The following is a 57543-nucleotide window of genomic DNA, read 5'->3' as shown; positions in this document are numbered from 1 at the left end:
TATGATGAATAAATGCATAATTAACACTTTTCTGCTGTATTTGGTCACAAAGGAGCTAGTTTGAAGTGTTTAATATACTTAATTTAATTTATTTTACAAGCTGACCATATGTACAGACTTAAAGCCACACCAGGGCTGACAGATAAATGTAGGAATTGAGTAAAAAAGTGCCCTCTAATTGTAGTTTGTGCAGTGAGTACATGCGCTAAGTTATTTCCCACCTCTCTCTAACGTTAATAATAATTGTACTGTTGGACAGTGAAGGGGGGATTGAGTGTTTGTTCCTCCTGCAGCCTGTGAAGAGAGAGAGAGAGAGAGAGACGCAGCTTTTATTTGGCCTGAGGAGGAGGACAGGGGGGGAGGAGAGAGGGGGGAGGCAGGGGAGTAGTGGGAGGAACTTGTAGAGTTGCCTGCAGATTTCATTGAGAACGCGGAAAGCACCAGGTTAACATCTATGAACTGAGTCCTCCTGAAGACTTTCGCCTCCCTCTCGTCTCTCTGTTGCTCTGGATTATTTATTTATTGGGATATTTATTTTCAAGCCAGCATCTGGAGTAAACCCTAAACTGCGGATCTATGCCAACCCTACGTGGGAGTCAACGACATCTGTGAAGTTGAAGAGGAGGAATGTATCGTTTCTTTGTGAAACTAACATTTCTGATTCCTGCGATCGTCATCTCACAAGGTAAACTGATGAAAGACTGTTGCACAGGCTGCAGAGGAAAGTGGAGAGAAGTTAGTGCATGATCGATATCTGATGATAAGAGGCTGGTAGGCTCTTGTAAAAAAAATCTCCTGGAAACTTTTTTTACTGGGTTATTTAAAGAGCCTCTCTTGGTCGTGGGAATGGATTCACTGCAAGCGCAGCAGCCAAACACTGCGGTGCGCTTTGGCTTGGCTGCAGTGCGCGCTTGTGAAAGTTATTTTACGCAAGTTAACTGTTCATTTGGTGGCCAGTGTGTGATGAACCTTATACTTCTGATGCAGCAAACACTTAAATGCACCAGCACTCATGAGTTTTACTGCTCATTTTTGCCTTTAATTGGTTGTTCTCTCTTAAAAAAATTTTTTAAAAAAAGATCTTTGGCCTTGATCAACTTTTTAAATTGTTCTGAGAACCGGTTTTAAATAACAGGGGAGATAATGGATGCTGGTGCGTGTGTTGGGGCAAGGGGGTGGGGGTACGCGAGAGGGGGGGGAGGGAGGGCCACCTTTTGTCTGCATGTGTGGGAGAGTGTTGTGAGTGCCGGGTGGAGGGTGTGTGTGGGGGGGTGGAGGAGGTGCTGTTATTCCCGTCTGCCGGTAAACAATGCCCGAGGAGAGTGTTTTATGGCTCGTGCTGGACTCTGATTTCTTTTGTCCCGCATCTGAGCCCCGCAGCTGCTGCGCTTTCCCCCGCAAAAGCGTGCGCGCCCCCCCCCCTCCTCCTCCCCACACACCCTCCCTCCCCCCTAAAAAAAAAAAGCCACGCACCACGCGCTCTGGCCTCACCGGTGTCCACAACGGGCTCCCCCAATATCCCCTACGGACAAGTGTGTAACAAATCAATTAAAGTTCAGCATGTGTGTTAGAATTTAAATTCACGCAGGATGAAATGTATTAAAACATCTCACTGATGAATAACTTCCCTCCAATGTCTCCAAACTCCTGCTTAATCCCTCTTAATCCCAACGTCTTGTTTAACAGTCTGCATCTCCACATATGTTGGTTTGTGTTTTAATATTTTTCATGTGCTCAACAGGTCTAAAATGCTCCCTACCCACTGAATCATGCCTGAACGGAGGAAGGTGTGAAGCCACCTCGAACGGAAATGGAGAATGCAAGTAAGTGACATGCGAAGCGCCAGATGTTTCTCGCTGCAGACCACCAACACTTCCTGCTATCTGGAGCATTTCATTTGTTCTTCTGTTTGGGAATTCGCGCAGCCTTACAAGTGCAGCAGCGTAGTGTAATTTCGGTACTTGAAAGCGCCTTTTTTCCCCCATTTTGCTCGGAAAGAAAGCCGCCGCATATTCCCCCCTTTCATTCCAGCCTTTGAGTGGCCCCTGTGCCCAGCAACCGGGGGCCCTTGAGTTTCTTCTGCGCTCGGTGTGCCCCTGTATGCCCCTGCAGGAGCCGCATTGCTCCGTGAGGCTGCACACATTCCCCTAAAAAGAAAAGAGTTTAAGAAGTGAAGAAATGAGAAGGAAGGGGAAAAAAAAGGAGAGCGCAGCTCCAGAGAGGTGAGGGGTAGCTGGACAAAAGCCCACCCCCTCCTCATCAGTCGGCCGGTTAATGAATGCAAGACCCCTTCAGCAGCAAAGTGAGAGGACGCGTCCAGCCCTAAATCTTGTTTTTCTGTCCTTTCATGGGCGACAGCTGGGGCTCGCCCGCCGCCCGTCACCCATTGTCCTGCAGTCAGAATAATGCTGTGTGACTAATCTGAGTGGGGCTTCCCATCATGCCACAGCCACCCCAAACACCACAACACACACCAAACCCCTGCCACAACCCCCCCTCCCTACAAGAGGCTTGTCTCCTGCTTTGTGAATGGATGCACACCCCTCCCCGCTACCTACCCCCACACCTCACCCGCTTATGATCTCCATTAGAAAGCCAGATGGCTGTGAAATGTAATTGGATTGGATGTCAAGAGAGTGAGATTAATTGGAATAAAGTGCAGAAATTCGAAGGCAAACAAGTGGGAACGGAGAGAGGGGCAGATTGTTAGCTATTTGTTCAGGCCATGGATTGATTTTAACGGTTTGTGGGTGCAGACACCTTCCCTTTATTCTTACCTTTCTGATTCACCTTGCATGCTCTCGTTAAAGGTGAGGTGAAAGGAAGATGTCAGCCCTTTAGTCTTGAGAAGTTTTTTTGTGGGTTTCCAGTTGTGGCATTGTTTCTATCCAACCGTAAAGAAGCTCAGGGGTGGCCTGGCTTTACCCCCGGGGCATGTGGTCATGGCAGGCGCTTCTCTGCTCTGAAGGGACAAGGGGGAGCCATTGAAGGAGCCCATGCTGCTCGCCCAGGGCCACCAATATCTAATCTGCACACTCCACACACACACACACACACACACACACAGGCCTTCACACAGACCCCCGCACGTGTGCACACACTCGCGCACAGAAACTCTCCCTCCACCCTCCGCCTCCACAAAGCTGTTATTGTGGTCTTCATCTCTGCTCGGTCCAATTAAAAACAGACAGGATAAGAGCATCACTTCACCCACCCCGCGCCTGCTTCTTCCTCCCCGGTTTTCCTCCCATTAATCATTCATCCCCGCCAAGCCGGGCAGCCATCAGTCACGGGTGCACTGGGAGATTCAGCATCAGTGCATCAGGGGTCAGAGTGTGGCGTCTACACAGGGAAGGGCTTCCAATAGTGGGTTTCTTTTATCGTCACTATTTGAATTTTGTGCCCCTTTAACTGGAAAGTGCAGTTTGGAAATGTGTGGTGACATAGCTGGAAAGTCCTCTTGGGGGGAACGGGCTGGCACCTGAGCAACCGGGCGAAAAGCAGCGGCCCACATTCGGAGTAAAAACTGGGTGATTGAGGTTAAGATACACAGTCAGATTGAGTGCCAAAAGGTTAAAATACTTTGAACCCACGTATTCAGCACCCATAGTTACCAGTGTGTCATGTTGTGGTTTTTGCTGTGAGCATATGGTGACACAGATTTGAGTGGTAAGGCAGATTTAAATCCTCTTTCAGCGCCGTTCCCACGAGTGGGAGAACAGAGAGTGAAATCACATGTTGGCATAGAGAACAAGGTTAGGCTTGGTGTAAACTGTGGTAATCAGATGTCTTATGGACAGGTTTAGAGGGATTAAGTCTGTGTTGAGACAAAATTGGTTCTACGTTTCCCTTTTCCTGCTGAAAGGATGTTTTCTGTCCTTCCTGCTTCTAAAATTAGTCGCCCTTAATTTAAATCTGTTCAATACAGATCATGTCTAACAACAGGAACAGGCTCGTGTCCTGTTTGTTTTTCTTGCTGTATATTTATCTCTCTGACATTGATTGGGCTCAGTTTTTTGTTCTGGGGAACTCGTGTATCATACAGTAGGCTACAAAGGGAAGTTAAGACATTTTCAGGCCGTCCAGAAAAATTACATTTTAAGGCTTATTATTTTACAACATCATCAGAAAGAGGAAATTGGCATAAACCAGAGCCTACAGTAGCACACATATAACCTCAACTCTGCCTTTGGACAACATCAAAGCATGTGAGGGGAAAACCGACTGGCAAAACATGCTCTAGCCTTTTATCTACATTTGTCGATACGCTGAAATCCACACACAACATTAATTTGTGTAAGCTTTGATGGAAATTATGTTGTTCATCAGAACTGATTTATTTTGACCGGACAGAGTAAATTCACTTCAGTCAGGAATATCAGATGCCATCTCAATAGCTAGCTTTATAGCAAGGCTAGACTATGTAGCTAGACTAAATTTAGCTAATACTTTGTTCATGTTTGATAGGAAACCAGATTAGCAAAATGTTTGTTCAACAAAACTGATATATTGTAATACAGCAGTGATATAGAGTAAATTTAGCTTTAGCCAGAGATGTTTAGATGCTATCACAGCAGCTAGCTTTAAGCTACTGTCTTGAATGTGATTAGCATAATGTTTTTTCATTAGAACTGATATATTTTGATTTATCATTGATATATCTGGTGTATTCAGATTACACTAAATAACTAGGCAGTAAGTAAATTTAGCTTTAGCCAGAAATATCATATGTTTTCTTAGCGGTTAGCTTTCACTTGATTTATCTTTACCGCTTTAGGCTAGCTGTGTGGTTGATCGTCTGGTTTGGTTTTCAGAACAAAAATCATTTTTTTAATCCTTCAAATTTGGATGGGGAATAGAGATTTTCACAGACTTGATTACATACGCCAGTTTCGGGGGGAATCAGAACTTTGTCTAGACATAGATCGTACTTCAGTTTGTGGTGGGCAACTAGACACGCGGAAACAACAACAAGCCGCCGTAATGGGGAAGCACTCGGTCATAGTTCTGTGAAGCAAGAGGTTATCTGAAGGTCTGGGGCTTCCTGTTTCCCACAGAGCTGTAGGCAGCTCAAAAACGTGTAAGGGCACGGAGCTGTGTGAGTCAAATTTAGTTTCCACTTGTGAGACAGTAATGAGGGCATAGTGAAGTTGAAAGGTTGTTGACCTTAACTCCTCCGTTGCATGACTGACTGACTGCTTTGCTGAAATAGACACTGTTTTGGTCTGAAGTGACTGTTAATAATAAACTCAGGAAACATCTCAACCGTCTCGCTACGTGTCTCGAATACTGCGAGTCGTCTGACAGGAATAGACTCGAGACAGAAAACTGAGTGAAAGTCCGCAGTGCTTGGTGTGATCGGACCTCTCCGACCTTGCACGGAGCTGTCTGGTATTGCGTATTGCTGATAAAATGTCTCGCACATAAAGGCTGTCTGGAGCGAGCCCGGTGCTGCTCAAAAGATGTTCCACTCTCCCTCAAGGAATGCCGCTCTTCATTTGTCCTCCTATAGGATTACCGAGCAGGTCTCTGTTAAAGCTCAGCTCCATGTGGGCTTAAGCGAATCAGGAGTATACAAGTGCATGACTGGGTCAAGTGTTCCTGCTGCGGTTGGTGCTTTTATTGGGGTTTAAGCTCTAAGGCTGCCACTCCCCTGGTTGGGCCCATTCCCTACATGCCAGAGCCCCTCCGATACTGAAAGAGGCTGATGGGCCAGAGTGTCTAAACTATATGTTGAGTTTTATTCTTAATAACTTTAGAGAAGCTACTGCGGAGAAAATGTAGCGTTGACGGGGGGCCCCTGGACTGGATCTGATCAGGATTCTGCAAGTCTGGAGATCCTCAGAGCGGGGTGATCAAAGCGCACTGTCAGAGCACAGAGATAAGAGGCTATTTAGCTGTAGTGGGTGCTGAAAGTTCACAGGCACCAGCGCAGGCTGTCAAATGTAGAAACACCAACTCCTCTGGCAGGTCAGTGTTGCACTACAGAAACGTGTGCATGGTTTTATCTCGCTCAAGGGCCTAGAAAGACTGGGAAGAAGAGCTGTTATGTGCCGACCTGATTCATGGCTACCTGTGTAACTGACTCCAGGCTACAGGTACTTTAGCAGATATGTTGTTGCTGATAACCATCAAAAGAAGTGGAGTGGCAGGCAGGTGTTTTTGCCTTGGGTGGCTATGATGTTCCCGACCGCTAAGGTGTTTGAAGTGTCGAAACTCCATGTTTGTGTATTTTAAGCGTGAAAGTGATCTTGCAGTCGTTAGTCAAGCAGGTGCTCGGCACTCGTCGCCGTGACTGACCCTCATAAATCTTCGCGCCTTGTAGTGAGCGAGACAGGAAATAGCTTAATCACTATCAAAATGATCTCTTTATGACACTCGTGGAAGCTATTTTTGTTTTGCAAGATGTTACAAATTCCTCAGCTTCTTTAATCTGTTGGAAAAGTTCAGTTTCAGAAACTCCTACTAAGAAATAACTCACTGTTCTGATCTGCTACTGCTGTATCAAACCCACGATCCTTGTAAAGTTCAGATCAGTCATTATGGTCAGACTTCAGATCCTTCCACACCCAGTACTTTTCTCGTTCCCTGTCAAAGCTTCTCAGTTCTGTTCTGTTCTGTTCGTGGTCTCTCTAACAGATGTGGACCGCAGGGGTCAGACCTTGGCTAATGATTAGGGAACATCAGCTAACTAGACAAAATAAATGAGGAGGAAGGAGCAGGAACAAATGGCCACTTAAGGAGAAAACGGGGGGGAGTGAGTGTTGAAGACATCAAGAAGAGAGACAGTCATGCAATACTTTCATAAGCAACATGAAAGGAGGAACAAGAGTATAGAAGTCATACTCGTGCACATAATTACTGTACGCCGCCCTCGGCCATTTACATAACATTTTCCACAGCGGTGGCATTTCCAGTGCACTGTGGGGATGGTTTTGTGTCGGAGGAGAAAAGTCACCCCCAGAGTGGCAGATGGTAGATCGGGCCCAGCGGGGGAGAGAGGAGAGAGGGGAGAGAAGGCAAAGAGGCCTTCCCCACAGTCACAAAAGTGTTTGGGGTCAGAGGTCGGGGAAGCATCTGCTCCGGCCTGAGGGGACATTGCTTCGCTGGGAGAGACCTGTTGCCGTGGTGTGTGCTCCGTAGCTTTTCAGCATGTGGGTGGATCTTTATCTCCTAGCGGGCTGACTTCAGGACAAAGAGGATCTATTACAGTTAGTTAGCGTGGGATGACACACACACACGAGCGCACACGCACACACACATTAATAATGACATCTGTTTCATGAAGGATGTGGAGTGGAGGATTTAACAACCCAAAACATGTGATTATTCAGTGTGTGAAATGGGAAAGCTGGGCAAAACTTCAAAAGCCTCCTCAAATTGTTTTACAATCGTCTGCCAATTGGAGCTGTCTGTGGCTCCCCGCTGGGCACACGAGACCGTTAAAAAGCTCTGATTGGTCTCACCTAACTAAATCAACAAGGGAGTTTTCAGCAGTCCCGTGTGACATAAGGGGAAAACGCTGTAAAAAGTAACTTGCGGGGACTTGTAAAAAGTCAACACGGGAGAGAGAAACAGCAGTGAAAAGCGGAGTCTCGGCACAGAGAGAACAGTCGTAAAAAGAGGAACAGGTAAGGAAGAGAGGAATTAAGAATGAGTGCGGTGGTTCACGGGGGAAGGTTGAGGAGACAGAAGTTGCAACAGCTGACTTCACATGGGTTCTTTATGTCCCCGGAGGAGAGGTTGGCTTGTCAGTACCCCCCATCTGACAAGGGGACAGAGGGGAGGGAGGGAGGAGGGATAAGGGGGGGAGGAGGAGGAGGAGGAGGAGTCCTGTCCAACAGCTGCCCTCATTAACATGCGCACCTGCTCCCTGTGGAGATACTCGGAGGCCAACAGATGCCGTCCCTTACGCATAGACACTCACACGCTCATTTGTGCGACTACACACTCCGCACACAAGCCCCGATTCAAACATAAACACTTTTTTTTTTGGCCGAATTTAAATGCACCCACATGTGACAGACAGGACTGTTGCATAAAGGCTGCATCGGTACTAGTCGGTTCACCGTGGGTTTTTCGGTGAAAAAAAACCAGCTTGACGCTGCAAAAAGATCCTCATCTTTGTCAAGCTTTTTTTTTCCCCCTTTGTTTCTATGTCCTCATAATCAGCCGGTTAGAGCTATGTGACTGTAGCAGCATCCATCCTTAGTCTGGATGGGGCTTAGGGCCTAGACATCCAGAGCCGGCACAGTCCCCTTGATCTCTACGGTCATTCAGGATGAGTGTGGACAGCGCAGGGGTGAAAGGTAGATGGGAGCGGGGCTGTTACGGCTAGACTATTTTGTGGCGTCTGTTGTCCCAGCAGAATGTGTTTTCAAGGTTCTGAGGGAGTCTAATCCAGAGAGACACACTAGAACAACATGCCGTCCCCGTCGCGCTCCAGTGGGACTTTTCCTGGGCGGGAAACTTTTCCTCCCCCCTTCCTCTTCCCCCCCTCCTCTTATTCCCCTTTTGTTTGGATGATTGTTCCCATGATTTTAACCAAAAAAAGACCCCTGTTTTCTAATTATCTCTACTTTCTGTCTTCTCCCAGGTGTCCCAGTGACTACGTAGGCAATCGCTGCCAGTATCCAAGCCCCTGCAGCCCTTCACCCTGCCGCAATGGTGGTGAATGCCGAGCCGTCTCCCATGGCAACACGTTTGATTTCCGCTGCGTGTGCCGCCTGGGTTTCACCGACCGCCTATGCCTGACCCCCACCAACCATGCCTGCATGAGCTCCCCATGTCGCAATGGAGGAACGTGTGATCTCCTTAGCCTCACTACCTACCGTTGCCGGTGCCCGCCCGGGTGGTCAGGTATGTAGAATAAAAGTTATCTGTGCGCTCCTTTTCACCAGCTTTCACTATAAAACATTAAAGGTGCAATATGTAAGAATTTTGGGTGAAAACATTCAAAACTCAAAGTTTTCACATTTTATCTATTGTGTTACAAGGAGTGTTTAGCATGCTAACCAGCTAGCCCTGTCCCGTCCTGGTCCGAAGCTCCTGTGCTAGCGGTGTAAACAGCAACACTTCCTTTGTGCTCTGAGCTTCCAGTACAGACTGCCAGCTGCACGGCTAACTGAGCTAACTAGCTAATGGCAGCTACTGTTGGCAGCAGTTTACTCTTGTGATATGCTGCCCCCTATTTGTTGACAGGTGGACAATTTTAACATATTGCACCTTTAATAACTCTCTCTGTCACTTTGTTTTCCAAGGTAAAGCATGCCAGCTCGCCAACCCATGCGCTTCCAACCCATGCGCAAACGGCGGCCAGTGCTCTGCCTTCGATTCCACCTACATCTGCACCTGCCCGCCCGCCTTCCACGGTCAAACCTGCAAGCAAGACGTCAACGAGTGCGCCCAGTCTCCATCTCCCTGTCTGAACGGCGGCGCGTGTGTGAACGAGGTGGGCTCGTACCACTGCCGCTGTCCTCAGGAGTACACGGGCCAACACTGCGAGACCACCTACATGCCATGCAGCCCCTCGCCGTGTCTGAACGGAGGCACATGCGTCCAGAAGGGAGACACCATCTATGATTGCAGCTGCCTGCCAGGTAACACAAATATACATCGGCACATAAATAAGCAGCGGTTTTTCTGCAGACATGAAGTTGCATATGGCTAGAGCAGCAACACAACACACATACTTGTTGTTTTCCTGTTACATCAGTTGACCTAAAAACCAGTCTGTTGTTGTAGTAAAGTCTGATTGAGTGGCTAGCCCCCTCCCCAACAATCTCTCTCTGCCAGCCTCCACTGGCAGGATGCAGTCACACAGACGTTTCCTTCTGATAATCAGGAGCAAGGCCCCTCAATACACATCAATGTATAGATATACACACCCTATTCATGAGGTCTCACACACACACACACACAGAGCTGGTCTGTTTGCCATCTTTATTGTGTTGGCACCCAAACTCGTTGCAGCATTGTATAAAACTTTGGTTAATCTTGGGCAATTGTGGTCGCTGCTGTTCGAGCTGTGTAGAAACTCTTCCTCTCCAAACCACATTTTACGAGCACATCTCTATCCCTCTTAAAAGTTCAATATTTTGGCCATTATGAAACCTGGCTGTGTTGTTGTCTAATTGAGCAAAGAGCAAGTTGTTTGGATATGCAGATGAATGAGGGATATTGCGGGGCTGTGTGTTAAAGTTTAACCCACGCTGTGCGTCTCTCGTGGGTGTCCGTGCTGGAATGCGGCGAGATAGCGGAGCTGCACGGGCACCTGCAGAGCCGCGGGTTGATAGTTAATCAGACTATCGTGGCTGTAAAACTCCCACTCAAGACTTTGATGTTTGAGGAGGAGACAAATTGCATTGTCATCTGCTGGGCATTGAAACAATCCGCCACGAGGATGTGGAGAGCTTATCTGGAGCTTAAAAGTGCACAGTGATAAGGAAAGGAAGAGATGGTGTGATTATTAACTAAAAGCAAATGTTGCTAGGTCTTTTTCTGTGTCTTTGACACTCCTCGGCTTTTCATATCTCGTCTCTTTTTGTTCTCTTTCTGTTCATCAGGCTTCACAGGTCAGCACTGTGAGCACAACATCGACGACTGCCCAGGTCACAGCTGCCAGAATGGTGGTGTGTGTGTGGATGGTGTGAACACCTACAACTGCCAATGCCCACCACATTACACAGGTGAGCTTTGGTTAAGAGCACAACCATTGAACTTTTTGTGAACTTAAAAATGAAATCAGAAAAGTACAAAGACAACATTTTAAACTTGCCCTCACACTGTGCTAACCCTCCTATCAGGTCAATACTGCACAGAAAATGTGGATGAGTGCGAGTTGATGCCCAACGCATGCCAGAACGGAGGAACGTGCCACGACACTCACGGCAGCTACCACTGCGTCTGCGTCAACGGGTGGACGGGCGACGACTGCAGCGAGAACATCGACGACTGTGCCAGTGCAGCCTGTTACCACGGCGCCACCTGCCACGACCGCGTAGCATCCTTCTTCTGCGAGTGTCCTCATGGGCGCACAGGTACGACCCTGATCCAGACGCACTGCACACACAGATTGTGGTCCTAATGATGTGATTAAAGGTGCCGTATGTAAGAACTGGCCACCTGTTGAATGAATACTCCAAACAAATAGGGGGCAGCATATCACCTGAGTCACAGCTAGCTACCTAGTAGTTGTTACCTAGGCTAGCTGGTTAGCATGCTAACTTCAATAGATGTCTCTGCAGCACAATACAAATACATCTGTGACATAACTTTAAACCTGAAAAATCTTCACATTTTGTTGATAATTTTAGTAAAATTCTTACATATTGCCCTGTTAAATGTTATGATAAAGTTTGATGACTTGCTGTGCTCGCAGGTTTGCTGTGCCACCTTGATGACGCCTGCATCAGCAACCCATGTCAGAAGGGCTCCAACTGTGATACCAACCCAGTCAATGGCAAGGCAATCTGCACCTGTCCTCCGGGTTACACCGGGTCAGCCTGCAACCTGGACATTGACGAGTGCTCCCTCGGTATGCTGAGTTTAGAAATTTGAATCCTTTACAATCTGTCTGCTCAAATGACCAAACATGTGTGACAACTTGTATCTTCAATGTTGATCGTTGTAGGTGCCAACCCTTGTGAACACGGCGGCCGCTGCCTCAACACCAAAGGCTCCTTCCAGTGCAAGTGTCTCCAAGGATATGAAGGCCCTCGTTGTGAGATGGACGTCAATGAATGCATGTCTAATCCTTGCCATAACGATGCCACCTGCCTGGACCAGATCGGAGGGTTCCACTGCATCTGTATGCCAGGTAAATGGACGAATCTTTGTGATTTAAGAGCATTATTAAACCCTAAGAAAATAAATTTGACTAATAACTCTTTTATTCTCAGGATATGAGGGTGTGTTCTGCCACATCAACACGGATGAGTGTGCCAGCCAGCCTTGTCTCAACAATGGCAAGTGCGTTGACAAGATCAACTCTTTCCACTGCGAGTGCCCAAAAGGTGAGAAAATATAAGGATATGTGACAATCGATGGAGATAATGGAGTGAAAGTAATAGGGTCCTGGACAATGAGAGCAGAGGCTATAAAGGGGTGGATCATTAACCTAGCTGCAAATGAGTATAGCACACCATATATGGCTCACAGATTGAATGTTAATGATTCACTTCTACTAATAGTGTCACCAAAGGGTTTGCTTGTGGACTGGACAGAGTGGAGCAGGTTGCGGAAACATTAGCATATTTGGCGGGCACGGCAGGAGTTTGTGTAAGAGCTTAGCGCCAAAATTTGGGGGCAGGGATTGGTTTATGGCCGGTAAGCTGGAGGCCATTGTGTTGCGGTTTGAAAGAAAGATTTCACTGCACAGTAAGAGCCGAGGAGAAGGAGGAGGAGGAGGAGGAGGAGGGTGGTGGAGGTGGAGGAAGTGTTGAGGAATGGTTTGTTAGGACCTTCAGTGTCCTGCAGACCTACTTCACATGCAAATGAGCTTTTCTGTGCATTATGCACAGTGTAGCCATGATATTCAGACTATAACGAGCTACGTATTTTTGGCGGGATTTCTCACATTAAAGTTGCGCTATGCAACATTTATACAGGCTTATAAACAAACAAAGCAACAGGGCTTAGATGTAATTAAAAGCTGTATATTTGTAAACATTAGAACGTTTTGAGTTTGTGTGGTGAGAACAAAATAAAGGACTACATAACCAAATGTGTTACATAAGAAACAACATATTGCACCTTTAAAACAATAATCTGAAAAGTGTTTAAATCTGTATTTTTTTCGTGCATATGCAGGTTTTTCAGGGAGTCTGTGTCAGGTGGACATTGACGAGTGTGCCAGCACACCCTGCAAGAATGGAGCCAAATGTACCGATGGTCCCAACAAGTACACCTGCGAATGTGCTGAAGGTAAACCAAGCCACTGTTTATTTTTGCAAAATGTCATTGCAAATTTCCTCAATTTTTTCTAGTTTCTATCCAAAATAAAAAAAAACATGATTGACATCCATTGAAATTCATTCAAAGTTATGTTTCGTAATTGCATTTATAACAATTTAGATGTGACCAGATTATTTTATTGAGTACTTACTCTTTTCTCTGGTCCAGGTTACACGGGGCAGCACTGTGAGACCGACATCAACGAGTGCTACTCCGACCCCTGCCACTATGGCACCTGTAAGGACGGCCTGGCCTCCTTCACGTGCTATTGCCGCCCCGGCTACACCGGCCGCCTGTGTGAGACCAACATCAACGAGTGTCTCAGCCAACCCTGCAGGAATGGTGGCACTTGTCAGGACAGGGAGAACACTTATATTTGTGCCTGCCCCAAAGGCACAGCAGGTGAGACATTTCAACAACATTCAACTCTGTCAGCTTCATTAAAATGTGGAGATTTTGCTAACATGTGGTCCAATCTACAGGTTTCAACTGTGAGGTCAACCTGGACGACTGTAAGAGCAAACCCTGCGACTACGGGAGGTGCATCGACAAGATCAACGGCTACGAGTGTGCATGCGAGCCAGGCTACACAGGTGAGCGCTGGGTGGAGTTTACAGGTGCAGGGGGATGGTCCCCTGAGCTTTGGGAGGGGCAGGTAGGACAGGTGGCTGGCGGGTCCACTCCTGCAGAACAATGGTGTCAGATTGCCTGTGTGGGATGTGGAGGAGGAGGAGGTGGGGCTTAGAGAAAGGAACACAGTCCCCAACCTGATACACACACACACACAAAGCGCTAACTTTGTTTGCCATTTGAAAAGGCTGTGACGTTGAGCCTGGAAAGAGTCTGTAAGGTGATACTTTAAAAGGCCTTTAATCACATAGCTGGTGTTTATTAGTGTGTAACTGCATGACTAATCCGGTAAAAATCTCAGATTAACGTGTTGCACCTTATTTACTTCACCTGTAACGTGCTCAAAGTGACAAAGTCTTTGCCCAACAAGTGGACCACTCTCGTCTTCCTCCCTTTCATGGCCCAACAGAGCCGGTTCTGACTGGTAGTGGCTGTGTGATTATACCAGAAAGGGGGGCAGGGAGGAACAAGTGTGTGTGTGCAGGCTTCTGTGCATCCCTCCTCCTCTTCCTCCCCTCCATCTTTTTGTGCTGACGGGGTGAGTGTGGAGGGCACGGCGGGACTGAGACACAGAGGGACAGAGGACTATTGTAACTGAAGATCAGGCAGTTGGGCCCTCCCCTCCTGATTGATGAGGAGCGGAGGAGGAGGGGGATCAGAGGGGGGTTTAATTGTTACTCGGCTGTGTGTGAAAAGGGTCTGGCCTTCTGTCCCTGTAAACAGCCCTGGGTGAGGTTAGTTCTCCCTGGATGGGGGGTGTTGTGTGTGTGTGTGTGTGTGTGAATAGGCAGAGCAGCTACAGCCCCCCCTCCCTCCCTTCTCCTGGCAGCACCTCCCCCTCTCAGATCCAGCTGAAACCCTCCTTCTGCCTATTCAACAGGGCCCCATTCAATCAATGCAGGGGAGGCGAAGGGGCCTCTAGGGGCCACCAGGCTAGGCACACATTCGAGCTGCTACAGCTTCTGCCTGTTGAATGTTGAGGGAGTCTCTCTATTGTCCAAAAGCCACACAGTGCACCTCAGCAAGCAGCTTATAAAGGTTCAAAGAATACCACACAGGAGGGCAAAGTTTCAAGCAAAGAAGCTATTCGTCAATCCACGTCTGTCAGAAGAAACATAAGCTGCATTGTCCTAAAAATCATTTCTCATCGCCTTCCAGGATCAATGTGTAACATCAACATCGATGAATGTGCCATCAACCCCTGTCACAACGGGGGTACCTGCGTTGATGGCATCAACAGCTTCACCTGCCTGTGTCCAGAGGGCTACAACGACGCCACCTGTTTGTCTCAAGTGGATGAGTGTGGCAGCAACCCCTGCATCCACGGCAGATGCCAGGACCTCATCAATGGGTCAGCACAGATCCAGTCTTTAAAATGCATGAGCTGCAAAAAGTGGCACGGATAAAACACCACTGACCTTGACTTTCCTTTGATTGTAGCTACAAATGTACCTGTGACTCTGGCTGGAGCGGCCCGAACTGTGACATCAACAACAACGAGTGTGAGTCCAACCCGTGCATGAACGGGGGAACCTGCAAGGACATGACCAGCGGGTACCACTGCACGTGCAGAGCAGGCTTCACTGGTCAGTTGTAACCCTTCTTGTCCCTTTTCAGTGTGAGTGTGCGCCCTTTTAGCCGCTATCTAACCCAAGTGTGCTCTTTAATCCCGCCACTGTAGGACCTAACTGCCAAACTAACATCAACGAGTGCGCCTCCAACCCCTGCCTCAACCAGGGCACCTGCATCGACGATGTGGCTGGATACAAGTGCAACTGTTTGCTGCCCTACACCGGTATGACACGTAGCTGCTTATACACCTGGGATGATGGAATCTAGTTTGCTGCTGACTCAGCTGTTTGTCTGAAACTGTAAAGATAATCCTTCACTTTCCGCACAGAAGCCTCATCCCATCCTATCTCATGTTGTTTTAGTGAATGGGGATGCCTGTTTTTGGCATCTCTGTGTGGAAAGATCAGCCTGTAACAGCGTGTGTGTGTGTATGTTTTGGAATAACATGCCACAGCGGCTAACATGACGGGAGAGCTGGAGCCTGCTCCAAGCCCTATTCCCACTTCCTGTTTCCTGTCTGTGATCGCACAATAGCAGGAAACAGGAAGGGCCTTCCTGTTTGGCTAAGTTGTCATGGAAATGGATAAGGAAGTGGGATGTAAACTGGGATTTATGTGACTCTTCGAAATGAAATCTTTCACAGGAGTGTGGAATCAAATATAATGGGAATTTTTTACGTCTGAAGTCGTTATTCCACGTTACCTGAACAGTCCCAACACTGATGTTCTTTCTTCTCCGTCACCAGGTGACAACTGTGAGATCCTGCTGGCACCCTGCAGCCCCAGACCCTGTAAAAACGGTGGAGTATGTAAGGAGGCTGAAGACTACCAGAGCTTCTCCTGCATCTGCCCTGAAGGATGGCAAGGTATCCATCCATTCATTTCTGTTTCACCTGTTTATGCATATCTAGCCAAAATCTGTCCACCCTCAGGACAATGTGACTAACTTTTCTTCGATCTTTCTCCTTCCCTCAAGGTCAAACATGTGAGATTGACATCAACGAATGTGTGAAGAGCCCTTGCCGCAATGGTGCTATTTGCCACAACACTATGGGTGGCTACCAGTGCAAGTGCCAGCCAGGTTACACTGGCCAGAAGTGTGAGACAGACACTGACGACTGCAAACCAAGTAAGAAACAGACTTTCACCATTTCTAATCTAGTCTTCAGTTTCAAACATCACTATTTAAAATGGTGATTTCATTTTCTTTCTCGTGCCTCAGATCCCTGCAGTAACGGCGGTCTGTGCCGCGACGGCATCAACAGCTTCACGTGCACCTGTCTGCCCGGGTTCCGCGGCGGCAGATGCGAGCAGGACATAAACGAGTGTGAGAGTAACCCCTGCAGGAACGGCGCCAACTGCACCGATTGTGTCAACAGCTACACCTGCACCTGCCCGCCTGGCTTCAGTGGCATCAACTGCGAGATCAACACCAACGACTGCACAGACAGGTAGCTCATCATCATCATCATCAAAATTTTGTCTGTACTTTTTTAACTTTGCTGAATAATTAAACCAAGGCAAATCTTATCATGTTTTAACATTCTTGTTGTTTCTTCAGCTCTTGCTTTAATGGTGGCACCTGTGTCGATGGAATCAATGCCTTCACCTGCCTCTGTCTACCTGGATTCACTGGAAGCTACTGCCAGTATGATATCAACGAGTGTGACTCCAAACCTTGCCTCAATGGGGGCACTTGTCTTGACAGTTACGGGACATACAAGTGCACCTGTCCTCACGGCTACACAGGAGTCAACTGTCAGGTAGGGTGAAGTCCTCTTTTGTCTCTGTGTTGGTTTCATGCTTTGCCTCCATTTGTTCTAGTTTTTTAAGTGTTTCTTTTTTGTTTTCCTGTTAGAATCTCGTGCGCTGGTGTGATTCATCCCCTTGTAAAAATGGAGGTTCCTGCTGGCAGCAGGGAGCCTCTTACACCTGCCAGTGCCAGACTGGATGGACTGGTCTCTATTGTGACATCCCCAGTGTCTCCTGTGAGGTCGCAGCCAAGCAGCAAGGTATGAAAGCCAGACAAGAGTTATTTCACATCATGCTGATAAAGCTTTTTTATTTTAAACCTGTGATTGATATATTCTGTAACTCGTTCCTCTATGATTTCAGGGGTGGAGGTGGCTCATCTGTGCAGGAACTCAGGCCAGTGTCTGGATGCTGGAAACACACATTACTGCCGCTGCCAGGCCGGCTACACAGGGAGTTACTGCCAGGAACAAGTGGATGAGTGCTCACCTAATCCCTGCCAGAATGGAGCCGTTTGTACTGATTATCTGGGAGGCTACAGTTGTGAGGTAGGTTGATTTAAACCGGAATTGAATCGCATGGAAATGTACGGATATGATGGACAAAATCGGATCATAAACAATAAATAAATAACACATTATTCCTATAATGATTCCTCAGTGTGTCCCCGGCTACCACGGTGTAAACTGCTCCAAAGAGATCAATGAGTGTCAGTCACAGCCCTGTCAGAATGGAGGCACCTGCATCGACCTCATCAACACGTACAAGTGCTCCTGTCCCAGAGGAACACAAGGTACACACCTGCATAACATATCCGTGTACATACATTTGCAAAAAAACTAATATGAGCACAAAAATGAGAACATGTCTAACCCAATGTTACTGTCTCCCGTAGGTGTCCACTGTGAGATTAATTTGGACGACTGCACGCCTTCCACCGACCCCCTGACCAACGAGCCCAAGTGCTTCAACAACGGCAAGTGCGTGGACCGCATCGGAGGTTATCAGTGTTTGTGTCCGTCAGGCTACGTAGGCGAGCGCTGCGAGGGTGACGTCAACGAGTGTTTGTCTGACCCCTGTGACCCGAGAGGCTCCTACAACTGCATTCAGCTCACCAACAGCTACCGCTGCGAGTGCCGCACCGGATACACAGGTACCGATCTACATCCCGCAGCGACAAGAACGTAACAAGACTGCAGCAAGCGTGTGTGCAAATGTTGACATTTTGCTTCTGTTGTCCAGGCCAGCGTTGTGACAAGGTGTTTGACGGCTGTAAAGGAAGACCCTGCAGGAATGGAGGAACATGTGCTGTCGCCAGCAACACGCCTCATGGTTTCATCTGTAAATGTCCTCCTGTGAGTACAGCTGAGTGATGCCTCTTCAGAGATAATTCTACTTTTTAAAGCACAGTGTCATAACCTCAGTCCATTTCTGTTTCTGTAGGGCTTCACCGGCTCCTCCTGTGAGTATGACTCTCGCTCCTGTGGGAGTCTAAACTGCAGGAATGGAGGCACATGTGTCTCAGGCCACCTGGGCCCACGCTGCCTCTGTCCACCAACCTTCACTGGACCTGAGTGCCAGACCCCCACAGACAGCCTCTGCATCTCCAACCCTTGCTACAACGGCGGCACCTGCCAGATCACCCCAGACGTGCCTTTCTTCCAGTGTAGCTGCCCGAGCAATTTCAACGGCCTGCTGTGCCACATCCTGGATTATTCCTTTGTAGGAGGCTTCGGCCGGGACATCACCCCTCCTCCGGAAGTGGAGGTGAGCTGCGAGATTCCTCAGTGTGACGAGTGGGCGGGAAACCACATCTGCGACTCGCTGTGCAACAACCACGCCTGCGGCTGGGACGGAGGAGACTGCTCGCTTAATTTCGATGACCCTTGGCAAAACTGCTCTGCAGCCTTGCAGTGCTGGCGCTACTTCAACGATGGGAAGTGTGACGGCCAGTGCAACAGTCCTGGGTGTCTCTATGATGGCTTTGATTGTCAGGGACAGGAAGGACAGTGCAAGTAAGTGTCGAAAACACAGACAAAAAAACATTTTAGTAGTAGCAGTAGTCATATAGTTGCAGAATACTAACCAAGCCTCCTTCTTTCTTCCAGCCCGCTGTATGACCAGTACTGTAAAGACCACTATGCTGACGGCCACTGTGACCAGGGCTGCAACAATGCAGAGTGTGAATGGGACGGCCTGGATTGTGCCAACAACATGCCAGAGAAGCTGGCAGACGGGCACTTAGTCCTGGTGGTCCACATCCCCCCAGAGCAGCTTAAAAACCGTTCCTCAGCCTTCCTCCGAGACCTCAGCAGTGTTCTCCACACCAATGTGGTGTTCCGCCGTGATGCCAAAGGAGAACCGATGATTTTCCCGTACTACGGCAACGAACAGGACCTCGTCAAACACAACGTGCTGAAGCGCTCCGCGGATGGTTGGCCCGAGTGGGCTTCGGTGCCGGCTAATGTTTTGGGTCAAGTGAAGGAAAGCGTGACAGCCATGGTCAGCCCTCGGAAACGCAGAGAGCTGGATCCTGTGCAAGTCAAAGGGTAGGCACCGCAGAGAAATCACAGTTAAAACATATCGGTAATATTCATATTTGTATTACAGGAAAGTGTTGAATGTTAACATTTCCATCTATTTTTGCTTGTAGATCTGTGGTGTACCTGGAGATTGACAACCGTCAGTGTTACCAGCAGTCTACTGAATGCTTCCAGAGTGCCACAGATGTAGCTGCATTCCTCGGAGCGCTGGCCTCCAGTGGGAATCTCAATGTTCCCTATATTGAAGCTGTCACGAGTATGTAACTCATATCAAGCCCTTTTTTTTAATAAATACTCAATATTATTGAAACATTACTTAACGTTGAAATCCTATCTTTCCAGGTGTGAGACCTACTCCCTCAAGCTCAGAGCTCTACCCCATGTACGTTGTCTTCCTGGGCTTGGCTGCTTTGGGTTTTGTCTGCCTTGGCGTTCTGGTGTCTCGTAAGCGGCGACGAGAGCACGGCCAGCTCTGGTTTCCTGAGGGGTTCAAAGTGTCGGAGCCAAGCAAGAAGAAGCGCAGAGAGCCGTTGGGAGAGGATTCTGTAGGATTGAAGTAAGTAGACTTCAAAAGCGGAATAAGAAAGCGGCGCGTGTTGTGTGTTTAATGTTATGTAACTAGACTAACCTGCATCCTCTTTTCTCAGGCCTATGAAAAACTCTGACATAAATCTTATGGATGACAATCAAAATGAATGGGACGATGAAGATCCAGACTGCAGGCGCTTCAGGGTAAGACAAACAATTTGAGTCGTCCATTGTCTAAATATTTTCCCGAACTTTTTATCCTGAACCGTTTCCGTGTGTGCTACTGATGCTGACGTTGCTGACGTTGTGTTTCTAGCAGTTCGAGGAGCAGGCCATGTTGGAGTTGTGTGATCATACCGACCACAGGAAGTGGACACAGCAGCATCTGGATGCAGCTGACCTACGTATTGCGTCGATTGCCCCTACCCCTCCTCAGGGAGAGATTGAGAACGACTGCATGGATGTCAACGTCAGAGGACCCGGTGTGTACAGAATTATTTATTTAATGTCATAATAAAAAACCCCGTAAAATATTGTGTAATCTTCTGCGAAGTGACAGACACATGACTGCGAACTATAATCCTCTCACTTCTTCTTTCAGATGGTTTCACTCCCCTGATGATCGCTTCCTGCAGCGGCGGAGGACTTGAGACTGGTAACAGTGAAGAGGAAGAGGATCCCTCAGCAGAAATCATCTCTGACTTCATTTACCAGGGCGCCAACCTCCATAACCAGACTGACCGTACAGGCGAGACTGCGCTCCACCTGGCTGCTCGGTACGCCCGATCTGATGCCGCCAAACGCCTCCTGGAGTCCAGCGCCGACGCCAACGTGCAGGACAACATGGGCCGCACTCCGCTTCACGCTGCTGTGGCCGCAGATGCACAGGGAGTTTTCCAGGTGACTTAGCCTCTACAGGACTCTCATATCTCTCCACGGTTTGATTTCTGACAAAGTTTATCCAGCGTTTTTAAAGCACCTAACTAAACGAGTCTGTGTTGTGTCCTTGCAGATTTTAATCCGCAACCGCGCCACTGATCTTGACGCCCGCATGCATGACGGAACAACGCCTCTGATCCTGGCAGCCCGATTGGCTGTTGACGGCATGGTGGAGGAGCTTATCAACTGCCATGCCGATGCTAACGCCACCGATGATTCTGGTAGTTAACATTTTATCTGTCATCTTCACAGTCCATGAAGAAAGATCCTCTATTGTGTTGAGCTGTTATCATAAACCACCCTCTTCCTTTCCCTCTGCAGGTAAATCTGCTCTTCACTGGGCCGCGGCTGTAAACAACGTGGAGGCTGCTGTGGTGCTGCTGAAAAATGGTGCCAACAAGGACATGCAAGACAACAAGGTATGTGAAAATCATGAGACTGTGATGGAGGTATTTACACCTTTCACAGTAGTATACCCAGTGGATTAACCGTTCTTTTCTTTGTTTGCTTTTTTAGGAGGAGACACCGCTCTTCCTTGCAGCCCGCGAAGGCAGCTTCGAGACCGCCAAAGTTCTTCTTGAGCACTTTGCAAACCGGGAGATCACCGACCACCTCGACCAGCTGCCCAGAGATATCGCCCAGGAGCGCATGCACCACGACATCGTCCGCCTCCTGGATGAGTACAACGTGGTCAGGAGCCCCGGGCTTCACAGCGCGCCCCTGAGCACCTCCAGCCTCTCCCCTCCTCTCTCCTCCCCTAATGACTACCTTAGCAACCTCAAACCCAACCTGTCTGTCAAGAAGGTTCGCAAACTTAGCGCCGGAGGAAAAGGAGGGAAGGATGGAGGCAAGGATAATAGGATGAAGAAGAAGAAGTCGCTGGATGGGAAGGGTAACTTGCTCGACACGTCAGCTGTCCTCTCTCCAGTTGATTCCCTCGAGTCGCCACATGGTTATCTGTCTGATGTGGCCTCTCCTCCCATGACATCACCCTTCCAGCAGTCCCCACCCATGTCTCTAAATCATCTACAAGGCAATGGAGACCATATGGGCCAGATGAGCATGTCTTTTGACCATAACCCTCCCCGTCTCTCCCACATGCCGGTGTCCAGCCCCAACAGTCAGGGTGCATCTGTAGGCAGAGGAGGCCAGTTAGACTGGCTCACCAGGATGCACCCAGGCGTAGGCCAGCAAGGAAGCTTCAACCAGGCGCCAACCATTTCCCACAACATGATGGGTGCTCTGCATGGCGTCAGCACTGCCACCCTGTCTCAGATCATGGGCTACCAGAACCTGCAGACCAGCCACCTCGGCTCGTCCGCGCACATGATGCAGCAGGCGCACTCGCGGCAGCTCCAGCACCAGAACTCAAACTCCACCACGGCCGGGCAGACCCTCAACCAGAGCTTCCCGAACATGGAGCTGAACAGCCCCGACATGCAGCAAAACAACGGCTCAGGCCGCTCTGTGCCAATCCACACCGTAATGCCGCAGGAGACGCAGATCCTCGGCACCCAGTTCCTCACCCCTCCCTCCCAACACAGCTACTCTGGCCCCATGGACAACACACCCAACCACCAGCTACAGGTGCCCGACCACCCGTTTCTAACGCCCTCCCCCGGCTCCCCCGACCAGTGGTCCAGCTCGTCGCCACATTCCAACATGTCCGATTGGTCGGAAGGCATCTCCAGCCCGCCTACGAGTATCCATTCGCAGATGAATCTGATCCCGGAACAGTTTAAGTAGAGACTTTTAAAATGGACAGAACTGTTTAGCGGAAAGAAATATATGAACAGAGAGTGACGAACCAGTCTCAAGACTGAACATGCTCCTTTTTTATTATCAGTTTTTATACTAACGATAAAAACAGTTTTAGTAATTTTGTATTTATTTATGTGCTTTTTTTGACCTGAAATATAAAGAAGATGCTTTTATATTTATGCTTTTTTATTTTTATTTTTGTTCTGTTATGTATGGGAAGATTAGAAACCATTTAAAAGGAGTGCGTATCAGAAAAAAAAAAAAGACTCCTAGATGTGTACACTGGCTATTTATTTGTGTCTTGTGTTGCTTTATTCACTGGATTTATTTTAATCTTTTGATGCATCGGCTAAATTTTATTTTTGGGATTTGCATTACGTTTGTACAGATTTCTTTCCGAACTTTTATAGATTATTTTAAAATTTTCAGTATTAATTAATTATATTTTAACCTCCTTTGTCTTTTAAGTGACACAGGTTTTGTTACTGAACTACATTTCACTAAGTCTTATCACTGAGTCTGTGTTAGATGATGATCAAATATATATATAAAGTGTCACCTTTCATAATGTCGCTAGCTACACTGTCGAAAGAAAGAGCGTATTTGAACTGAGTAAACACAGATCTTGTCATTTACTGTGGAGATTTGGGACCTAAAAGCACAGAGCAAATATCTTTTATCAGTTGCGAGATGCTTTTCTAAGAGTGGAAGATGCATCTAAATCAACCTGAGCCTATTTTGATTGAATGGTGGTCTGGGCTGGTGCTGAATAATTGATTTGTGATCATTTATGATGCAAGGACGTGTTTCTTTATTTCATATTTTGTATCCCAAATCAGTGATTATGGTTACCATGTTTAACCTGTTAAGTGTTAAATTGCAGACCTGTAGTAGAAATGTTACATTCGCCACAGTTTAAGATAGTGCCAGTGTGATTTTATGTTTTTTTTCCTAAGAACAGCAATGTATTTGTGAGATTTCTTGTAAAAAAAAAAGAAAATGTCTTCACATTGTTTGTGAAAGAAATGGGGACCTTCGTGTGTTTAACATCACCTGCACTTTGTAAAGGAGTGCGGTTAAAGGTGTTTAAATGTCATGTTTTATAAACTAATTCAGAGATAAAAGATGTTTTTAAGAAAAGATGTAATTCAAAAATCAATGTTCATGCAAAGTTGTAGTTTGCAAAGAAGTATTTCCTGATTAAAAATGTTTTGTAAAAATGGTCTTGATTCAATAAAAGCTGCTGTTAAGCATTACGATGCTGCTTCCTCTCCTGCTTTAACTTTCTTCTTTGGTATATTGTGTAGCTGACAGTAGTACCACCTCATCTGTAGCTCCTGTGGATGCAGCATGTCTTTTTTTCGTTTTTCTAATTAAATTTACCTCAATATTTCGTTTCCATTGGTGGGTGGGCCTTCGGCACAACACTGCCTCTGATTGGCTACTGTGCTCTATCAATTATATTTGTGCTGTGCTCTTCAAAATAAAGGTTCTCGCGTACGTCTCGGCCTTCAGACAGTGCAATGTTAACATAAATATATTGCGACAGACAGACGAGACTACGTTATGATCACAGACAATACTTATATTGGCGGCTATGAAGGCCTTTAGCTTCATTATAGCTTCATTATGCTCTTACAGTGCGGTGCCGCACATGATTTTGTTGACCTTCAATGACCTTCAATGACAAAAAAAAAATGTTTTTCATATCAAATGAACGACCTTTCATTCATTTTTGAAATGTTCTGCTGGTGCATATATTAATAAAGTAATGCAAGAGAACAAGATAGCCTAAATAAATAAATAAAATAAAGTAATGCAACAGCGTATTGTATTGACTGTTAATGTGCAGCTGTCTGTTTTGAAAATGAAAGTACTATAGTAGGTTTTCTGAAGGATGCACAGTGAACAGTGATGTCTGCTCTCAATAATTAGAAATATCACTGGCAATGGGAAGCACGCCAAAGGTAGTTGCAAAAAATGACCAGCAGGTGTCGCACTATGTAAACCTTTTCATCAATAGCTCAGAAATGTCAGTGAATGCTTCACTGTCACCTTGACTGTATGTCTGAGACTACAGCTATTAAACTGTGTGTAAATGCGCAGTGCACTGAGAGGAAAGAGACTTTTTTAGTTACCTGATACAAAATCAGGAAAAAAAAACTAACATGGTGATGAATGTTTGATCATGCGGCGCCCTCTGCTGGATAATCATCAGTGATAATTCTCTGTGGGTTCATCACTGCCAGATGCCATTGTCCCATCACACAGTTGTCATTTGTCATTTTAACTTTCATAACAGTGAAGAACTCAGTGAAATCCTTTCCCACCAAAAGGAAAGAGATTGACTGACATGATGAGAAGACTGGTTGCGCTGTGTAAAAGATAAGAAATTGTGTCGGGTGCCGTCAATGTTAAAGAAAGTGGGGAAAAACACCTGGATATCTTCCAAAATTTAATGAGATCTGCTCTGGGCTCCGACCCATCCTCGGTCCAAGTTTTATGGGAAATCATTCATGACAAACCAACAAACAAAGAGACAAAAGAAAACATAACCTCCTTGGAGGAGGTAGTGAGTGTCAACAATAAAAATCTTTACAAACGTACATATTTAACAACTTTCTCTTTAATGAAAAAACTCTGTACAGCAGTCATTGTAATTTACCACAGTAACAGATCATTACACCACCAGATCTTACGTAGTTTGTAACTAATTTTTATTTTCATTACCTTTTAAGTGTTCAACATGTATTAAATGGTATTAAAACACATTATAATGTAGCTATGAGCTATAATAAGGTAATTTTCTGCATTTATGAAGGCACGGAATGTGTCAACAGTTACAAGTTTTACTGTGTTATCATTTATCATGTTTATATAAGAGCATACAATTATGGAGGTTTCACAGGCATTATATAAATACATGAATAAACACTTAAAACTACAGTATAGTGCATTAAACCAATTATTAAATGATAACTGCTTATAAATCCTAAACAGCGGGGCTCTAAATTAAGTGCCGGTCCTTCTTTTGATTGACTGCTTTGTCTATAAAATGTTATAAAAGTTGTCAAAAATGTGACCAATAGATGTCTTCAAATTACTTGTTTTGTACAATATCTGATTTGTAAAGACATAAAACAGAAACTGCTCACATTTGACAAGCTGCAACCAGAGGGTATTAAGAATTTTTGACGCTGGTTTGAGCTCCACTTCCACTGATATCTCTCTGTTCTGTCAGGTACCAGAAGCTTTTTTACATTAACAAAGGTAGTTAAAATAAAAACCCAACTACAGTCAAACCACCAGCTCCTTACTCCCACTTAAAGAATCAGACATCAGATTTTCCTGCTTGAAACAACCACAGTTTAAGCTGCCAGTCCTCAGAGTCACTCCCTGTTTTTCTCCCAGAGAAAACTCGACTCCACATGGAGGATGAGAGGATCAATTCAGTCCTGAAACATCTGTCAGGCTTCACTGTGAAACAGGAGGTCCAAACATCTCCATGGTCTCAAGAACGAGCGACAGATGATCCAGGAATGAGTTCACAGAGACTCTGAGGATCCGAGCTTCATCTGCGCTCCACCTCCTGAAACACATGAAGAAGAAGTTCAGCAGAAGACATCAACAGTGGGACTGTCAGATAAAGGTTGAGGAGGGTTGAAGGCGTGTTTTCTCACACAGACAGCTTGCTGCCGGACACTGTGAGCTGTTTGCTGATGCCGCCTTTCCTTGGCTCTCGATCCGGTGACAGAGAGCGCAGAGCAATGTCGGCCTCACGAGATGACGGGAAGGGAACTTCCAGAGAGCTGCACGAGGGTCAAGGAATCTATCACTGTCTGTGTCTAAAAAGAAAATCTTCTTTTTTGTTGTTTGCATATGGGCATTGACGGTAAAGTCAATATACACAGACATATATATTGTCAGAAGTGAAGGGAAGTACCTAATACATGTACTCAAGTGCAATTTTGAGGTACTTGTACACTACTTGAGTATTTCCATTTTCTGCTACTTCATATTAAAATTCAGAAGGAAATCTTGTTCTTTGGGTTAAACTCACAAACTGTACGTCATTATATACAGTCAATAACATGAGCTCCACATTTATCAGCTGCAGCATCACAGACATGAACACATAAATGCTTCAGTCATATCATATTCCTCTGAAGTGGGTCTGCACATTCAGTTCTTTTACATTTGGTACTTTTAACTAATATCTTTATACTTTCACTTAAATAAGATCTGAAAGCAGGACAGAAACTGTACTTTTACTTAACTCTAGATGATAGGTTGAATATTGGACAGACATTCACTCCGGAGACACCCAGCGGCGCCTCTTACCCAGGTTGGGCAGCAGGTGGACGGTTAGCCGTCATAGACGTGTAGCGCTCAGCTAATGGTTAACCGTTAACATGGCGTCTTTCTTTAATAAACATAAAGATAGCTCTTTAAAGAACACATATATGACTGAAAGATGAATATCCAGAGCTGACGTTAAAGGATACAACTCCAGCTGGCCCGTCCCATCGTTTGTTCCTCCGTCTGTTGCCGCCATCTTGCTTGTTGTGTTGAAGAAGAAGAAGAACTTCCGGTTTAAGCTTATCTTCTTCTGCGGTAGAGACACAGATTGTAGCTGCCGCCCCCCAACGGCGGACTACAGTATTACAACTGTCTCAAAAATGACACAGCTAAATAAAAATACAATAAAATATGATTTGGTCGATTTTATATATTCTACCATTGACACACTTTCATATTTAGTATACTGGCTTTTGTCCTGAAATGTTATTTATGACAAGGCTTTGTGTTGCCTATAGTTAAATAAGAATAAGGTCAAAGTAGCAAAACCTCAATTAAAAGATACAAGTTTAAATATACACTCCAAATACTTCAGTAAAAGTCGTTAATATTATCAGCAAATGGTCCTTGAATGTAAGCAGCATCTCTTAAATAAGTTTCCAGACTTTTGCCATAAAATGTGGTGTGACTTTTACAGATGTGGAATGTAACAGGGCACATCTTCTTACATTATTCGCATTAAATCTGCACGTTTGTATACATAATTATACTTGCTATAGGGGACCTACATTGCCTATCTCATTATATTTATAGAGTATGGTATGTATTGCTGTATTGCTGCTGAGGTTTTGACATCTGGCAGTGCAAGATGGTGGTTGTGACCCCATTTCTCTCTATTTTCACAATTTGTACAAAGCAACAATTAACTGATAAATGGAGAAAATAATCAAAACAACGACTACAAGAGTTTAATCCTTCTTTTACATTAAAACATGAGTCACAATAATCTAATGATGTCTTATATAAAAGTCTAACAGTCTCATGGGGACATTTTATTGAGTGCTTTTAATACTTTAAGTACATTTTCATGATTATACTTACATACTTTCACTTCAGTAACATTTTAAAAGCAGAGCTGTTACTTGAGTAGTTTCACAGTGCGGTATTAGTACTTTCACTGGAGTACTGGTGTGAATACTCCTCTGGACTTTTATTTTGTAGTAGTGCTGTCAACCCCAGCTGTGCTCATCTGCGCCTCCTCTGTCCTCTGAAGCTCAGTCTGTCTCACTCCGGTCCATCGCTGCTGTTGTGTCCACAACCATGACGTCGCCTGGACGTGTTAATTTACTGAATTATATCTGAATGATTTTATTAATTGATCTCTTTGTCCCGCTCGGAAATTAAGAGGCAGAACCGACCGAGGACTGACTCTCCTCCTCCTCCTCCTCCTCCGGCTGCAGCGTTTCAACGATCCGCTCTTCAACACTGAAAAAGTGAGTATATGAGGGATCAGTTTACAGACTACAGGATAAATATTCACTCTGTATGTGCTGTTAATTACATCTTCACTGTGTATTTGTTAAGTAGAGAGGGAGACAAGGAAACAACATCTTTTACTTCAGTGAAAGAAGCATTAAAATACTCTGTTACAAGTACAAATCCTGCAATCATTGCTTAAAAATGGTTTAAAATGGTAAAAAAATACTCATTCTGCAGAGACACACATTCAGAATAATATATATGTATCATGTCATTGTATTATAATTTACTTTAATGCTGCTTCGTCTAAATTACATACAATTACATATAGGTATACACTCAAAGAAACAATCATTTGCCTTTTAATTACACATATTCCATATAATTATTATATCCAATGCAGTTTAGAGTCAGAAATGTTGAGTCAGAAATGCATCACCTATGTATGATACTCAAATAATAAATATAAATATAATCAGATGAAGATATTGAATTTTAATTTACGTCGACTCGACATGAAGTGTGACACTTTGCAATTAACCTGTGTAATCAAATTTGACGGGGGATTTACTTGATGTAATTAAAGTCAACCTTTGAAGCAAATCATTTTTTTTTTTTGAGTGTCCTGTTGTGTTGATTGTGAATTTCACATGTGCCCAAGTCCAATATCTAAAAATGCAAGCAATTAAAACAGCAGGTGACAAAACACAGGCAAAGGAAAATACAAGAAAAAGAAAAGAGTAATAGAGAAAACTGAGGAAGAACAACAGAAAGACAATGGCAACAACAGGAGAGAACGCAGGATCGGGGAACAGGAAACAGATGAACCAACGAAGAAGAATGAAGGAGGAATGCAGACTTATGTTGCATTCACGAGGTCCTCCGATTGTCTTCGTTCTTCCAACATCGGTTTATGTCGCGTCAAGTCAGAATGAGGGAGCAACATGGACGATGAACAGCAAAAAGACAAAGACAGGAAGTGGAAAGTAAAGCACGACTCATGAGGATATAACCTACAAAGGGAAAAAGGAAGAGTAGCAGAAAATGAGTGACGTAAAAGTGCCACAAACTTTACTTAAGTAGGGTACTTGAGAAAATGTTATGTAACATGTTTCTTCCTCCCCCCTCTTCCTCCTCCTCCAGTATTTTTTTTTTTTACATGGCTGTGTCTAAGAGTACCGGCACCCTGAGGGATCTTCAGCTGGCTCTGCAGCTGAAGATCGAGGAGCTCAGACAGAGAGACGCTCTCATCGACGAGCTGGAGCTGGAGCTGGACACTAAAGATGATCTGATCCGGCAGCTGCAGATCGAGCTGGACCGACACCGCAGCGCTTCGCAGCAGGCAGTCAGCTCCGGGGAGGCGGTGAACACAGGTGAGTCGGTGCAGATACAACACCTGACGGTTTAAGATATGATATGAAGTAACTCTGTGTTGATGACTAAGAATGACTTGATCTTTGTTGTAGATTAGATCCCAAATGTTTCCAACGGCGTGTTTCATTTGGTCACCTGTTGCTTTAACTTCCAGGAAAAAGTTAGAGAATGAGGAAGGAAGTTGTGAACGCGAGGATGACCGAGGTTGATCATTTGTGTTTATTCGTCCCAAACAACCACACTACTTTACTGTCCGTTAGCTGTAAGCTAGCGAGCAACTACACAATTCAGGTCAATCACTGACTTCAGCACTCACCACAGACTCTGGTTCTCTCTCTTCTTCTTCTCCCCCTCTCCTCTCCCTAACGTTACGATCATGAGGTAAAACACATTTCCCTTCAGCTCCAGTTGACATCACAGAACATAAACAACCGACGACACCTCCGTGGATCACTGCTGCAGTCAGGTTAATAAACAGGAGTGAAGATGAATCCACTTCTCTGAGGTCAGATCAGACGGGTGTTTATTCCTCCAGAAGTTCTGGCTCTGCACCTGAGCTGGAAGCCTTGAGACCCCTCGTGGTATAAAATTACATAATTTGAGTTTAATCAGACACCAAATAAGTTGAGTTGTTATATTATCTTCAGATCTATTATACTCGTCCCAAAAAGTAAAACAAATGCTGCCTATAAACATCCAGAAAGTGTTTACTATTATATATTTATAATGCACATTACATTTTATTTTTGTTTGTTTCATATCTTTCTCTTCAGGACATCTAATTTCTTTATACTTGAGAAGAAAAATCAACTTGAATTTGAACTTAAACCGCCCCCAGATTGTTGCATTTCCAGGAAAAACACAGAGGATGTGACTCTAAGGCTCCCGGCTGGAAGAGACCGCAAAATATAATTACAACGTGTAATTTACTCATTTAGAAGATATTCGCTTATTGAGTCACTGGCTTCAGTTTTTCTCCTCCTGACGTGCAGCTGCTGCAAGACAAAAGAGAAAACCTGCGAGAACTGTTTTATCAGACGAAACGGCCGATATCTGCTTTAAGTGTATGTCAACAGTTTTTACGTCATTGCCTCCAAATACCACCTGTAACATGTGAGCGGAGGACTCAGGTTACTCAGTTGCAGCTTGAAGGGAAAAGAAGGCTGTGGCTGAAGCTCCAGGCTCGCTGTGTGTCAACGACTGGGGTTTGTGTTGTCAGAGGACAGACTGATTGAGTGTGTTGATCTGCACATCACACACTCACACACACACACACACACACACACACACAATAGATAGGAGAAGAAACAAAAAAGGAAAACGTGGTAAATAATGCAGCCAAAGGATTTCTGGCCAGACTCAAACCAAACCACTGGGACACAAGGACGCCTTCGGTCTGATGATGTGGGTTCTGCTGAAATGGCTTTAATTGGCTCCATTTGTCAAAATCTAGTTTTTATAGTATGTTCATTATTTCAGTATTGTGCTTAAAGGTCCAGTGTGGAGATAATATTCTGAGACATGTTTTCATTAGTGTCTAATCATCTGAAATGAAGAATGTTTTTTGTTAACTTAGAAACCTATTATATCTACAGAGGCAGCAGGTCCTGCTATGTTTCTACAGTAGTCCAGAACGGACAGACAAAACATCGGTTTTCAGTGTTTCTAGCAGCCACCGTACACAGATTTGATTGGCTGAGTAGCGTAACATGAGATACCTCGAATGTAATTGGTCAATCATTGGCAAATCATCCCCCCTCAAATCACGTATTTCCTGTAACACTGTCACAATCGACAGTTTCAAAATCAATGCAGCAAAACCGGAGATATCATCTTTTTTATTCCACACATTCTTCTTCTTTGTCAAAACCTGGTGCCTACATTACCCACAATGCAACTCAATGGCTCATTTTGCCTTAAGCCTGCAGCAGGGGTGAGGGGCAGCTACAGAGGTCTGATAAACTCACGTCTTTCTAACTCCACACCAACAACTTTGTATCATTTTGAAAACTTGCTGTCCGACTTAAGTGACGTCACTTGAGGACATTCATCAGACTTCCCGCAGCTCCCTCTGAGGTTGAATCCAGATTTGGTTGCAGACTCTTGGACTTTTTGTGGGTCATATTCCAGCAGATATGGGGAGGAACGAGGGGTTAATGGGGGGCCCAGCAGCTCGTGCCTTTGGATGTGACCGACCGGTTGTGCCTGCTGAATTAATGTCCTGTTTCATGTGTCTATGAGGAGCAGCGGTTCAGCCTCCAGCAGCACCCGATGAGCCTCAGCGCACAAAGAGACAGGCCATCTCTGCAGAGCCCACGGCGCTGGACCCCTCCCAGCTCACCGATGTTACACTCACCAGCTACTGCAAGAGCAAAGAGTGAGCAGAACACACACACTAACACACACACACACTCTCGTGGATGAACCCTTTCTGACCTCGTTGTGTTTTTGTAGGTCGAGTGAGCTGATCCAGAGGGCTCTAATGGACAACGACTTCATGAAACACCTGGAACACGGGCAGGTAATGACCGCTCTCTTATCATCATCTTTCCTGTACGTGTGATTTTAAAAAAACAAACTCATGTGTTGGCTCGTGTGTGCAGATTCTCACCATCATGGACTGTATGCATCCCACCAGCTTAGCCAAGGGCTGCTGTGTCATCCAGGAGGGAGACGACGGCTCCATGGTCTACGTTCTGGAGGGTAAGCCCGGTCAACGTTTCTGCAAACTGTCGGTCAGTCAGAGTCAGGTTCAAATTCTGTTTATGTCAGCTGAGATTATAAAGAATAGTTTTAGTTTACATTGGTATAAAACAGAGAAAAGCCACAAAACACAAAAGACTTTAGGGCGAGGCTACCTCCCTAAGTCTCTACCATGACATGTCCTCCGGTTCTCAGTCAGATCAAGTCAGGACATCCTCTCCAGCTCCACCTCTTGTCAAAATATGGTCACTTCTGACTCCAAAAACCTGGCGATGTCCAAAACACCAAACTCAAGGCTTCAAAATGGCAGTCCACAAACCAACAAGTGACCTGGGTAGCGTGTTCCTGACTTGCCAGCGTGTTATTGGTTAGCTTGCCGGCTACAGTAGTTCACCGACTAGCCCTGAAAGTAGCTACTTTTGTACAAGAACCAAATATTTTGGAAAAAAATGAGGAAGACGTTCACTGTTTCATCCTGCGGGGAACATAAACATACATCTACATTTGTTCCAGATAAGAGGACAGACAAGGCAACACTGCAACCACGGCCAGATAAACTATCCTCCCTGTAGACCAGAGCCTGTTCTGTCCAGTGGGACAAATGTAATTCAAGGTGAAGCGTTGAATTGGTCTGATGTGGACAGACAGGCCATTTATCTGAGCGCAGGCAGCACAAGATTGCAAAATAGCTTCTATCAGCCCGAGTAAACAGAAGCTCCATCAGAGGCATTATGTGACACGATGTAAAATGTGGAGAAAATAGCCGGAGGAGACGCACATTATGCCAGGAGCTGAGGTGATATCATGGTGAGGTCATTGTCTGGGAGATGTTTTAGTGTGTAAAGTGATAAAAAGGCTGCTCGCACACATACTGCATGAATAAAAGCTCGAGTCGTGGCTTCGGTCCGGTTCAGTCATATGTTCCTGACACCTTCACTCCTCATCTCTCATCAAAGTCTTAGTTGTTGTTCCCTCTCAAGGACAGCCAGTCTGTCACACACTTGGGCTGAAAGGCAGCGTTGCCGCGGTGCGTCGCTCCCTCGCCTCTTTAAGAGCTGTTAAAAACGCCCCTGATCAGCACGAGTCGTTCGGTTTAGTCTCTTTAAGCTCCTAACAGAAGCTAAATCCTCTCTTTTGAATTCATGGCTCTCCTTAAGGGTTCAATTAGGATGGATTTCTTTTCATTGTGATCTCTATTGTCAGTCTGAGCATGTGTGCACTTACTGAGAAGTGAAGGAAATGAAAAAAGCACTGTAACGTGGAGGCAAATGTAGCTCTAGTAGTAGTTAGTCAGGTTTGTTACTTCTCTATTTACAGTTAACCTACTGTAGAGTATTTACCGTTAGCTAGCCGTCAGCTTAGCTAACATTAGGTTGCTATGGCTCTTTTTCACTCTTGGTAAGAGCTGTACTGTACATCTTGTTAATAACATTTAGCTTTCGATTTCGTATACAGTGTTTTTGATTATTTTGATAATCACCTCAGTGTCTTAGATCACCGTTAGCGACATTAGCTGGCCATGCTTAGCTAACGTTCGGTTGCTTAAATGGCTCTTTCTTCCACTGTTGTGGAATGTGCGCCGTCTTGCAAAAGTGAGCAGTAAAGCTCTGACCTCATTGCTCATAAAGTAGTCAGTGTTTTTCTTCGTTTTAGTAGCCAGCTAGGCTAGCTGACTGTCAACAAACAAATCAACAAAGTGCAATTTATCCTGAGGGGAACAGGAATGTTAGTTAGTTAACATGCTCTTCTAAATATTAGCATGTCTTGTGAGCATGTTATCATGTTGATATCAGCTTTAGTTGCCATCACTGCTTTGTCCTTTAACAGAGGGAATGGTTGAGGTGACTAAACAAGGAAAGAAACTCTGCACCATCGGTCAAGGAAAAGTGTTTGGGGAGCTGGCGATCCTGTACAACTGCACTCGCACAGCAACTGTAACAGGTAAACACACGAAACACACAGTTACTACACACTGGAAGTAGCAACCTGCTGCTCCCACCAACAAGCCCATTATTCTCGGGCTGTTTGATGTTCAGACGTGGCGGAAATGGCTTATGATTTTGTCAGTCGGTGTCACGGACGTGTGACCTCGAAAGTCCCGGTGAGGGCCACCACATCCGTCAGTGCTGCTGGAAGTGAGATGAATTCAGGCTGTGAGAGTGGTTTAATGGTGCACTACCATTTATTCATGCAGTGGCAAATTGAAGCTGTGATGAAGGTCAACCACAATCATCATCCCTGTACAGTCTTTTTTTTTTTTCTCTGTCACCTGTGGAGCGCTTTCAAAAGACTGCTGCACACACACACACACACACACACAAAACATATATTTCTTGGTTACTCCTGTCTTTTAGAAAGACATGCTTAGTTTTTCAAAAGTGGGGCTTCATGCTGTGATATTTCAATATCAGCAGAAATCATAGAAACATATCACAAAATCTGAGGAAATAATACCAAAACCTATCAGCATGCTAATGAGATTTTGATTGTGTGTTATGTTGTGTGAACTGGCGCTTATAAGCTGACATATGAAAATATCAATTTACCATTTATTTAATTTACCATGGGTGTGGTTTAGATGTGACGACCAGCAAGGTTAGCATAGCTGCTATAGCATCAGTTATATCAGAACCGGAGAGTATACTTCATTGACAGAAGAACCATTGAAGGCTTTTCTCAATGGAAAACATGATTTTTGGTTTTCTCCTGTCTGGTAAGAGTTTGATTTACCAATGGCACCCAGATGGTTCTGTATAAAACACCATCTGGCGCGTAAGGTTAATGATGTGTGGGAGGTGAAAGAGAAACAGGGGAGTGATTTTGGATGCAGCTTATGGTTTGATTATTATAGCAAGCTCCATTTTGGATCTGTTTTACTATTGGTAAAATGCTAGGATTTCCATTGCATGCACATCACAACGCTGCTATTTGAATCATCTGCCCCCTCAAGTGGTTGCCAGGTTGTGCACTAGCTAACATTGCTAAAACTAGTAGGAAAACTTTAACGTTGCTAACACTAGCTAGCACTAATGCTTGCTAGCTAACATTAACATTGCTAACCCTAGTCAGCTTATGATTGTGTTGCTAACACCAGCTTACACTAATGTTGCTAATGCTAGCTAGCTAATATTAAGTCTGCACAATATGCTGGGCGTGTACTTTAGAACTTTTTTACATGTTTTTCCACAAACTGGCAACTACCAAGACTCTTGATCTCTGACGCAGTACAAATACCACGTGCTACCAGCGGTGTTACTCTACTGGCTCACATACTCGTTTGATATCATGTATTCACAATCATAATAATGTTTTTAAGGAGAAGACATACTTTTATTCTGCACCTTTCTACAAGCTCTGTAGAGGTTTTATTTTTTTTAAAAAAAGATCCGTCTACATAACAGTGTTATCAATATGAACTTTAAGAAGAGCCGACGGTTGTTGAGTAGTTGCCAGGCAACCAGCAGAGAGTCCAGGAAGCTTATTGGTCGCAGCCAAGAAAGTCCTGCACAGAACCCACGTAAAATGGCGAATTATCGTTTTTTTTGCACAGTTTTTCTTCCTGTTACACAACCATGATATAACGTGTTAATCACTGAGCTTTAAAGGCGCTGCTAGATAGATTTTGTTACCTTTGCACAGAGCATACTCGCTGTTACCCTTAGGCCAACCGGCACGAGAGTGGTGTCAACTTCTCATCAAAGTCTCAGCAAGAAAATGAATAATTGTATTTCTTTCAACAGTCAAGTGTTGTTTTATATGACGGCTTATCCGGAGGCCCCAAATCTCATTGAATACAGTAGATGAATTAATGTCTACAAGTTCAAGATAAGTCATCTAGTCGCCATAAAGAAAATATGTTGAATTTATAGGCATCTTAAAGGAGAAAACTCTCTACTGATGAGCTTTCTTGATGTCTTCGACTTCCACTTTTCATTCTGTCTCCTTCACCTCGCTTGTTGATGTTATTACACTCAGCTCGTCGTCGCTTTGCGAGTTAAATCCCTTTATTTTCCTGGCTGACGGTCGCGCGTTAGATGATGGATTGGCTTTAAATGTGGTGTCTGTCTGTTTTCTGTTTGTGTGTTTATCTGTGTGTGCATCACTTGGATGTGCTGGAGGGATGCCTAGACCCTGACTGATAAAACGATGTGTTTTTGGCAAGAATTTGTTTACAGCACTCTTTTTCTTGGCTGTGTGAGGTATCAAAAAAAAAAAAATCAGACAGCTCTTTAAACCCCATTTATCTTTAAGTGAGGCGCTGACTTCACCTTTTGTCTTCTCTGTTTCAATCAGCGTCCTTGTGTTGTTCAATGTCATTCAAGTGAGTGAAAGAGAGAGAAAGCACATTTATTATCGCCAAAGTAATCAGCCAGCAGGCTCTCGATCACATGTCTGAGCAGATAGAAAGTTTATCTGTAGTTAACTTTAATCTTTGACTGGACAGAAGCAGCCTTTTCGGTGTATTTTCTGACACGACTTTAATCAGCGTTGTTTCCAGTAGAAGCAGACAGCTGTTTTTCGTACCACACAGCAGACAGACGCAGATAAAAACTAGCTGTGGAGCGTTTAGCAGCTAAAGAGCCAGATCTTTCCCTGCCAGACGGGTGGTGGAGACCAAAAACAGAGCTAAAATAGAGTGAACATTGGACTTGCATTCATTTGGAGGACACAAACATGACTGAATGAATCATGTTGCTCCTTAATTACTGGATTTGTTACGAGGCAACTGTTTCTGAACAAGTCCTCTAGATAAACTTAAAGGAATAGCACGACATTTTAGGAAATTTACAGACGATTGATACCACTCTCAAGCAGTGGTGGAATGTAACTCAGTACATTTACTAGTACTATTATTACTAGTACAAGTACTGTACTTAAGTACAATTTTGAAGCACTTGTACATTTCTTATTGTACTTTTTTTTCTCTTTTTAGTACATTTATTTGATTACTTTAGTTACTACTTAATGTGCAGATTGAGTGCTGCATCAGAGACAAAGAAGCACATTTCTAAATTAATTAATTTGATCAGAAAAATAATTAGCTCAGAAAATCGGATCCAATCTAATATAAAAGACTAGGGAAAAATAAAAAGGCAAAATGTAATTCTCTATCAGTATTCAACAATAAATTCAGAACACGTGGGAGTCCTTATAAAACTGTCTCGCGGGCTGAATCTCTCCGCTGGGCTGCTAGTTTGAATCTGTGCTGAGATGAAGACATCATTAAGGGTTATTTTCTCCGTCTGTAGAAAACTCCCTCCTGAGCGACTGTCGACAAATTGATGGAGCGCTCCTTTAAATTGTAAAATGAAGCCGAGGCTGTAGGATGAGCAGTATGAACAGCTCTGTGGATGAAGAGCTCCACACTGTAGTGCGTTCATACAGATTATGGTAATGAAAATAGTGGAGGATGAGGCAGAGTGTGGGGGTTTAGAGAGGGCCAGGAGTGACGGGTATACATGCGAATAAACATGATGGATGTTCAGTATAGAAGAGACGATGAGGCCTGAGAAACATGGAGGAAATTGTGTCACCTGCCCTTCTGGATTTAAACACTTTCCTGTCCTTTGAGGTGAAGATTGTAAGATAATTTGTTCTGGGTCCCACTGTGACGCAGAGCAGCAGGTTGTACAATTAAACCTTTGATGGGATTAACAGAGGGAGATAACCACTGATGTTTACGTGTGTTTTTAATTTCACTTTAAGACGATCATTGTGAGGACATCTCCGCAGTGCGAGGCCGGTTCTCACTACTTCAAAGGAGAGTTTGAAGGTTACGACTTGGTTTTAGGCCGAGTAAACATACCTACAGACATCTAATGTCCATTAATGCACACCAGCCATGCCAACAGAAAGCAGATTGTTTACTAAGGCATTCAGTCGTCATGATCAATTATTTGTGACTAATGTATTTGTTTCTGAACAATTACCTTTGTAACTTTTACCCTTTTCTCTCTCTTTCTCTGTGTGCCTGTAGCCCTGACGGACATCAAGCTCTGGGCCATCGACCGTCAGGGTTTCCAGACCATCATGATGAGGACTGGTCTCATCAAACTTTCCCAGTACACAGACTTCCTCCGCAGGTACAGCTCACACGCATGCTCCCCACTTCACTGTTTTTAGCTCTCACCACATGACAGTGACTCACATCTCTCGCTCTAAACTCTCCTCCCAGCGTTCCCTCGTTTCAGTCGCTACCTGAGGACATCCTCAGCAAACTGGCTGATGTTTTGGAGGAGGTGACGATTTTCCAAACAGTTTCTCATTCTCGCTCACAGACGTACAGTATCTGTTTCTGCCATCTGTTCCTACGTCTGACAAATACAAATCTCTGGAAACATTCTGTTCAGTAATCTGAGGTATTGTGTGCACATGATTCACGTCTCTCTGCTCTCCCGCAGACTCATTACAGCGACAGTGATTACATTATCCGTCAGGGCGCCACCGGAGACACATTCTTCATCATCAGTGAAGGACAGGTGAGGAAGAGGGATGACAATGGGTGAAAAGAGAGCAATTAACAAGAGAGAGAAAGAGAGGGAAAAGGGGATGGTTTCAAGGCTTCAGTTTGGCTGAGTTGGTCCCAGGTCCATTGTCAAACAGGGTCATTGTGGTACTGTAGCTCTTAACAGCTGTACGGTTCAATGACAAACGATAAAAGAGGCTGTGATCTGTGATGTCTACAGGTGAAAATCTCCCAGCAGAACTCAGCCAGTGACGAGCAGGTGCCTGTGAAGACTCTGTCTAAAGGGGACTGGTTTGGAGAGCAGGCTCTGAAAGGGTGAAACACAAACACACACACACAAAAATTAAAAAGTTACGAACAACTTCTTCACAATAAAAGCCCCTTGTTATTTAGTCATTTTAAAGCTTTTATTATGAAGCAGCATTACAGGAAACGTGTTTTCACCAGCAGTAAGTCGCAGTCGCAAGACATCACCGCAACCCGCTTGGCGGCGGGGTGGGCCTAGCTTGGCCCAACTACGGAGCAGGTCCATCATGGGCACAGCTCAGCTCTGCACTGTAAAACTGGTGATGGAAAAGCAAATGGAAAAACACTAGAGCTGTCCACCAGGTCTGATGAGGGCCTCTGTATACAGTTTTGCCACCTGCCTCAAGTTCCCCCTCCTCCCACTCGTTAACGGAGGAGGTACAGACCAATTGTTCCACGCCTCAAAACTTGAAAAGACGCTGTCAAAAAGGAAAAAATCCTGTCAAAGTGGCTTTACTCTTTGTTCTCACTTCACTTAGTTCCACCTCAAGTCAGACATATTATGAGGACTCCCTGTTTCAGGCAAGTGTTTAGTCCCTCGAGGCTTTCGTGATGAAATTAATGGATTCCTGGGAATCTTTGGTGTGATTTTTTACGTTAAGATCCTCTGCTGAACACTGCAAAAATCAGTCCAACAACAATACACAAACTTATGTCTTATTTCTTTGTCTCTTTTGCAGAGAGGACGTTCGCACAGCCAGTGCCACCGCTGTGGGAGATGTCACATGCCTGGTTATTGATAGAGAGTCAGTGAGGATCTTTGTTAACCGTGAACATCAGTTTTTATACGCTTGGGCAGTCTGTTGCTCACTTTGCTCTCCTCTTTAAAGACATCTTTGTGTTCTGCTGCTCGTTTACACATATTTCAGGTCTTTCAAACAACTGATTGGAGGACTGGACGATGTCAACAACAAGCAGTATGACAGCGATGAGGTCAAAGCAAAGTGAGTTCATCGTTATATTTTGGGAAAGTGTCCTTGTGCATGTAGAGGTTTATGTAACAGCTGCTGCTGAAGGTCAGATGAACATTACGACAACATTTCTAGAGTCGATATTTTTATACTAATTTTCCACTGAACAAAAGCCTGAGTTAATGGAAATCTTACAAGGTTGCACCCGTTAACATTCCTCTTAACACCGCCGACACGACTCAAGACTGAGGCTGAGGCTGAGTGTCAGTTCAGGCGAGCGCTGAGGTTGTGCTTGTATTTTCGGTTTCATTCATGCCTCACGATCACAGGATCATTCATCAGCAGGTCAGCTGATATTCAGAAATTTGGAACATGAAAGCACGTATATCAAGCAGCAACAAGTCCGAATATAAACAGATTAAAGTCACACAATAACCTCATATAATGACCTCATATGAAGCCAATAAAAGATAAAAGCACAAAATATATAGAAGTGCATACAAAAATACTAGAACAGTACTCAAACAAGCACAATTTAAATAAATAATGACAATATAGGTAACAGTAACCCATATAGTCTACTTCTGTGTCGCCTATGAAAAAAGTCCCCAGACTCCCGTAAAAAATGCACAAATTTATGAGTTGTTGAGTTCAGAGAAGCTTTATAAACGTTGTGTGAATCTGTCTCAACAAATTCTTAATTATTTGGGCCTTCTTGTAAATTCAGCAAAGGTTATACACGAAGATATTTCTTTCTTTGTGTAAAAAACAACCTGTCAAAACAAACAAAGAAGATGCAAATGTTCTCATAAGGCAGACAGAATGGCCAATAAAAGGTTTGGCAATATTTGTGGAAAGGCATATAAAAATACTGGCACAGTACTAAAACAAGCATGATTTAAATATGTAATAGCAATAAAGTTAACAGTAACCAATATAGGCTACTCCTTTGTCGCCTGAGATAAAAGTCCCCAGACTCCCTTTGAAAATGAAACAATTTTGTGAGTTAGGCGTTAGGAGGAAATTCATAAATGTTGTGAAACGCCGTCTATGACAAATTCTTAATTACTTGGGCCTTCTTGTAAATTCGGCAAAGGTTATACAAAGGTTATACATGCCGTTACGCTTCTTCCTTCACAATGGATGGAAACAAGCATTAATTACATTTGCTTTTGCTGATTTTCTGTATATTTGGTTACATTTTGAGGTACTTATATATTTAGAAGGAAACTTGACTCATGAGTTTCCTGTCCTGTACAACAGGGACATCTTCTGGCTTTAGAAAAGAGACTAATTTACCTTCTTTCTCCCTCTTACTGTGTCCTCCTGTGTTCCCTGTAGACTGCAGGCAGAGGCAGATTTCTTCTCCAGCGTGTCACTTAATGATATCAATATAATCTGCACTCTGGGGATGGGAGGCTTCAGTCGAGTGGAGCTGGTGACTATATGAAGATGCTCTGTAGCAGCTGATAATGTAAAGACGCATGCTCTTTGTGTCTGTACTGAATGTATTCTGTACATTTGTGTTTTCAGGTGCAGTTAAAGAATGACGCCAATCGATCGTTCGCCCTCAAAGTGTTAAAGAAGCGTCACATCCTGGACACCAGCCAGCAGGGCCACATCCTGTCAGAGCGCCGCATCATGATGGAGGCTCACAGTCCGTTCATCATCAGGTCAGACGGCGTTTTTGAGATTTTAGCCTTTCTCTTACATAAAACTATTCCTTCAGTCTAACGTCTGTCTTCCTGCAGGTTGTATCGGACTTTCAGAGACGCCAAATATCTCTACATGCTGTTGGAGGCTTGCCTCGGAGGAGAACTGTGGACGCTGCTGCGAGACAGGTGTGTGATTGTGTGTTTGTGTGTCTGTGTTTGTGACTAAAAGAAAAGAAAAAGACGTCCTCAGTGTCAGTCCTTTTACCTTTCAGGGGCTCATTTGATGACGGCACCACTCGGTTTTACACTGGCTGTGTCATTGAGGCTCTGGCTTTCCTGCACTCCAGAGGAATCATCTACAGAGACCTCAAACCCGAGAACATCATACTGGACAGCCGAGGATACGCCAAGCTGGTGCGGACACGTTTCAAACAATGTGGATCATGTTTCTCTCAGAAAATATTCATGAGGTGTGTTTCTTTCTTCCAGGTGGACTTTGGCTTTGCTAAGAAGGTGGGTCTGGGGAAGAAGACGTGGACATTTTGTGGGACTCCTGAGTACGTCGCCCCGGAGATCATCCTGAACAAAGGCCACGACAATTCAGCTGACTGCTGGTCTCTGGGAATACTTGTCTTTGAGCTGCTCAGTGGCAGGTACAACAGATATTAAAAGCAAATCTTTGGCTCACATTAGCCAGCTCGCAGGATCGCTTGTGTTTGACAATGTGCAGGAAAAATGTCCCCTGTGACTACTAAACTATTATGTGATATCATTAGGTAATAATGACTCATGCATTAATGAGTAGTTGGATGAGGTGGAGCTCATTTTGAACCATGTCTCCCTCTCCAAACTCCAGTCCTCCATTTTCAGGCTCTGATCCCATGAAGACCTACAACATCATCCTGAGAGGCATCGACATGATCGAGTTTCCCAAGAAGATCACCAAGAGTGCTGCCAACCTCATCAAACGACTCTGCAGGTTTTCAATCCACCCGAAGTGTCCAGATAAAGTGCGACAGGGTGCTGTTTGTCCTCGTAATCATTTTTATCATCTGTGTTTTCTCAGGGACAACCCTTCAGAGAGGCTGGGAAATCAGAAAAATGGAGTGAAAGATATACAGAAACACAAGTGAGACCGTTAAGATGCTTTTCATGAGATTTCGCTCTTCTGTAGGAGATGAGACTGTAGTCATGGAAACATGTCCTTGTCCTTCAGGTGGTTTGAGGGCTTCAACTGGGATGGCCTCCGCCAGGGAACCATAGACTCTCCATTCACGCCCACGGTGGGTATCCTTCAGCGGCTCTACGACTGACGGTATACAGATGACAGTATTAACATCCCGTGTTCCTCCATCAGGTGGAGGGGCCGCTGGACAACAGCAACTTTGACTTTTTCCCAGAGGACGCTGAAGACCCTCCTGTTGATGAAGAGTCTGGTTGGGACCTCGAGTTTTAGCAGGAGGGGATCGTCGTCTTCGAGCTGACTGAACAAAGAAAACAGTGAGAACAGGATTCGTCAGAACGAGGGAGTGAATCCACAACAGAAACAGTTCAAGCTTTTTATTTCTTACCGATGTTTGCACCAAAACTCAGAGAACAAAGACGTGAAAAGCCAAGAACAAACAGACGACATTAACAGTGAATAAAGTGAATGATCACAATCACAGAGGATTACGGCCACTGTTGAGAGGAAAAATCTGAGATTTCAAGAATAAAGTCAAAATATTTAATGCAAAAAGTCAAAATACTACAAGAACAAGTGGTACTATTTCAAAATAGTCATAATTTACATGAAAAAATAGTCATCTTTGATATGTTCTCTTTAAAGACTTTTGTTTTTATATTTTGACTTTGTCTTGAAATATTTTTCTGGCCCTGCTAGTCTGCAGATTTATCAGGCTCATTATTTTCAAACCAAGACGAATAAAACCTTGAGCCGCTATTTATTTTCAATTTAACACAAAGTTATGACGTTTAACATTTTCCCAGATGGCTTTTTACGAGCTTTTAGGGTCCATCCAATCCAAAGAAGAGCGGTTTGATTGCAGCTTTAATTTGAAAGTGAAAGGCTCACACAGCGTTGCTTCTTCTTCTGTCCTCGTTGCCAATATTATGATACTTCTTACAGTAATTTATCAGAATCTGACTCTGTGATTAATAATATATTAATATATATATATTGTGTTTGAGGTGCCTTAAAGAAATATCAACACAGACCCATTTCTTTTTTCTGAGTAAGACGAAAATGATAAACATCAGTTCAGAACATTATGCTGCCTTCAGGTACAAGGTCTGCAGGGATATAATACGTCAAGGTTGATTCAGTATGAGCAGTACAACCACAGGGGTAAATATGACAGGGACAGCTGGGCTTCTCTAATCCCCAAGTAACTGAGATGTGGCATGTATGAGCAGAGAGAAGAAGAATCAGGTCAGGGATTGACAGGAAACAGATACGTTCTGTACTTTCCAATTATATTTTCAATTTTAAGTCGTCACTCATGACATCTTTGCCTTCTGTCCCCAGTGAGTGTGTCTAATGTGTCTGGAAGTGACCGTTTGCTAAATCCGTCCTCGAACTGTGATTGTCTGATCAAGTTTTAAAGGAACAATTCACCTAAAAAAAAAGAAAATTCACGTCGATGGAAAATCAGGTGACGTTTCGTAGTCCAACAAACATTTCTGGAGCGGTGCCCTGCATTTTGAACAATGCAGCTCTTTCATATCTGCATGGATCAGGAAGACTTTTTTGTTATTCATTTAGCTTTAGCCTCAGTCTTTTAGATCATATTAAGATATGTTTGGTCTTGTTTTAGAACAATCCAACTGGGAACATTAAAAAAGTCAGACAGTGTTTTCAACCAATTAATGGAGATAACGTTAGCTTACGTAGCTAGAAATATCTGATCAAACCAAGTGCTGTCATTTAAGCAAAATCTGTGGCTGGCAGGAAGACTTTTTTCCCGTAGGCTTAAATAGTGAAAGAAGCGTCCGTAAAATGGTGGATACATTTTTTGTTGAGCTTCACAACCCTGAGAAACGACTTGTTTGACTATTATAATTTGAACCATTAGGTATAATTGGGAAAGTCTGGAAGAGCCGCTGGATTAAATTATTTTATTGTTATTCATTTTAGCCTTGAAAGGAAAGGAAAGGAAAGGAAAGGAAAGGAAAACAAGAAAGAGGAAACAAGAGGAAAGGAAATGAGATAAAAGGAAAGGAAAGGAAAGGAAAGGAAAGCGTTAAGTTAGCCAGCTCAGTTGGCAGAAAATCTCTAGTCCAACACTGTGTCCAGATTTAGTGTAACGTCCTTGTCGGCGGCTGAGAGAAATGAGAAGGTCTAATCTTTCTTGTCACGTTACAGTCCGCCCACACATGATCCTCTAAAACACTATAAAAGTGTCCCTATTCTCAAAATATTGTGACTTTATTTTATCTCAGTCATTTGTTTCCTCTACTCCTTCATACCAAGTGTCCCAACAAAGATTTATCAAAAAAGTTTGATTAAAACCTCCAGCAGACTTTTAGAAAAGGGAGAATAGGCTTGTTCAAATTCTGTCTGTGTGCATTCTGGTTTATTTCCTCCGTGTTTTTATTGTTGTTGACAGTTAAAAAAAAAAAAGTATTTTTGCACGGAAACCGCAGAAGACTCGAGCTCCATGTCGGCTTTCCATTTTTAGATGATTTTCTGACTGACTGTTTCCTTTTGCTTCCCACAGTCCTGCTTTTATAGTTTGTGTCTCTGTGTTGTTCACTTCCGTTTGGATGTGGTTTGAATTTCTATTTATACTTTTGTGCGGTATTTTACTGAAAAACATCAGAAAAGTAACGACAATAACATGGCCTTGGATGTGGTTTTGTGTAAGTGACTGAATGCCGTGTTCACGAGGACTTTTACTGTGTTTGGTTCGAATCAGGGAATTCATTAAAGCTTAAATCAACACATACCTGCAAATAAATGGAGTTAGCCCACTTTTATTTTCCCCACATGACTCTGGTTTGGGGAGCCGAGTGCGTGCTGGAGGGGCAGTTAATGAAAACTTAAAGCGTGAGCGTTGGGAGATGTTTATCAGCCTGTTGACCTCCGGGCTAATGAAGTCATGAGAGGTTCACTGGTTCCTGTTGTGAAGCAGGCCGTGATGGAAACGCAGCCGCCTCCACTAACGACTTTCTCACTATTTACTGATAACCGACGCACAGATAAGACACACAGATTTTTCCACATTTCCTACAACAACCAACCGGAGATAATGTTAGCTTGACTGGCTAACACTCAATCATGGGACATAAAAACCCAACAAAGTCTTTGTTGTTATATAATTAACCTTCAATTCTTAAAGGAAGAGTTTGACATTTTGGGAAACATGTAACTGTTTCTATAATTGTTGACAATTTCATTAACTAAAATCTCCTTATATCTGCTTCACATGAACACAAAGTGTGTTATAAAACATGTAATAATTGTTATTATCTGTGTTTTTATATTTATTTGAAATATTTCTCTTTCATTTCTAGTTGTCATCATTGTCATCAGTGTTTTCCTGCAATTCTTCCTGTGTTTGTTTATTTATAACATTTTTATTTCTATATTTATTTTTTATAAATGAATGTATGTATGTTGCTTTTATGTCTTTGATCAAACAATTATGCTGCTCATTATCATCATTGTGCAAATCTGATTTCCTTCAGGTGATCATAATAAATGAAGTTCAGATTGAAAACTGGCTCAGTGTGTTGCTTGTTTGTTTGTTTGTTTGTGAACCAATAAGAAGTTTTGAATATGTTTAATTTGATATTACATCAGGATTGATTGAACAAAATGGGACTGTTGGTCCTTGGCAGTCGTATGCACTCTACTGAGAGTAGATGTTTGTTTTACAAGCATCCAAAAACAAAATAATAAATCTAGTCTGAGATGAAGTTATCTTGGATAACAATATGCTCTTATATAGAAAGAAAACAAAAAAAGCTCTCTGACACCACAGATTTTTTTAATTAACAAAGAAAGTAATCAGTTTGAGTTAAATAGTGTCACTTCATTTCATAATTATAACTTTTTTTAACACCTAATTTGACTTTTTATCTCCCAGTTATGAATTTCCATCTCATATTAAGACTTTGCACAATTACACATTTTTATCCCACAATTACAACTTTTTATCATAGAATTATGACTTTTTAAATCATAATTATGACTTTTAGGCTCATGATTTTGAATCTCATAATTTGGCTTTTTATCTCATCATTATGAATTTTTATCTTATTTTATAACTTTTTTGGCGCATAATTACACTTTAGCTCATAATTTTTACGTTTTCTTTCATAATCTGACTTTTGAACTCATAGTTATGAGTTTTAATCTGATAATTTGACTTTTTATCTCATAATTACGACTATATATATATATATTCTTTAACTGGCATCATTGGGCTTCCATACATCCTGCCTCTCCTTCCCATAACTGAAACCCTGCATCAAACATCTACAGCATAACAGAAAAAACACTGACAGTGAACATTTGACCACTTTTACATCTCATACTTTAGGTAAGTTTTGGTAATGATAGTATGACTTGTAGTTTAGTTGTTTAACTATGATGTATCAGCGCTCTTTCCTCTGGATCTGAGCAGTTAAGTCTAATCCTGCTGTGTTCACAGGCACTCATCAGCTGTTTCTACTCGACTGATCGACTTCACAGGAAAAACAACAGACGTGACTGGAATCAGAAACTGAAGCATCCTGTTTCCTTCTTGTGCTGCTATTTTTATAAAGTTAAACAACAACAAAAACAAGAAAACTCAAGATAAACCAAATTATTGCACCTGTTAACGAAACAAACTGCAGCTGCAGAGTCTCATGTTTAAAATAACATTAAAATTTACTTTAAGGATACTTCTTATGTGATTAATTTGTGTTGTTTTTCGCTTATTCAGTTCCTAATTTAACCATTTTTTAATTTTATTTTTGGAATATATTTCTCCTGGTTTGTGTTTTATGCTTCAAAAGACACAGAATCTAAAATTATCCTCTTTCCTGCTCGGAAACTGCGTGTATCTTGTGGTGTGAGTGGAAATATCCAATTAACTGTGTGGGTTAATTACACTCATGAATAATCCATTAACAGCGCCCCCCCGCGGGAAAGGCGCCCTCTGATTGGTCAGTCCCGGCCGGGCATGATAGAAATACCAGGTGCGGAGTGATGCGGCAGGACAGGCAGGACCACCGGGACGACTGAAGACCTGAACCAGAGCCACCTCATCCATCCATCCTCCGCACCCCGAGAACACATCATGCTGCCCGGCTCCGCTCTGCTGCTGCTCCTCGGCCTCAGCGCCGCCGCCTGCTTCGAGATGCTCCCGGAGGAAGCTGCTCCCCGCCGGGCACGATTCTCCGCAAACAGCCCGAGTGAGTCCCGGTTCTGTTCCGAGTCCGGTTTATTGTTCTGAGTCCGGTTTATTGTTTGAGTCTGGTTTACAGGAAAACTTCAGTTTGTTTCTCTTTGTTTCTTCTTGTGGTTTGGCTCAAGTAATGTCATTTACAAACAAAACTTCCTAACAGTTCATACAAGTGCGCCTGAGACTCTATGGAGGACTGAAACTGCCAAAATCAAAAAATAATGCAGTACATAAATTGTTCAATATGTTAATTATAATGCCGATAAATACAATTAAAAATACATTTACGTATTATTTTTTATATACATACAGCATTGTATTTATTCATTTATTCACTTTGTGATTTTTTACGTTCTGTGTTATTTGCCCTTTTTGCATTATCCCCCTATTTATTTCGACGGACATTTTTATTTCTGTATTTTCTTTTTATATTTCTTTATTCATTTCTGCTTCAGAAGACAAATTATCCAACATCATTTCATATTATTTATTAATAGCTTTAAAAATGAATAATTGAATAAATAAATGGCAAAGTTAAAAAAAAATGGTACAACAGTAAATAAATACAGAAGCAAATGCAAAAAGCAAAAACAGAAATGTGATATATATCTCATTTTATAAATTACTTTATAAACTATTTTTTGGTGCATTTAAAGGCATATTAATGAATTTATTGAGCCATTTCTTTATTTCTTTTTTATTTAAGCCATTTTAGTCCATATTCAGCTTCACAAATGTGACGAGTTGCTGTTTTTCCCTCGAATTATTTTGATAATTCTTTTAATTTAAATGGTTTTGATATTTTGACTGTTGCTTAATGAAGGTGTCACAATCAATCAATCGATTAATGGAGAAAATAATCGACGATGTGAATATGAATCAGCTGCAGTCCCGTACTAAATACTGTGTGTGCGTCTGTTTGCAGCTGATGTGGCCAGATGTTTGAACGGAGCTGTTGCCGTGGGCTGCGGTTTCTTCTCCTGTCTGGAAAACTCGACCTGCGACACCGACGGGATGCATGAAATCTGTGAACTCTTCCTCCACACTGCTGCTACCTTCAACACGGAGGTGGGTCTGTCAGTCTGTCTGTCCATCACACCATCCACCTGTCTGTCTGTCTGCCTGTCTCACCTGTGTGTGTGTGTGTGTGTGTGTGTGTGTGTGTGTGTGTGTGTGTTGCTCTCCAGGGTAAAACCTTTGTGAAGAAAAGTCTGCACTGCATCTCTCAGGGAATCTCAGCAAAGGTTTTCCAGACTATCCGCCGCTGCAACATCTTCCAGAGGATGATCGCCGAGGTTTGTGAACTCCGACTCTCACTGACGCCGACGACGCTCCTCTCTGATCGTCACTCGCTGAGTTTTTTTTTCTGTCTTGTCAAAAGGTACAAGAAGAGTGTTACACCAGCCTCGACATCTGCACTGTGGCTCGAACCAATCCCGATGCCATCGGAGAGGTGGTGCAGGTGCCGACTCACTTCCCCAACAGGTCAGGACACACACACCTGTCTCACACACCGCAGTCTTAATAATATGTGAATTTAAAGAGACTACAGCCCCGGTTGAAGCTCTGTGAGGCTGTAGTTTGACTAACACAGCTAACATCAGCATGCTAAGATGAGGAACATATCGGCACCACAATCCATCAGGAGGACTGTGACACACTTTGTTTTTATTGCTTAACATTCCCTCTAAACATCAAAATAATAAATAATTTCACAATAAAAGCACCGTTAAGAAGAAATAAACTAAAGGAAATACGGCAGCTTTCATGAACGAAGGCAGATTTGGGTGCGGTAGTAATAGTAGTGTACAACCTGTCCACTGAAGCGCAAGTGCAGAGCTTCACAACTCTTATAAATGCTGTCTCGGTGGACTCAAAGTTCCCTGTTCTGTCCTGTTGTCCAGGTACTACAGCACTCTCCTGCAGGCGCTGCAGGCCTGCGACGAGCAGACGGTGGCGGCGGTGAGGGCCGGCCTCGTGGCCCGGTTAGGCCCCGACATGGAGACCTTCCTCCAGCTGGTCCAGAACAAACCCTGCGCCACCGGCTCCAGCTCCGGCGCTTTCAACAACCCGTCCAGCTGGAGGAACATGCCCGTGTTCAACATCCAGCCCGGCTTCAGAGGCCGAGACCCCACCCACCTGTTCGCCAGGAAGAGATCCGTGGACGACGTGGAGGGAGGGATTAAAGCTGAGAACTAGATAACACACAAAAACACTGTATGCACACTGAAACCTGCAGCTTTCTCCTCAGATTGTTTCACAATGATTACCTTTTATGCCAAGAGCTTTAGACGGTGATTCGGGGTGATAAATATTATGTTATGATATTATTATTGTTATTATTTAGGGTGATTTGCTTAGTCCCCCTTTCCTGAGAAACACGTGTTACAGACATTGAAAAAAGAGGCCTATTATACAGTGATTATGATATTTATTTTCTTAAACAAGTTAATTTATGAGGCTGTCATATTTAATGTAGAGAAGAAAAGAGGCTGCGGAGGTCAGACGATGCTCTCATGCTGGTCGTGGAGCTCTTCGTGACTCCTGCGAGGAGCCTGAGACCACTTTATTAGACAAAGTTGTATTTTTAAATGAGACGCTGTGTGATGTAAAAACCTGAGATGGTGACAAAAGTCTGGACGTTGTGTTAGAAATAAATGATGATACATGATTGATTTTGGCTCGTGTGATTTTCTTTCACTGATCAGAACCTGTTATTAATCTAAGACGATGCTGATGATGTTCAACTTTACTTGTATAGTTTGTAGAAGAGCCACCAGGTGGCGTTAACAGATATAAAAACATACATGAACAGCTGATGTCTTTTCTAGCAGCACAACATTACTCCTGTGTCTGAACAGCAATGGTGGAAAGTAACTAATTACCAGTGATTAATATATTTACTCAAGTAGTGGCGTACTTTACTTTACAACTTTATACTTCTACTCTCCTACATCTCAGAGGCAAATATTGTACTTTTCATCCCACTGCATTTATCTGAAAGCTTTAGTAACTAGTGATGGAAGGTAACTAAGTACATTTACTCAAGTACTGTACTCTGGTAAACGACAGTTGTGAGGTATTTGTACTTTACATGTGTATTTGCATCTTCTGCTACTTTATACTTCCACTCCACTACATTTTGGCGTTGTACTTTTTATTTACTGCATTTATTTGATAACTTTAGTTACTAGTTACTTTGCAGATTACATGTTGCATCAGAGCCAAAGCAGCACATTTTGTTTGCAATTGACAGAAAGAAAAAAAAAGAAAAACACTGATTATGATAATCAGGCTAGCAATAAGCGGACCCATAGTATACAGTATACAGTATACAGTACCTACAAGTAAATATATGTATAATTTACTTGTACTTATACTTTTGATACTTGATGGGTGAGTAATATTTTTACATGATATCTTTACTTTTATGCAAGTCTGACTTTTGAATCCTTTTTTCTACATTTACTCAAGTACTATAGTTAAGACAAGTTTCAAGGTACTCCTACCTCAGTATTTAACAACAGAGGGAAATATTGTTATTTTTACTTTGTTTTTGCTCGGGACCTCTTGTTTAGTCTGGTTTGCTTTCTTGTCTATGAGTTCCAGTTGTTCTCAGTTTCACCATGTTCATACTGTTTTGTAGTTAGGGGCTTCTGGAGACTTGGATTACGTCGAACAAGCTGTATTGAGACATTTTCTGTTTGTTTTTTCCCCCTCTTCTTCAGTTAATAAGGAGAATGCTGCAGCGCTGTTTTGCTGTGAAGCTCCAGAAATGTTTTGTGGACAACAAAACTTCACCTGACTTTCCATCAGCATGGAGGTGAGTTGATAACCAGACTAGTTGACACATGAGGATGACTTCTGCCCAGATACAACCTGTTGACTAGAAGAAAAAGCCCTCCCCAACTCCTTGTAGTATCTGTGAGACAGACATAAACAGGTGTTGACATTTTCATGGAAGTGTGGGTCGAGTCAAGAAAAGCAGATTTTTTACATGCATTTTTTTTAAAGATAAGATCAGCACATCACCCTAAAAATGTGTTGTTTTTTATCATGTGGTTTGTTTTCCTTACCACTCTCACCACGTCAAATGTCAAAGCTCAATACAGGACTTATTTGATCCCTGATCAGTTGTGTGAAAACCAGACTGAACACTTTGAACTTTCCTCTCTGCCTCCTACAGACAGACTCTTGACACCGGATACAGGCGACCAGCACAACATTATATTTAGACCTGGCAAGAAAAAATAAGAGGAGGCAATAACTTCATGTAGCTGCATTTTTTAACAGCTCAAAGTCGTCACAGGTTGAAACTATTCAACTCAGATTAACTTATTTACTGCATGTCAAACGCAAGGGTTCAGCCGGTGTGAACAGATGACAAAATAACCTCCCAACATGTTGCAAATGCTTCACATGAAACACAGGAAGACCAGTTTTCTATTTCAAGATAACGCTGAGCATGAAAAGTCAACTCAAGCACGCTTGCTTAGGATGTGATCAACAGAGCAGCTCTGAGTCGTGTTGAGAGGCTTAAGAGGAATTCATCAAGATATAACGACAATGGATACTGTGACAGAAGGTTCGGCCGTGCCAGACGTGGACGCCGAGATGACGGCGTTGACACCTGAAGATACTGAACAAAACCTGGAGGCCAGCGATGAAGTGGAGCACCTTCGAAACAGGTAGAGCTCAGCGTAGAGGCCAATGTTTTCTGTGTGATGAGGTCTAGTTTGTAGATTTCATAAAAAGTAGAGTGAACTTTTCATCTTCAACAAGCCGCCCAGATGCAATAGTTTTATGTTACAGTCATAAATTGGATTCATTCCCATATTAAACTGTCAGTGGATGAAATTCCCTCTGAGCCACCAAGTTTGTTTACCTTCATGCAGGTTTTCTGAAAGTGTTTTAGAGAGATCATGATCAACTTCATGATCATTTTGTACGATGTAGTTTTGGTGCTATTGAATTCTTCTGCTTGATACTGATAGGTGTTTCTATTATTTTGTCCACCCCACGGGCGCCTCTCTTTGTAATGCCACGCAGCAGTTCAACCGCAGCACAAAGTACACTTACGACACGTCTCCTAAACGGTTTAAAGGAACAGTTCACCCAAAAAAGAAAATTCAGTCGTTTTGTTCAGAAGGTGTTTTACTAAGGAGGATCAGAACGTACAGAAATAAATAAATGTGGATTATATAAATAAATATGCCATTAAAAGCAACAAAAATAACATTTAAAATAAATGTAGATCAATATATTTAATTTAAAATGTGACATAAAATTGATTAACGGCCCCTTAATTTGCAATTTGAAGCAGAAATGCGTAAAGAAAAGTAAAATAAAAATTCAGGAATAAGGGATCCGGCTACTAAGGGGCGATTACCGACAAGTTTGATCAGGATAAGAACACAAAAACATTCCTGCATGTGGCCAAATGTCATAAATGCTGGAAACAAACAGTTAAATTTAAAAAAAAAGATTAAATAACAGCTTAAATGTGCTTCTGAGGGCTGGAATCAAGACAGATGTATGTATTTTTGTCCCACTTTCATTTTGTTTCTCCTTCGCTGTGCCTTCAGTTTACGTGAGGCCGTCCACGACGACAACGTGCGGCCTAAGATGCAGTGCCTGATGATGGACTCCTCCTTCTCCATGGTGACGATGCAAGGCGAGGACAGCGGGATTGCGTGGGAGACGACTCCTAGTCGATGCAACACACCCTGGGCATCTGAGCCTGGAAACTCCACCGTGGAACTCGGATCTCCGGTTGCAGTCCGGCCAGCAACACCTGGGTCTGTTCCAGCAGGAAAGATTATCTTCGTCATGGACGAGGAGCTGATTTCAAGACGGAAGAAAACTAAAGTGAAGAGCAAACCAGTCCTGGCTCAGAGTTCTGAGAACGTCTCAGGAAGGCCGGAGTTAGTCGAAGTCTCACAGCCAAACGTGAAAAATGAAGAAGGAGATGAAGAAGAAGCGAACGATCTGCTGGAAGATAAAGAGCAACTGCTGTTCAGTTTAGTGTCTGAGGGCTCTGAAATCCTCAACATTGTTGTTCCACCAAAACTGGCGACTGTTGACGAAGAGGAAAGCAAGGAAATGGTGGACAACCTTTCATATCTTGAGGACAGCCTTGTTCCTAAAGTGACTCAAGAGACGCTTGACTACGAACTGGTCTTTCCAACAACAGGATTAGCTGCAGCAGGAAGTGACCAAGTCAAGCCTTCACCTTTGAGTGTGATGGATCCACCAGGAGCTCCAGTGGCGAGACCTCCAGGTAGAGCAGCTCCTGGCAATGTGGACTACTTTGAGGCGTTCACCCTGATTGATGCGCAAGCTCCAGGAAGTCCTGCTGTGATCGTGCAGGGGCAGGGAGAAGAAGGAGCTGAGGGTACAACTGAGAGCCAGGACATCGAGAAACCTGCGCAAACTCAAGACAACACCACAACAACAACGACAACTGTGGATAACGACAAGTCAGACACAATCAGTTTAGAGGAAATCACCAGTGAGCTTCTCGATGAAGTCTTCTACGGTGGTACAGAAGACTACCTGAAAAGTCAGGAAGGTGGAGTGGCTGAAGGTGCACGCTCGAGGCTTCCTTCAAAACCGAGCGGTTCGACTTTGTTTGGAAGCCAAGAGGAGATCCTGACTCCGATCTTTCTCCCAAAAGGACCTCCCAAAATCATTGACCCCATTTTGCTGGAGGAGCCCAAAGCCATGGCGTTCCTTTACACGGACCTGTACGAGGAGGCAATCGGCAGTCGTAAAAAAGAAGAAGATACGGAGAGTCTGACCTCTGAGAAATCTTTCCACAGCAGGCATTCAGACCGCGAGGCCAGGGGGTATTTAGAGAAATACGTCCTCATAGATGAGACTCCCGTGGTGGAAATGGAAGCAACTGAAAGAGGAAAATGCCAAAAAGAAGAAGGTCCTCGAGTGTTGACTCAAGATCTGTATGATTTTGGCGACATGGTGTCCAAGCCTGACAAAAGTGAGATCCCAAATTCAGAGGAGGAAGTCACAGACTTCCTCAGATCCAGCGCCAATTCTTCTCCATGTGAATTAGAGCCTTTCGTTCGCTCGTTCGAAGAGGACGAAACCCAATCAGCGACAAAGAGTAAAAGCACAAAAAAGAAAAGTGTTTCCATCAAGGTTGAAAAAGTCGCTGAAATCCCAGTCGATCCCCTCGGCATCTCAAGCTTCGAGTTTCCCCCAGACGAACTTGACTGGGAAACTACAGATGATCATCCAACAGTTCAGGATGAGAAACACAGGCATGGAGATCAAGACTTGTGGAAACAAGACGTTGAGGAACAAAAGCCAGTCGCCCCTCCAAGAAAAAAGGCGACATCCTCTCCTAAGGCATGCCTGGACCTCACGCCTCTGACTCCGGTTGACGTTGCTCTACAGGAAGAAGAAGAGGCTGGTGGGAAGGAGCAGAGGGAGGAGGAGAAAGAGAAGGCATCTCCTGCAGAGACGGCCGACGAGGGAGATGGAGACGGAGAGGAAACGACTGCTCTGCCCGAGAGTGTGTTGGCTGCACAAACTGAAAGTGTAGAAGTCAACAGCGAAATAACTGTCACAAACACAAAACCAGATACAGCTGAGGGGAAAGACACTAAAACAGTAGAAGAAGAGAAAACAAGTGAGACTGAGGCAGCTTCAAAACAAACTGAACCAGCGGAGGCAGATGTTCAGTCAGCAGATTTGGGTAAAACAGATCCAGAGAAACCAGAAGACAGTTCAGCTGTCTCCCCGACTGAACCAGCAAAAGATAAAGGACACTGTATAATACTTTAAATGAGTTACAGTATTTTTAGCAAGTTTAATGTCAAGTGCCTTAATCGTGTGTTATTCAAGGTCTTAAAATCACAATAGAGTCTGATGTATATCTCAGTCTAGTTTTTATAATTTGTTCCCATTTTTACCTGCCTGTACTCAGACTGCATGCATTCAAAAATCACACTGATCAGATATCCAGAGGACATTTTCCTTTGTTTCTCCAGGTTAACCCTCAAAGATCTTTTTTCCATATGCTTCCAACACTCATGGAAAGCTGAGTCATTTGGCTTTTCAGTGGTATCACACGTGTTGTTTGGCCATCCAGGGGCTCCGTAGTGATCATGCCATTGCGTGCTCTTTGACATTGATCCAAAGAAACCCACGTAGTTTCTCCTGCGCCGTCAGGCAATGGTTGCAGCTACATTTGTTGTTTGTGTTTAATGGATAAATATATTTCTATATTTCGCTGTCATGGTTTAATACATTTCCTATTTACCCACTCTAATAAATAGCTTTATCGTGTTAAGGTTAAGGTTGAAAGTTAAGGTCCTCCTGAATCAGATGAACTTGATGCTGATTGACAGAACAGGTTGGGAAAAACAAAATAAATACAAGAGAGTCAGACGCCCCCAAAAATGTGTTCTTTGTCTTTGAGGGTTAACCCAATCTCTCCGGTGTAGACGCTTGGCTGTTGTGCATGAATCATATCGTGTTTGAAGGGTGAGGTTTGGGTCACCAGTGTGAATAAAAAGGGTTAGAGTGCATGTGTCTGTTTGTGCAACGTTAGGGTAGATCTTCAGCTATAAATAAGCCTCTCTGGCTGTCAACCTGACACCTCGACTCTGAACCAGAAGTCTCTGTACCATGTTCTCTCTTGTAAACAGCCCAAAAAGGTGTGTATGATATCTGCAAACATGTGCATGTGTTCCTTATATGTTTCCTAAAACCGCCATTACTACAATTTATGCTATATTAACAAATTGTAAATGTGTGTAAGTGCTCCTAAAGCATCCACACCAAATATCAGGCAGAAAACACAGATTTATAAGGAGCTGTTTTTAGGCTGGACAGTGCAGTATTTATCCTAAACTAGAGCCTTAACGATATATTGGTTGGCCTATCACAGTTAAATCACTATCGGTGTGTACATTGTCTGATATGCACCGATATGAAAACTTATTTTAGAGATTATAATGCCAAAAAAGATGCTTGGGGAAATATTGTTATTCTAAAATTCCCAGTGAAGTTCACTATTCCAGTGCACTGATGTCATTTTAGGAGAAGTTTATCGTTAAACTGTAAAATATCCTGTCTCCGTCACCTCCGTCCGCTTGGGACCAGACCAGACTGGACCGGTGATACCAAATTGCACCACTAGATGTCACACGAGACTTAGCCACTCCCAAGAGGAACATTATGAGAGCCCACAAATGAGAGTAGCAGCACTGCAGTCCATCAGGGCAACTGTGAAAGTTTTCATTTCTCTCGA

At 43.8% G+C, this 57543-nt stretch overlaps 5 protein-coding genes across 6 annotated transcripts; 4 read left to right on the top strand and 1 right to left on the bottom strand.

The window, feature by feature from the left end:
• The first annotated feature begins 439 nt into the window (after positions 1–439).
• Positions 440–23934, top strand: LOC311274531 (neurogenic locus notch homolog protein 1-like). Of its 2 annotated transcripts, none has more exons than XM_084382276.1 (34): positions 440–685; positions 1742–1823; positions 8597–8859; positions 9261–9599; positions 10566–10688; positions 10806–11039; positions 11381–11536; positions 11633–11818; positions 11901–12014; positions 12811–12924; positions 13123–13356; positions 13437–13547; positions 14743–14935; positions 15025–15170; positions 15266–15379; positions 15902–16021; positions 16132–16284; positions 16378–16606; positions 16717–16918; positions 17014–17167; positions 17271–17455; positions 17568–17700; positions 17803–18060; positions 18150–18262; positions 18351–18922; positions 19016–19456; positions 19561–19706; positions 19793–20006; positions 20098–20182; positions 20298–20460; positions 20580–20878; positions 20991–21138; positions 21239–21336; positions 21434–23934. In XM_084382276.1, exons 1-34 carry the CDS (start codon positions 628–630, stop codon positions 22661–22663), a joined length of 7410 nt encoding a protein of 2469 aa, XP_084238402.1. In that variant the 5' UTR covers positions 440–627; the 3' UTR covers positions 22664–23934. The 2 variants fall into 2 exon arrangements, with proteins under 2 accessions (XP_084238402.1, XP_084238401.1); XM_084382275.1 differs by having other exon boundaries at positions 20295–20460.
• Positions 23935–25284: 1350 nt separating this feature from the next.
• On the bottom strand, positions 25285–27263 carry LOC311274550 (EKC/KEOPS complex subunit Lage3-like). The gene is made up of 3 exons (XM_084382312.1): positions 27184–27263; positions 26359–26487; positions 25285–26267 (listed from the first exon to the last, which is right to left on the bottom strand). Exons 1-3 carry the CDS (start codon positions 27231–27233, stop codon positions 26153–26155), a joined length of 294 nt encoding a protein of 97 aa, XP_084238438.1. The 5' UTR covers positions 27234–27263; the 3' UTR covers positions 25285–26152.
• A 1012-nt stretch (positions 27264–28275) lies between these two features.
• On the top strand, positions 28276–43977 carry LOC311274537 (cGMP-dependent protein kinase 1-like). The gene is made up of 21 exons (XM_084382288.1): positions 28276–28470; positions 29600–29829; positions 32078–32207; positions 32285–32351; positions 32434–32533; positions 34361–34474; positions 38511–38616; positions 38709–38772; positions 38935–39012; positions 39220–39314; positions 39986–40051; positions 40175–40249; positions 41558–41654; positions 41750–41889; positions 41968–42057; positions 42144–42285; positions 42361–42524; positions 42728–42850; positions 42938–43000; positions 43088–43154; positions 43229–43977. Exons 2-21 carry the CDS (start codon positions 29616–29618, stop codon positions 43325–43327), a joined length of 2094 nt encoding a protein of 697 aa, XP_084238414.1. The 5' UTR covers positions 28276–28470; positions 29600–29615; the 3' UTR covers positions 43328–43977.
• A 4107-nt stretch (positions 43978–48084) lies between these two features.
• Positions 48085–50919, top strand: LOC311274545 (stanniocalcin-like). Its single transcript, XM_084382306.1, has 5 exons — positions 48085–48276; positions 49192–49334; positions 49454–49561; positions 49648–49751; positions 50171–50919. Exons 1-5 carry the CDS (start codon positions 48162–48164, stop codon positions 50463–50465), a joined length of 765 nt encoding a protein of 254 aa, XP_084238432.1. The 5' UTR covers positions 48085–48161; the 3' UTR covers positions 50466–50919.
• Positions 50920–52546: 1627 nt separating this feature from the next.
• Positions 52547–56816, top strand: LOC311274535 (uncharacterized protein). Its single transcript, XM_084382285.1, has 2 exons — positions 52547–52954; positions 53852–56816. Exons 1-2 carry the CDS (start codon positions 52833–52835, stop codon positions 56070–56072), a joined length of 2343 nt encoding a protein of 780 aa, XP_084238411.1. The 5' UTR covers positions 52547–52832; the 3' UTR covers positions 56073–56816.
• Positions 56817–57543: the final 727 nt, after the last annotated feature.

The sequence above is a fragment of the Pagrus pagrus genome (genome assembly GCF_965226575.1).
Source record: "Pagrus pagrus genome assembly, chromosome: 19".
Taxonomy (NCBI): Eukaryota; Metazoa; Chordata; class Actinopteri; order Spariformes; family Sparidae; genus Pagrus; species Pagrus pagrus.
Note: the sequence above shows the minus strand (reverse complement) of the source record. Positions and strands in the feature narration are given on the sequence as shown.

Bases quoted from the DNA above. Each gene is read 5' to 3' on its own strand.
- LOC311274531 (XM_084382275.1), top strand. From the start codon at position 628: ATGTATCGTTTCTTTGTGAAACTAACATTTCTGATTCCTGCGATCGTC. The intron at 1,824-8,596 runs GTAAGTGACATG...GTCTTCTCCCAG, and splicing joins AACGGAAATGGAGAATGCAA to GTGTCCCAGTGACTACGTAG. The intron at 16,919-17,013 runs GTAGGGTGAAGT...TTTTCCTGTTAG, and splicing joins ACACAGGAGTCAACTGTCAG to AATCTCGTGCGCTGGTGTGA.
- LOC311274550 (XM_084382312.1), bottom strand. From the start codon at position 27,233: ATGGCGGCAACAGACGGAGGAACAAACGATGGGACGGGCCAGCTGGAG. The intron at 26,488-27,183 runs GTATCCTTTAAC...ACCCTCGTGCAG, and splicing joins GGGACGGGCCAGCTGGAGTT to CTCTCTGGAAGTTCCCTTCC. The intron at 26,268-26,358 runs GTGAGAAAACAC...CATGTGTTTCAG, and splicing joins TCCGGCAGCAAGCTGTCTGT to GAGGTGGAGCGCAGATGAAG.
- LOC311274537 (XM_084382288.1), top strand. From the start codon at position 29,616: ATGGCTGTGTCTAAGAGTACCGGCACCCTGAGGGATCTTCAGCTGGCT. The intron at 40,052-40,174 runs GTCAGTGAGGAT...CACATATTTCAG, and splicing joins TGCCTGGTTATTGATAGAGA to GTCTTTCAAACAACTGATTG. The intron at 42,525-42,727 runs GTACAACAGATA...TCCAAACTCCAG, and splicing joins TTTGAGCTGCTCAGTGGCAG to TCCTCCATTTTCAGGCTCTG.
- LOC311274545 (XM_084382306.1), top strand. From the start codon at position 48,162: ATGCTGCCCGGCTCCGCTCTGCTGCTGCTCCTCGGCCTCAGCGCCGCC. The intron at 48,277-49,191 runs GTGAGTCCCGGT...GTCTGTTTGCAG, and splicing joins ATTCTCCGCAAACAGCCCGA to CTGATGTGGCCAGATGTTTG. The intron at 49,335-49,453 runs GTGGGTCTGTCA...GTTGCTCTCCAG, and splicing joins CTGCTACCTTCAACACGGAG to GGTAAAACCTTTGTGAAGAA.
- LOC311274535 (XM_084382285.1), top strand. From the start codon at position 52,833: ATGGATACTGTGACAGAAGGTTCGGCCGTGCCAGACGTGGACGCCGAG. The intron at 52,955-53,851 runs GTAGAGCTCAGC...CTGTGCCTTCAG, and splicing joins GTGGAGCACCTTCGAAACAG to TTTACGTGAGGCCGTCCACG.